The 72,089-nt window shown below is 36.1% G+C and overlaps 4 protein-coding genes, 1 long non-coding RNA gene, 1 other non-coding gene and 3 pseudogenes across 6 annotated transcripts; 6 read left to right on the top strand and 3 right to left on the bottom strand.

Annotated features, from left to right (window-relative positions):
* The first annotated feature begins 19,722 nt into the window (after positions 1 to 19,722).
* LOC107620468 (cytochrome P450 77A3-like) lies at positions 19,723 to 20,481 on the top strand (annotated as a pseudogene).
* Positions 20,482 to 21,693: 1,212 nt separating this feature from the next.
* Positions 21,694 to 22,677, bottom strand: LOC148579595 (uncharacterized). The gene has a single exon (XM_088490722.1). The coding sequence runs from the start codon at positions 22,675 to 22,677 to the stop codon at positions 21,694 to 21,696; it is 984 nt and encodes a 327-aa protein (XP_088346848.1).
* A 2,764-nt stretch (positions 22,678 to 25,441) lies between these two features.
* LOC148579594 (uncharacterized) lies at positions 25,442 to 29,827 on the bottom strand. The gene is made up of 2 exons (XR_015907082.1): positions 29,304 to 29,827; positions 25,442 to 26,314 (listed from the first exon to the last, which is right to left on the bottom strand). It is a non-coding gene; the product is annotated as an uncharacterized LOC148579594 (long non-coding RNA).
* LOC107624096 (4-hydroxyphenylpyruvate dioxygenase-like) lies at positions 28,386 to 30,197 on the top strand (annotated as a pseudogene).
* A 177-nt stretch (positions 30,198 to 30,374) lies between these two features.
* TRNAE-UUC (transfer RNA glutamic acid (anticodon UUC)) lies at positions 30,375 to 30,446 on the bottom strand. Its single transcript has one exon. It is a non-coding gene; the product is annotated as a tRNA-Glu (tRNA).
* A 4,272-nt stretch (positions 30,447 to 34,718) lies between these two features.
* On the top strand, positions 34,719 to 35,553 carry LOC107621934 (uncharacterized). Its single transcript, XM_016323900.3, has 2 exons — positions 34,719 to 35,238; positions 35,492 to 35,553. The coding sequence occupies exons 1-2, from the start codon at positions 34,719 to 34,721 to the stop codon at positions 35,551 to 35,553; spliced, it is 582 nt and encodes a 193-aa protein (XP_016179386.1).
* Positions 35,554 to 49,384: 13,831 nt separating this feature from the next.
* LOC148579592 (uncharacterized) lies at positions 49,385 to 49,952 on the top strand. The gene is made up of 3 exons (XM_088501418.1): positions 49,385 to 49,539; positions 49,630 to 49,720; positions 49,863 to 49,952. Exons 1-3 carry the CDS (start codon positions 49,385 to 49,387, stop codon positions 49,950 to 49,952), a joined length of 336 nt encoding a protein of 111 aa, XP_088357544.1.
* An 8,250-nt stretch (positions 49,953 to 58,202) lies between these two features.
* On the top strand, positions 58,203 to 59,941 carry LOC148579591 (uncharacterized; annotated as a pseudogene).
* Positions 59,942 to 60,019: 78 nt separating this feature from the next.
* On the top strand, positions 60,020 to 60,643 carry LOC148579590 (uncharacterized). Its single transcript, XM_088490713.1, has one exon. The coding sequence runs from the start codon at positions 60,020 to 60,022 to the stop codon at positions 60,641 to 60,643; it is 624 nt and encodes a 207-aa protein (XP_088346839.1).
* Positions 60,644 to 72,089: the final 11,446 nt, after the last annotated feature.

Here is a 72,089-nt window from a genome sequence, read left to right as displayed (position 1 = left end):
TGTGAAATGTAAGGTTTTGAAGTTGATTCTTTAAAGCTTTGAAATCGAGTTTAATCCGCTGAGGATTGATTTGAGTTAATTTTCTTGGGAATGTGAAAAATAGAATGTACTCTTGAATTCAGCCTGGTTTACTTTAATTGACTTGGTTTTGGACAAATGATTTATTGCTGAACCGATTCTTTAAAGCTTTGGAAATGAGTTAAATCGGTTGATATTGGGTTGAATTTTGAAATGGTTTCCTTGAGATACGCCACTGAGGCAATTGTTGGATTTAGCTTGCTTTGAATTGATTTCTGGTTTTGAGCTGTTGAAAAGGAATGAGGAACGGTTTAGTTGGGACCCGAACCGGGTGGCAAAGTCCAAGTTTTAGGGGAGGTGCTGCCGAAATTTCTATAAAATCCGAGTCTTTATTGAAATGTTGTCGGGCAAATGATGAGTTAAAGACTTCTACAATTTTATTTGAATTATCAAGAAAATGATGATTCATACTCTTGAAATGAATTATTAAAGAGGAAATTGTGATTTAGTCTTGCTTCTTAAGGAAGGCATTGTATCTCTTTCAGGAGAAAGTTATTTAGATGAAACTTGTGTTTTAAAGCTATTTGAATGTGAAAAGGGTTTATGCCTTTGAATTTGACTTGGGGGTTTCAATTAAAGAGTTTTAATGATTTTGAAAAGACCTGATTGTTTATTGACAAGTTTCATTTTAAAATGTTTTGAGAAAGGTTTTAAGTACTCCTTGAATTCTGAATTCTTGCAAGACTAAAACAAACCTTGAACAGTTGAAACGTTCTAGAAATTATCCTGGGGGTTGAAGTTGGTTTTGCTTAAGTAAAGGAAACGGCTTTGAAAGAAGTAAATGATTACGTGACTCGGTTTGGCTTAGATCCTATTTGCTTACTCAAATCAGAAAGCCAATGTTTTAATGATTTTAAATGAATTTGGCGAAATGAGTTATGTTATTCTCCCCTAAAGACTTGGGACTCTGCCGAGAAACTTTGTTATAAAATCCCATTGTGGAATGGGTGATTTTGATTGTTCCCAAATTGAATCTTTAACTTTCCATGGTTTTGGAAGTCTTGGAAAGAGGATGCCGAGAGCGGCTTTGTTTTAAAAAGGGAACTTACTTTGAGTAAAAGTGGCTTATGAGCCTGAGATGATTTGAGAAATGAGATCTTTAAAGCCAAGGCTGAAAAGAGTTGAAACTTGATTTCAAAGTGAATGAATTGAGAAAAGTGATTTATGGCTTAAATGCCGATGTATGAATTTGATGATGTTGAATGGTGGAAGTGCTATTTTGTTATGAGCCGGAATGGCTGTGTATGCTATTGAACTATGCCTGATTGCCGAATGAGTTGTGGGCCGTATGGCTGATTATGAATTATGAATTTAAGCTGAAGGGCTATATTTATTGATAAATTGGCTAGTTCTGGATTGAACCGTGAGCCGGATGGCTAAGATGGATGGCGATCCATGGTTGAGTACAAAAGCATGTAATGCAATTGAATGAATTGTGAATTTAAGCCGGATGGCTGAGATGAATGTTGTATGCGAGTATGCTTGTGTTTTCTCTCTGGTTGTAAGGGTGACAGGGCACCGATACCCTCTAATGGCGACAGGACGCAGATACCCTCTAATGGCGACAGGGCGCAGATACCCTCTAATGATAATAAAGCACAACAGAGAGACTGTGTCCGGGTTAGCTACCGGACATGTCGGGTTGGCTTGGTAACCGATAGATGATATCATCAGCCACTAGGGACAGGCATGCATCATATGCATTTGTGTGACATTGGTTGGGTGTGCATTTTATACTTGGTTTGCCTATGTGATTAATTGCTAACTGTTCTACTTGTAATAACTGTTTGTTTGTGCTTGAACTTCCTATCTGTGTTTGCATCTGGGAATCTGTTGGATTGTGGTGATTGGTTGTTGGTTGGATTGTTTGGGCCTAGGGCCGTGGTTGGGAAGAGATGAACTGATGGTTGATTTCGGTTTTGTGTTTCTGGTTTGGAATAAAATATGAAAGACTATTTTGGTTCAGCACAGATAAACCGTTTTGAAAGGTTCTTGAGTTTTTGAGAATTGAACTGTTCCTCTTTCAGAAAAGGATTTCAGATTTCCTTTTTACTTATAAGCCGTTGTTTTTGAAAAGAGGCATAAGACGATTATTAATCGTTGGTACGGTTTATCTTCATGTATCCTATTACAGTAATTCCCAAAAACCCTCTACTGAGAACCCTTTCGAGGATGATGTTCTCACCCCCCTACATTTTTCCCCTTTCAGGATATGGGCGCAGAAGTTATGAAGAGTTTATTCATTTGTTGTTGAGATGTTCCGTATTGCTTTAGGTTATTATTTGTACCCTCGCCTTTATCTTGAGATATTCTGTAAGAGGGATAGGAATTGTATTGATTATTGTTTGTAATATTATTTATATATATATTTATGTATATATATGGACGTACTCTTTATGAGTTGTTGTAAGTTGAATGGTATTTATGGATGTACGTCATCGGACGAAAGTATCTTTGGGAGCGGTATTGCGGTTTAAAATTTTAAACAGGCTCATATTTAGTATTAAATAGTATAAGTGTCGTTGTAATGTCTGAACTATCAGAGTCGCGCAGCCGGAAGTGTGAGCTTTGGTAGTTAGGGTGTTACAACTCACACTAGGTGCGCCCCTTCATAGCTTCATCCCAATACTTAGGTGATTTTCCGAGGTTTCGAGCTTCTGTGCTCATTCCTGGATATCGTGCCCTCACTTAGGGTCTTTTTCACTTTGACAATTCCATTTAGGTCACGGGGGCACGGGTTCATCTCTTTCCAAGGTGTCCTAAACAGAAAAATTTTTACTTTATTTGAAGAATCCTATCATGGATTCAAAGAAAAGTCTTTTAAGATTGACAGGGTTGAGGGCACTACTCCTTTCTTCACCGAAAATCAGACTTTCCAATGCGAATGCTGACGAGATCCTCGGTATCAATTTGTTAATGATGCTGTGGAATGAGAATCCATTAATTTTGAGAGACATTTTTATAAACAAGTAGGCTGTTCGGAATGCCATCAGAAAGCTTTCAACTCTTTGCGTCTTCATTTATTTCTGTCTTCTTTATCTCAGAAGTTATCTTTTGTTTATGTCTTATAGTTGACATGGTTGGAGTTCTTGCCGCCATTGCCGAGATGAAGAGGAGGTTGGCATTCCAACCTCCTATCTCAGTTGGTGGTGACGGGATTTCGTCGTCTGCAACCATAAGTCGTCAACCTCGGCCTCGGGTGGTGGAAGGGAGTAGGGAGGGGCAAGGCCCGAGATACTCGTTGTGGAGGAGAATTCCCCTGCCAACTCTCCTTTCTCGAAATCGGCCCCGAGATGACAACCAGGATGATGCTATTGTCTCCATCCCTCCGGCATCTAAGCATGTCCTAGACTAAGGATTTTAGGCTCCCGAGTTTGTGCACAAACACTTTATGGATGAGGACATTTGGGTAGCTTTTGCTAAGATGCCACTAGAGGTCACCCTCCCTTGGGTCCAAAGGATGCTCCTACTTTCCGCGACTTATGTCCGAGACGCTGATGTGGAGATAATGAGTCTTTGCTCAGAATTTCTTGCCAAAGATAAGTTGATTGCTGAGGCCACCAATCAAGCTAAGGATCTCAATAACTCGGTTACTACCCTTCAGGCCAAGCAGATTTTCCTGGAAGATGAGGTAAAAACTTTGAAGTCAGCTCAAGCTGCTTCGGATTTGAGGGAGGTGACCTGGAAGAAGCAGGTTTCCAAACTAATGAAGAAGATTGAGGATCTTAAACTTTTTGTCCGGAGAGCAAAGCAAGCAGCTATTAAAGGTGTCTTTGATGCCAAGACTAATTTAAGGAGCAGATTAAGATGAAGGCCCCCGACTTGGATGTCTTCGAAGTCGATGCCTTCAAAAAGGTTGTGGATGGAAAAATTGTTTCCATTTTGTAATTTATATACAATTTTTCTTTACTTATTTTCTAAGTATTTTAAGGTTGGTACCTCGGTATTTATGATACTTTTTGCAGCATCATTCCCGTTTCTTTTCGGGATTTAATAGTTATTTATTCCTGTTATGTCGAGGTAATTGAATGCTTAGCATTTTATTCTATACTAATCATCGTAATCCTTTCCCTTCGTTAAACCGTTTGCTTTAAACTTTACTTTTTTTAGCTCGATGTCGATTTTAAACGAGTAAGGTGGCGTTTTCCACGCGCAACATCGAATTCACAGTGAGACTTAGAGATCATTCGAGCAATTCAAACACTAAATAGAAAATTGAGAAAATAGGGAGTTTTGAATAGTACAAAATGGGGTTTCATTAAAAACCTAGTTTCCTAGGAAAAGAGTGCCCTTTATTTCATAAAGAGAAAGAAAATTATTAGTGTTACGATCACCTAAGAGAACTACTTCTTCAAATGGGTTGCATTCCAGCTTCTTGGTACCCCGGTGCTATCTAAGGTTTCTAGCTTGTATTCTCCTTTTTCCAATACCTCTTTTATCCTGAAAGGTCCTTTCTAGGTCGAAGCTAGCTTATTCCGAGTTCCCAGTACCCTAGAATCGGCTTGCCTCAAAATCAAGTCCCCTTCTTGGAAGTTTCTGGGTCGGACTTTTGCGTTGTATCTTTTAGCAACTCTTTGCTTTAGGGCTTGTTTTGCTAAGTTGGCCATACTTCTGACTTCCTCAATTAAGTCCAAGCTTTTATGGGTTGCCGATGTCCCAAGAAGCATTCTCGGGCTAGGGTCTCTAAGTTCCACTGGGATTACGGCTTCTTTGCCGTAGGTAAGTTTGAACGGAGTTTCGTTGGTGGTAGAGTGTATCGTAATTTGGTATGACCACAGCACCAACCATACCTCATCAGCCCAAGAACCAAGATGTTCATCTAGTCTCTTCTTCAATCCATTCAAGATTATCTTGTTTACGGCCTCGGCCTACCTGTTCACCTGGGAATGTTCCATCGAGGCAAAAATTTGCCGGATTCCCAAGCCAGACAGGAGTTTTTGAAATCTCATGTTTATGAACTGGGTTCTATTATCCGTAACAATGGATTCGGAAATTCCGAACCTCGCTATGACATCTTTTCAGATGAACTTCTGACATTGGACAAGCTGATGCTAGACAATGGTGCAACTTTGATCTATTTGGTGAAATAGTCTATAGCAACTATAAGGTATTTTACCTACCCAGGACCTTATGGGAAAGGTCCCAACAAGTCCAACCCCCATTTAGTGAATGGCCGCATCGGTATAACGGAAATGAGTTCATGGGGTGGTGCTTGATAGAGGTTGCTGTGTTGTTGACACTTATCACATTTCTTTACATATTTCATGGCATCTTTGATGAGCGTCAGCCAGTAGTATTCGGCTCTGATGACTTTTTGTGCCAACAGTTTCTCCCTAAGTGGTGTCTACAGCATCTTTCATGATTTTTTTGTAGCACATACATTGTTTGTTTGACATTTAAGCATTTCAATAATGGCTAGGATATGCCCCTTTTATACAATTGACCATTTACCATAGTGTACTTGGCTGCTTTAAGCGGTAGTTTCCTTGATTTCTTAGGATCATTAGGCAATGTCCCGTGTTTGAAATATTCACAAATTGGGTTCATCCAAATGTTGACAATAGATGAACAAAAATCAAAATATCGGGTTTTGTCACAGTGGGCTCTGTAAGCACCTCCTGTATTAGACTACGATTTCCCAAACCAGGTTTAGTGCTTGCAAGCTTGGACAATACATCAGCACGAGTATTTTGTTCTCTAGGTATATGTTTGATTGAAAAAGAATTGAAGGTTTTTACCTTTTGTTGTGCAATTTTGAAGTAGTGTGTTAGACTTGTAGTAATGGGCCTCTTGCTTGGCACTCCCCATTAACTTGAGAGAGGTTACCAACTATGAATCACTGAACTCGGTTATGTCTATCGCTCCAATATCCCGGGCTAGTGCCACTCCTGCAAGCAAAGCCTCATACTCAGCTTGATTATTTGAAATAGGAAAGTCAAATTTAATGGAGGCTTTAATCACCACGTCTTCCCTTTTGGTCAAGATGAGGCCTACTCCCCCATATCGGACATTGGAGGCTCCATCATGTGAAGCTCCCATGTCGGTATATCGGCATCAGGGTGCATCGTCTCAGCTAGGAAATCGACCATTGCTTAAGCCTTAATGGTTGAGTGTGGTTTGTAATGCACATCAAATTGAGACAACTCAACAGACCAGTTCATCATCCGACCCGCGAGGTCGGGCTTTTCCAAAACCTTTTTGATCGACTGATTGGTTCGTACAATTATCAGATAACTTTGGAAATACTGGCACAACCGACGTGCCATTGTTAGTAATGCAAAAGTGGGTTTCTATATTTTTGAGTATCATAGCTCAAGTCCTTGAAGGACTTTGATAACGAATATAGTGGCCGTTAGTGTTTGTCCTGATCTTCTAAGACCAAGGCTGAAGCCAGGGTCTCTTCAGTCATGGATAAAAACAAATATAGAGGTTGGCCATGCTTGGATTTTGCCAAAATGGGAAGAGATGAGAGTAAGTTTTTAAAATGGTAGAAAGCAGCCTCACATTCCTCCGTCCAAGCAAAGTCAGCATCTTTCCTCATTAAGTTAAAGAATGGTTTAGCTTTAGTGGCAGAGGCTCCCAAGAACCTTGACACCGCAGCCAACCGACCTGTCAGCCTTTGGACCTCTTTGAGGTTCCGAGGACTTTACATATCCAAGATTGCCTAGCACTTCTCAGGATTGGCCTCTATGCCTCTTTGGGTAACCATCAACCCTAAAAGTTTACATCCCTAAACTCCAAAAGTGCACTTTGTTGGGTTCAACTTTATCTTGTGAAGTCAGAGGCAATCCAACACTTCCTTGAGGTCCTTGATCAGGTCAGAATCCTCATTGGTTTTGATCAGCATATCATCAATGTATACTTCCATGTTCCTTCCAATCTATTGTTTAAAACCTTCGCCATTAGCCTTTGGTATGTTGCCCCTGTATTTTTAAACCAAAAGGCATTACGGTATAACAATAAATTCCCTCCGGGGTAATGAAAGCTGTTTTTTCCTCGTCAGCTTTGTGCATCGGGATTTGGTTGTAACCACTATAAGCATTCAAGAAGCTTAGAACCCGATATCCCGAGGAGGAGTCAATTATATTATCTATGTTGGGTAAAGAGAAATAGTCTTTTGGATAGACTTTGTTTAAATCAGTGTAATCTACACACATTCACCACTTTCCATTAGACATTTTTACCATCACCACATTTGACAACCAAGTAGAATAAGTTAACTCTCGGATGAACCCAGCATTTAGTGGACTTGACTTTTGACCTCGGCTGCTCGGTCGGGTGACATCTTATGACGTCGCTACACAATCGGCTTGAAAGCGGGGTCAATGACCAATTGATGGGACATGAATGCTGGGTCTATTCTGGGCATATCAGCAGGTTCCCAAGCAAATAAGTCTACATTACCTCTCAATAAGCTATGGAGTTCCGACTTCAGAGGGTGAGGTAGCTCTTTATTAATCATAGTATACCTTTCTGGCTTGTCCCCAATTTGAATTTTTTGAGCTCTCCATTAGGCTCTGGCCTCGGGTTCTTTTGAATACAGGTATCCAAGTCAACAAGGAAGACTCCAGTAGACTCTTTGATCGCATCCCAGAGTGTGAGACTGGATTTGTTGCACTTGACTGCGGACACCCGATTTCCTCGAATCGTTGTGACCCAATTTTCCACTATCAGGAACTTCATGACCAAGAACTTGGTTCAGATGAATACACACAAATCGTTGAGGGTCTTCCTCCCCAAATGACATTGTATGCTATAGAATCCTGGAGGACAACGAACTTGGCTTGTACAACCCTTATGTTCGTGCCTCCCACTAAAGTAAAAAGGAGATCTACAGCTCCATCCGGCTTGATGTAATGATTTCTCAGGCCAACAACTCCTGGGAGATGGGGTTTTAGGTGTTGATCTTTTAACCCCAAAACATCAAATGCAATCCTGAAAAGGAGGTTTGAGTCTGCGCCAGTATCAACGAAGATCCTCTTCACTATGCCATTACCCAATCTGGCCGTGATAACCAGGGGCTTGTCCTCATCCGATGTGGCGATGTGAAAGTCTTCCGATGTGAACTAGATTGCTGGGATGCTTGTTACCTTGAGGACTTCCGAGGTGGTGACTTTAACATCTCTTTTTAAAGTGTTGTTAGAATTTGGCAACCTGCTCCTTCTAACCACCACATTGACCATGACCTGAGTTGTATCTTCCATGCTCTCTGGGGTTTGGATCTTCTTGGGTTTCTAGTTTCCCGATCTTCATCCTTATTATGTCGTATTGGTAGCTGTACGTGTTGGACGAATTTGGGAAGCTTCCGATCTTGGATTGCTTGCTCCAGGGCATCTTTTAGATCAATACAATCTTCAGCCTTGTGACCATGGGACTTGTGGTAATCACAATAGTAGGATTTGTTTAATGAAGCTCTTGGTCAGATCTCCCTTACTTTCGGTAAGATGCCCTTATGAGAGACTTGTTGATAAACTTCAGCAAGTGAGGCCACTAAGGGAGTGTAAGAAGTGAATTTTCCAACTCTAAGAACTGAAGGTTTTGAGTTTGAGGTCTGTCCCGGGTTTTCGCCTTTTTGAGGAGACAATGTCGGGTTCTTTCTTTTAGTGGAAACTACCTTTGACACATCCTCATCTTGCATGTACTCCAATGTGATCTGATGGATTTCCTCCATAGATTTTACATCCTTTAAATTAGTTTGCTTATCAAAATACTTTGGCAATCGAACTTGAAGGACATGGGAAGCAAATGGGATCTGACCCATAATGACGTGTTATCGGAATTTCCTATGCCTTTTAGGAGTTGGACTCCTTTGCGGAGTCCTCTTCCTTTCAAACCGAGCGTATCATGATTCCTCCCTTGCCCGTGAATCGCCGTGTCGTTGGGGTGACACCCTCTCGTCTCTACGACGTGGGGGAGAAGGAAAAAATTTTCGATGCTCCCTTCTGCGTTCATAATTTCCAGCACGAGGTTGCTCTCGTTCCTTAGCTGGGCGACTTTGAGAATGGGACTGCCTGGACAACGAGCGTTCAGCCAATTACCATTGAAGTTCCAACTGGTATCATTTCAACTCTTGTACCATATGTCGCATTTCTTGCATGGCATGGTGATAGTCATCACTGAGGCTACCAAAATGACGAGCCTCTTGATTGATGAGTTCACGATTTTCATAGTCTAAAAGGACTTCTTCAAAGACTTGGTGTGAGGTCTGTCTCGTGTCCATCTTCTGGATGTTTGCTCTTCAATGGAGTTTCTAAATTGACGGTCTATTGAATTCGTCGTTCGGCCATGATCTTTGATAAAGAGGGATCCCACAAACAGCGCCATTATTCAGAAGTGTTTTTGCTCTTCCGAGTTTATTGTTCAAAAGTATTTTTTCTCTTTCGAGTTTAGGAGTTACCTGAACAAAATTGTAGAGAGTTGGTTGGAGACACGATGTTGCCGACATCTTCCTATTCTGAGTAGCTAATTCTCCAAGTTCATCATTTCCAAGGGTGGGGGTGTTCCTGCAAGGACTCCGACGCTCGAGTTAGCATGGGTAGCAAGAAGAACTAAGTTAGAGATCATACCTTAGTATACGTATTTGGAATACTGTATATATTGTGAAGTTATGATGTTATGTGCTTCTCTTATCTTTTTATGAGCTACTCTCATTATAAGATGCTTGATGTCTTATTATGGTCCATGCTAACTCGAGCGTCGGAGTCCTTGTAGGAACACCCCCACCATTGGGAATGACGAACTCGGAGAATTAGCAACTCGGAATAGGAAGATGCCGGTAACATCGTGTCTACAACCTACTCTCTACAATTTTGTACAGGTAACTCCTAAATTTAAAAGAGCAAAAACACTTCTGAACAATAGCGTCGTCTATAGGGACACGTTGCTTGCCACATTCTCTTCATTCTAAGTTTTACCCCGAGATGAGTTTAGCACAATACATGTTTATAAGATGAGCAATGTAGGAAAAAGAACAGAAAATGCATGCTCACAAAAGACAAGTATTAAAGTACATAATACAAAAATTCCACCAAAGAGAAAAATATTTACAAATTTAAATTTGTGACTATATCACTATATGCGTCAAATGCTTATAATTGCTAAACCAATTAAATGATCAATAATTTGGAGGCTTAATAACAACGTAAAGGTTGTAAAGTAAGAAATCGAAAAAAAAGTTTTTACAAATTTACTACAAAAAATACAACTTGACACCGTGAGATCGAAATTTATAAAGCCAAAAGACAAAACTCGCTCTCATGTTGAAAATCCTACTTAAGCTCCTTGAAGTCAAACCACATTCATACTTAGACACATAAATGTATGATTTATTTTATTTAAATTTTTATAAAATATTTTAGAGAATATTATCATTTAAAAAATAATAATAAAAATTTATAGTAGAAATAAAAAAATAAACTCTAAATAACTATTTATTGAAAAAATTCATGAGTCAACTAATCTAAATTAGAAAAATCCATCATTCAATTGTGAAAACAATTGCTTTAGATAGAAAAAATTTCATTTAGATAGATTTCACTTAAATGAAAAAATTCATCAAGCAATTGGTTTAAGAAAAACAATTTCTTTATTTTAAACTCAACATTTTTATGATTGAATTACTATTTCATGTATAGTAAATTTAATAATTATTGATTTTGACAACTTGAATTTATTTTGATATGTCTTCATCAGAATCTCGAAAACTCGGAGCTCGTGCCTACAAGCTACGAGTTAGGGGTACCTACTATAGGAAGTCCATGAAACCAAATAAAAAAATTCAAGAAAATTATTTTGACATTCAAAGAATAGAAGCATCGACTATTGATCGAAGAATCATAATATTTAACTTTGAAAAAAAAACTCTAACTCCCAAACTCATAAATTGAGGTGATAACCTATGATTGATAGAAGTTATGGTCAGAGTTCAGACTTTATAAAAAAAAAGTAAAATAAAAAGCTCTATCTTAAAGGATAAGATGCTTGGGTTGAGATCTGAAATTTAAAAAATCTTTCTTGAAAGAAATACATACCGATTTTGGGGTTTGTTCTAGAATATTTCTATAAGCCCAATACTAAGAACCGGGTTCAATAGTATAGGTTCTAAGGAACTGATTTGATAATTAAGTATTCTCTCAAATTACAAAGCATATCTTACAAAGAGGACATTAATTCCTCATAACTCATTCTAATGTCTAATAACTCAATTTTATGAGGTTAATTGTTATGTTGTAACTATCATTCTACTATTAAAAGAGAATGTTATAATATTGAATATAAAAAGGCCTAAGAGCATCATACAAAGAGGGACCACAATAAAGTATCAAATAATTCATGAGAATAGCAACTCATTCTCATAGATCAACTTAACCTAAAAGGCAATTCATAGTCTCTAAAGGACATAAAGAGAGGAGTTCATGACATCACAACCTCACAATATATGCACTATTCCAAATACTTGCACTAAGGTATGATCTCTAACTTGGTTCTTCTTGCAACCCATGCTAACTTGAGCGTTGGAGTCTTTACAGGAACAACCCCACCATTGGGAATGACGAACTCGAAGAATTATCAACACAAAATAGGAAGATGTCGGTAACATCGTGTCTCCAACCTACTCTCTACATTTTTATTCAGATAACTCCTAAACTCGGAAGAGCAAAAACACTTTTGAACACTTTATATGATGCTGTTAGACCTTTACATGTCTAACTATGAACGTGGTTTGGTTTCAAGGAGCTTAATTAGAATTTTTAACGTGAGAACAAGTTTTTGTCTTCTACTTTTATAAACTTCGATCTCTGGGTGTCAAGGTGTATCTTTTGTGGTAAATTTGCAAAAAAAAAAAAATTCGATTTCTTACTTCACAATTTTTACATTGTTACAGTCTTCAAATCATTGACTATTTAATTGGTTTAGCAATTATAAGCATTTAAAACATATAATGATATGGTCACAAATTTAAATTTGTAAACATCTCCATCTCTTTGGTGGAATTTTTATATTATGTGGTTTAATGCTTGTCTTTTGTGACCATGCATTTTTTTCTCTTTTTCCTACATTGTTCATCTTGTGAACATGTGTTGTGCTGAATTCATCTCAGAGTAGAATTTAGAATAGACAAGCGACGTATCCTCACAGACGGCGCCAAATGTTCGTGCTTGGAGCGTAGTCACGATCTAAAGAGGTGGAGGTAGAGGATCCCAACTTTGTCAAGTGCAGAATCAGACCAGGTGGGCAACCTGCAAGATACTCTGATGCTAAAGTCAGTAAAGTGTGAGGTTGTAAGTGAGTTTTCGTGTGTTTACCTGGTGGTTGCCTCTCCCTTTTAGTCTTTGCCCTTTAGGGCTGCCATTTTTCCGGTATTAAGTGCTCATTACGACGCATTATTTTTCGGGATTTGGCGATTATGGATTATGGTGGCATATCCGTTGTGGTATCCGACCGTTATCCCGTAAGGTCGGTTACGGCTTTAATCTCTTGGTCGGTTATGTTCACTTTTGTCCGGAACACATTGATAAGCCACTTTCTATTTTCTAATCATATTTTGATGCTAGGCAGTCAAAAATTAATTACAATATAGAAATGTCACGTAAAAATTCTCATTCTATTGATAAGCAAGTGACATACACCTCCTTGTCACTCACCCTCCTTATTACTTACCCTTTTTTTGCGTGTTTAGAGTCATTAATGTTCTTTCTAAAATTAATTTCAGTTTTTTCCAAATTAAATTCCTAACATCTCTCAATCACATTATTACCCATTAAAATGTAATTTTTCTACAGAAATTATGAAGGTTAAATTAAAAAATTTTAACAACTTCTACTATACAACTCATATTTTATATATAGACTATTAAAAAATAAAATATAAACAAAAATTAAAAAATAAATTTTTAAAAATAATTATTAACTCGTCATATTAAAATCAATAAATAAGCATACATATAAATATTAAATAAAAATATTAAAATAATTAAAATCATGACCTATTAGTGCACATATGAGATAATTTGAAGAATACAATAAGACACATAATTTAAATTTGGTAATATTAATTATAAAAATTTATTAATTATAGACATCATATGTATGAAATTATGAATATTATGAGTATAAAATTATGGATATTATTAATATGAAATTATAGATGTTATGTGTATGAATTTATCAATTGAATAAATTAATTTAAGAATTTGACATTTTTTCAAATTCAATTATAATAAAATTTAAAAACTTATGTGTTAACTTGATAGTTAGTTATGCAATAACTAAAAAATGATATGTGTATGGATGTAATATCTAATAAACATGAATTTAACTTTTAGATATTAGTTGTTGGTAATTATGGATGTTATGTATATGAACTTATGAATGTTCTGTCTATAAACTTATTTAGTACAGTATAATTATAAATGCATATAAAAAATCAGTTTATTACCATACCTTATCAAAGCTAGCATAGTTTTTCATATTCTTAAAAATTGGTTGACTGACAACAATCTCATTGGGTGAGTCCATCTGTTGTTCAACTTATTCTTCAACTCCTTCCGACATAGGTACTGTGTTAAGGTCGAATTCAAATATCATATTATTTGCAATGATAAAGGCGACTTCTTGTAAATTTCCGTAATCTATCCCAATTGTACTTGTAATTGAACTAAAATTGTGATTTTTGACCTCTGAGAGAGTATACAGCCTTCATGATTCTTCTAATAATGATAAACCTATTAAACAAGGCCTTTACGTTTGCTAACTCCTAGAATGATAATAAATGAAATAAAGGAATTAAAACTCAATTACAATTAAAGTCATTTAATGAATATTATTATTACAGTTTTTTACTTTTATTATTGTTTATTGTATTCTTAAATATAAATTTCAAATTATAAAAGGGAATATTAAGTAGTGATTATAAGAAGAGTACTGCTACATGTAAAACCCAAATAATTAATGAATAATTAACTCATAAATTAATATTTATTTGAAAAAATTAGAAAATTAAATTTTTATAGTTTAATGTGATAGAACTAATTAAAAAGGAAATTTTGACACTAATTTTAAAGAATTTGGCCTATTATTAGGCCGAAAGGGCCAAACCGAGCTCGTATTGGGCCCAAGGCCCAACCCAACTCAGCCCAAACACACTTAAAGGCAGCCTTCTTTCCTCCCTCCTTCGGCAAAACACGCTGAATCATTTGCCCAAGGGGGAAGAACACTTCCATGAAACCTAACCCTTGGTTTGATTTCAATCCAACATAACTTCTCTCTCCGACCTCCGATCGCCGCACCGTTTGTGGCCACGCGACCGCAACGGCGAGCTCTACAAAATCTAGTCATTGATTAGGTAAGAAAACTACCTCTGTGTTCTAGTTTTTTCCTCCCTAAGTTTCAAATTTAATGAACAATTATGTTGAAAATTATTTAATTTCGGGGTTTAAGTTCGAATTAGCTTGTGAGTTTTGTTGGGTGTGGCTCACTTGAGCTGTGGGCAAGGTAAGAACCTTAACCCTTTTATGAAATTGTTGAGATTTTGAGTTTAGGGATTAATTATAGTGATATATGTGATTTAGATTGAATGTTGTTAGTAAGAAAATCAAATTGGAGGTCAAACCAATGAGATTGGAACTTATTTAAGGAAATTGAAGCTTGGGATCAATTTTGAAAGCTAAGGTTGATAGCTTGTAGTGCGAGGAACGCTTCAGGTGTTCCGGGTTTATCGAAGAATCGGCCAAGGTATGGTTTCGGTTTCTCGTATCTAAAATATAATGTATTGTGAAAACTTAGGCTAGTGACCCTAGGATAGGAACCGAATTATTAATGTTGTTGATTGGTTGAGATGGATTGTATTGATTATGTGGTTAATGGTTTTAGAGGTGGTGGTTGATGCTCTTGTTGATGAGTATGTAATTTGTATCTGATATTGATTGGTATGCATAATGGTTGATTAAGTTGAGTAGTGTTGGAACTTGAAATATTGAATATTATTGAATTTTGAGATTGATGAAAGTGGGAAATTGGTAGGTTGTGGATTGAATGAGGAAGTTAGAAATATGTGTTGGGAAATGTTTAATACTGAATTGGTAAAGTTTGGGTTGGTTTTAAAAGTTTTGGAATTGATGTTTTAAAAAGTGGAGGTTTGTAAAGTTTTATGAAAATCGTGATTTTGATCAACTTTGGCAGAGCATAACTTGATCTCTGGACCTTTGATTTGTATCAAACTTATTTAAAAAGAAAAACTAGTTCGATATGTTTACACCGTTTGAAGAACGGAGGAAAAATACTTTAAAACGAAAAAGTTATGCACGATCAAAGTTTAGTGTGCAAAACTGAAAATTCTGGACTTAGCAGCTTTTTGAACTTCTGCTATGCATGCGTACGCAAGAAACACACGCGACGTGGCCGTTGGACACTGTCCAAAGGGCTCGCGTACGTGAGATGTGTGTCGTGTATGTGGACATGGTCTTTTTCTTGGTTGCGTACGCGACCACATGGCACGCGGTGCGAGCAATGCCTTCGGGTTGAGGAGCTCACGTACGCAAACCAGTGACGCGTACGCGAGAGGTCCAGTTTTGCAATGGTGCGTACGCGAGTCCCCTGTTTTTCCAAACTTTAATTTTTTTATTTCTAAGGCATTCCTCCAGCTTTCAAAATCCTATTTTCTCTTGTTTAAAGCCTGGTAGGTGGATTTTGGGTAATGAAACATAGTGAGGGCTATGAAGAAGGTAACTTGTTGATGAAGAAAGAGGTAAATTGATGATAAATCATAGCTGATAATGATTATATGTGTTTAATGATGATGATGGCGGAAGTGCCATTTATATTATGAGCCGGAAGGCTATATTGATAAAGAAATTATGGCTGATTATGATTATATGATGATTGATTGAGTATGTGATTGTTGCACTTCCAAATATCTGAGATATGAGTTTTTCTGGGTGAAAGCAATGGCTAGCCACCACGTGCTCCAGGTTGAGACTCGATACTCTGCTGACCCTATGTCGTAAGTGTGGCCAGATACTGTAAAATTTTTAGATGAGCACGCCCCCGTGGATAAACACCGGCGTGTGTTATATGATTATGATTGAGAATTACTTGAGTTTTAGGGATGCACAATAGAGGAACAGTCCAATGGTTAGCTATTAAGACTTGTCGGGTTGGCTATATAACCGATAGATAAGACTCATCAACCATAGAACAGGCATGCATCATATGTATCTATGTGTTTGTTTAGTATGCTTTGTTTGAATTGCCTAACTGATTGCATAAACTACTTGCTACCTGTTTATCTGCTGTATCTGAATCTTAGTTGTGTTGAATTGCCTAACTGATTGCATAAACTACTTGCTACCTGTTTATCTGTTGTATCTGAATCTTAGTTGTATTTTTCCTTGTATGTAATAATTATGTTTGAATAAATTATTCCAATGGAGGTTGGGAGGTTCGGTGGAGTTCGAAAGGAGAGTTTTAGATAGAATGAAGACCCTTAGCTAGTTTCCTAATCTATTTTGGTTTAGTTATGTTTTATAAGTTTAAATCAACGTCGAAAGTTCTAAGATTGCCTTTGGCTTTTCCGGGACATTATATGTTAGATATGTGGGCACTGTTACTATGTTGAGAACTTCTGGTTCTCACCCCATATATATTTTGTGGTTTTCAGATGCAAGACGTGAGGCACCTTACTGAGGCATGTTGGAAGCTTCTGATAGCGAAGATCTCTGGTATTTTTTGGGCTTTATTTTGGTTACATGTATATGTAGATACTTATTATCTCCACTACTTATGTATATGATGTATTAACTTCCTCTTAGAGGTTATTTTTGAGAAACAGGTTCTGTAAAGTTTGTATTTTGGGTTCTTTTGGGTTCTCTTATATATATGTATATATATACTTATATGCTCTGGCCGGTTTATCTTCGCGAGCTGAGTCATGAGCCTTGTTAATTGTATTTTGGAACTCTTTAGTATATATCCATGTTAGCTTACTCTTATCTTGGTTCGTATACGTTGTCATTTCGTGTGTGTTGCACTTTTCGTTTTACCGCTTTTGTTTTGACTTTTTATCAAAGGCTCCTAGTTATTAAACTTATATATATATATATATATATATATATATATATATATATATATATATATATATATATATATATATATATATATATATAATTTTACTTAAGCATAAGATTTTAGAGCTCGTAATACCTCACCACCTCTGTCTTATGACTTAAGCATAAGATTCTATATGGTAGGGTGTTACACTACATATAGGGGTGAAAAAGGGCAGGCAGCCTGCCAGGGGCCTGTAGCCTGGCCTGTGTTTGCCCTGGCCTGACCTGGCCTGTTATAAAATAGGCACAGGCTCAGACTCTTATAAAAACCTTATTATGTTAATAAGCTAGGTCCAGGCTCACTAATTACCCTTATTGGCCTGTCAGGCCTGCTTGGGCCTTTTAATATATAATTACATATATAAATAAATTTTTTATTATTAACAAAATTATGAGATATTTTAAATTTATTATATTTAATTATAAATAGTTTTGTATATTTTAAATACTTTAAAGTTTAAAAATTCTTATAAATATTAAATATGACATTTTACATATAAATATGTTTATTAAAAAAAATTTTTAAATAATATTTTTATTTTTGTAAAAAAAATTAGCAGACATTTTAACAGGTTTCAGGCCAGGCCAGGCTGAATAACAGGCCAGGATTAGTACTTTGAAAAAAGCCTATAGCAGGCTGCAAACCAGACTCAAGCCAATTAACTACATGACAGGCCAGGCCTGTTAAGAGCAAAGCCTGGCCTGGCGCTGTTAAGAGCAAAGCCTGGCCTGGCCTGGCCTATTTCCACTCCTAACTACACATACAAGCCTTTTTGGTGTACAAGTCACTTACATAACGCGTGTGTGAAATCACGTTGTTCCTCTTTATATCCTGCGTTCCTCCTCCTCCTCCTCCTCCTCCTTCTTCTCCTCCTTCTTTGCGTTTCTCCTCTTTTTTCTTCGCGTATTGCATCTTCATCGTCGTTTTTTTTATTATTGTTGTTGTTGCTGCACTTTTTTTCCTCCTCCTCTTTCTATTGATTTTATAACATCATGTATTTTTTCTTCTTTGTTTGATTTTTTCCTCTTAAGAAGAATTATGAGAATATGAAATAAGAAGATGAAGAAGAAGAAGAAGCAACAGAAGATGAGGAAGAGGAAAAATTTTGAATTATACAGAACTTATCAGCACACATACACCGAAAATTCTTAAACAATACACTCAAATATCTTCGTGTTACACCTAAATATCTTCGTGTTACGCCCAAATTAAATTTACTGCAAATACAGAAAAATATTTTCTTTAATTCAGAACTTTTACATTATATTTAATTCAAACCATCAACAATGAAATATTATTCACCTACAGAATCATAAACTACTAACGAAAAAATTAACTAGAATCGAACCACACTTCAGCCACTTGATTGGATTCAAAATAATAATCAATTTCATTCTGGTTCAATTGACAATCTGAACTTGAATTATTCATTATCTTCAACAACGAGATAATTAAAGAAGAAGAAGGTGCAACAAGAAGAAGAAGAAGAAAGTGCAGTAATGACAAGAAGAAAAACGTGCACGCATAAATATAAATGAATAACTTGTATAAACTTGTATCAACAAATGACTTGTATATGAAGAATAATTGTTATAAAAATGTCTAATAATTAGAGATATGATATTATAATTAATATCATTAATAAATAGAACTGATAAAATTATGATAAATAGATCAATAAGAAAATGAGATAAAAAAATCAAAATATTATTAAATTATATACATAAAATAAATTTTAAAAAATTTTGATTAATTATGATTTAAAAAAAAATTTTTACCAAATTTTTTTCTTTTTTCAACGTGGTTCTCTTTTCTTTCCCCTCAGCCGTTACCATCTGTCTCCAAAGTATATTACTTTAGAACCAAGTATTGGACGGTTTTCCGTATTAATAGATAGTAAAAGTTTGTATTATTGGAGAGAAAAAATAAAATTTATATTGTCAATAAATAACTTGACTAGGAACTTTGTAGATTTAGTGTTTTTTTCTGTTAATAATTTTGTCTATTATTTTTAAAATGGATAATTATTAAAAATTTTGAATTTAAATTATTTTTATTAAATAACCTTTAATTGATAAAGGATTACGGACTGATCATTAAGTAAAATGTCATTTTATGTTAAAATTAATAATGTTACTCGAATCTAGGCATAAGTATAGGTAGTCTAGGTTTGACAAATTTAGCCATAATAGGTTGGGGGTTGAGTTGAGTGGACCGAAAAAAGTAGTTCACGCCTAATTAGCCAACCCAATAAAACCACATTTGAATATTTAACAAAAAGAGTAAACTACCATTTGTACCCACGAAAGTTGAAAACGCTGACATATCTACCCATAGAAAAAAGAAATTACCATTTGTACCCATAAAAAATTATTTTTATAGGCAAAATTATCCAAACACTAAAAAATTACCTAAAATTCCTAAATTACCCTCATCTTCACCACCACACCACCTCCTTCACCCAATCACCTTTCTAACCCTAACCCTCTTCACCCAGCCACCACCCCTCTTTCTCTTTCTAATCTCCAATCCCACATTGATGAGATATCCTACCAGGACTATCTTCAGCTCTAACAAGTTCACCATTAATGCCGCCGTTTATGGACCGGTTTGGAAGTCTCTGCGGCGGAACATGGTTCAGAACATGCTGAGCTCCACCAGGCTGAGGGAGTTCCGTACCGTGAGGGACAATGCCATGGAGAATCTCATCAACCGGCTCAGAACTGAAGCAGAGAACAATAATGGCGTTGTCTTCGTCCGCAAAGATGCGAGGTTCGCGACGTTCTGTATCCTCGTTGCAATGTGTTTTGGCCTCGACATGGAAGAACACAAGGTGGAGAAAATAGATCAAGTGATGAAGAACGTTCTCATAACTCTGAATCCAAGACTCGATGATTAACTTCCGATCCTGAGTCCTTTCTTCTCGAAACAGAGGAAAATAGTGTTACAAGTTCGAAAGGAACAGGTGGATTTCATTGTACCGTTGATTGAACAGAGAAGAAAAGCTATAGAGAATCCAGGCTCCGACGAAATCGCAACAACGTTCTCATACCTTGACACACTATTCGATTTGAAGGTTGAAGGGAGGAAATCTGGTCCTCTAAATGATGAATTGGTTTCCCTCTGCTCAAAGTTCCTGAACGGGGGAATGGACACGACGGCGATGGCAGTGGAATGGGAGATAGCGCAGCTGATTGCGAATCCGAAAGTCCAAGAAAAGCTTTACAGAGAGATAAAGGAATGTATTGGGTGGTGGGATTTGAGATTAGAAAGAAAAAGAAGGGTGGTGACTGGGTGAAGAGGGTTAGGGTTAGAAAAGAGGGGTGGTGGCTGGGTGAAGAGGGTCAGGGTTAGAAAGGTGATTGGGTGAAGGAGGTGGTGTGGTGGTGAAGATGAGGGTAATTTAGTGATTTTAGGTAATTTTTTAGTGTTTGAATAATTTTGCCTGTAAAAATAATTTTTTATGGGTACAAATGGTAATTTCTTTTTTCTATGGGTAGATATGTCAGCGTTTTCAACTTTCGTGGGTACAAATGGTAGTTTACTCACATGATTATGATGATCTCTAGAGTTTCAAACTCAACTCAATGTCGTTGTCCTTCCATACTCTCTTCCTCGTCCTCATCGTCTCAAATCTCTATCCTATCATCCTATGGCTACTGCAGGGGCGGAGCTAGGCTAACTATTTAGGGGGGGCGGTGTTATATTTTATATTACTATTTCTATTGATAAAATTAAAAAAAATAAATATATAATCTCAATCAAAGTAAGACAATAATATATAAAAATTACCACTTACAGTTTTGTATCATGAAAAGGCTATTCGACGTTTTTTTCTATTTTCAAAATCATCTATAATTGAATTTGTGTCGAAAATAGCTGCTAATTCTTTTTCTATATAGATGACCAAATTATCTGCAAGAAATTCATCAGCCATCTTACTTCGGAGTCTTGTCTTAACAATTTTCATTGCTGAAAAAGCTCTTTCTGTTGTTGCTGTAGACACTGGTAGAGTCAAAACAAGACGTATTAATCTATCAACCATGTGATAAGTTCTTGATTTTCCTATTTTTTGCAACTTGTTGCACAATTCAGAAAGTGTACCAATGCCTTTCAAATGATTCTGTATATCATGTTGATAATGTTGCAACTGAGATTTCAAAATATTTAGCTCATTAGAAGGAAAGTCAAGGGGATAAAACTTCTCTGCTAACTTGCTGATTTCTTCAATATTAAATGATTTGAAATTGTCCTTAGGATCCAAAGCACAACTCAAAGTCAAAAGCTCTATTGTTTGCTCATTAAATCTACTATTCAACTATTGTATTTGAGAGTCAATTGTTGCCAAGAATACATCTATTCGATAATGATGCTCAACTGTCACACTTGGTTGACGAGATCGACCTCTTCCAAAAACATATTGTGCACTCGTATTAGGGACTTCAATTTCATGTTTTTCACAAAAATCTTTAACATTTGCAAGAAAATTGCACCATCCACCATCTCTTAATTATTGAAGAAGTAACTTTGATGTAGAAACAATATGCATTGCATTAAGAATATCTTGAGATTGTTGTTGCAGTGCTTGGCAAAGAACATTAGTGATTCCCATAATCTCTTTCATCAAGTGCAAAGTGAAAACAAATTCAAATGACAATAATATTTTACTAACACCATAAGCCTCACCTCTTTGTGCATAAGTTTTCCCGTCTTCAATGATATTATTCAGAACAATATTGGTAGCAGTAAACATTTTTACTAAACTGCAAATAGAATTAAAGTGAGAGCTCCATCGAGTATCCCCAGCTCTTTGTAAAGTGCTTATTTGATTCGCACATTTGCCTGTTTCTAATTCATTTTGAGCAACCAAGTTTGCATTTTCAATTGCTTGAACTTCTTGTAATTGATCATGTCTTTTTGAAGAAGCACTAACAATAGTGACAATAGAGTTTAATTGAGTAAAAAATTCATGAATTTGAAGTACCTCTCTTGAAGCTGTCACCAATGCTAATTGTAACCTATGAGCAAAATAATGCACATAGTATGCTTGTGGAGAATCTTTAAGAAACAAAGCTTGCAAACCATTCCACTCACCCCGCATGTTGCTAGCACCATCATACCCTTGACCCCTAATATTTTCAACTTGGAGATTATAATGAGAAAGGACAGAAATCAATTCTTTCTTTAAAGTTGTTGCATAAGTATCAGTGACATGCACAAGATCAAAAAATCTCTCTTTAACAAAACCATCTAGAGTAACAAATCTTAAAACAATGGCCATTTTCTCCTTTTTAGATTCATCTCTAGATTCATCAACAATAATACAAAATTTGGCATCTCCAATCTCTTCTCTAATTGAATTTCTCACCTTAGTAGCAAGAATATGTAGAATTTCTTTTTGGACATCATTTGAAGTATACTTAGCATTTTTTGGAGCATTTTCCAAAACATTCTTTTTCACTCTTTCATTGTAAGATCCCAAAAATTTCAACATTTCCAAAAGGTTACCTCTGTTGCTTGAACTTTGGTTTTCATCATGTCCTCTGTATGTACAACCTTGAAATGTCAACCATCTAATGCAATCTATAGATGCTCCTAGTTGAATTCAATTCTTTTCAATCTCTTCTTATGTTTGCTTATGAAGAAGTCTATCAATATGTTGTGATTGTTTCATCAAATCATCACATGATTTCAGAGCCTTATGATGGAATGAGTTAGGACCTTTGCGAATGTGATTCAAAAGAGCACATTCTTTTCCACTATTTACTTTCTTCCAATTCCTGAAACCATTCTCAATAAAAGTATTTGAACCCGTATTGATTGAAGGTTTCTTAGCAAAAAGAAAGTACGAAAAACAATATATAGCATCATCTTTTATAGAATATTCTAATCAAGATGGAAACAATTTAAACCATGAAGCTTGAAAGCGACGATGACTTTTATCACCAGAAAATGGATAATTATCAAGAATTGGTTGATTTGGCCCAACTTTAATATAAGCCCGATAGATTTCATCTCTTTTATTTGGAGAAAACTTCCAAATCATTGGTCGCATTCCAGGATCTCTTTCCAAACGAAAAACATCCAGTTGATTTGGAAGAAATCGTGGACGCTTTGAGCTATTCAATGAAGAACTTGAAGTAATGAAATTTGATGACCCCTCAAGTATTGGAGTAGTAATAGTAGAAGCATCTTCATTCTCTTGATCTTTTCTTTTAAAAAATGTATCAATAGTTTTGAACTTACTCATAATTCAAATGGCCAAATAAGTTCCTATAATTAAAAATATATTTAGCAAAAAATATAAATTACAGTCTAAATCTTTATAAAATATAAAAATTATATTTCAATATAAAATAAAATATTAAAATTCAGAACAATAATACTAGCATCCTAGTATAAATAATATAAAATTGTAATTAAATAGTTAACTAATAAAAAAAACTAAATATACAAACTAACATATAAAAACATAAACTTAATTAACAAATAATAATAAATTAACTAATTAAGTAAATAACTAAATATATAAAAAAGAATAAAAATAGAACATTTTTTTAGAAAGAAGAGTGAAAAATCACTTGTTAAACTATTATCTTTTTTTTTTAATCTGCAAAAAACAAAAAAAATAAAAGTCAAAGAGGTAAAACTGTAAAAGATAAGAAGATTAAAGAGATAAAGAAAAAGAAAAAAAGAAAAAGTTGTTACCTGAAATTTTGGAAAGCCAGGGCGGGAAGGGAAGAGGGAGAGATTGGTTGTATGCTGAAAAATAAAAAAAAGGGGATGGAAATTGGGGAATGATTGTACGTTGAGAATTAAAAAAAGGGATAGGGGTTGGGAAATAAAAAAAGGATAGAAAATGGACTATTGGGCTGGATTTTTTTAGAAATTAAAGGGGGAGATTTGGAAAAGATAGAACAAAAAGAGAGGAGGGACTGGGAAATAAAAAAAGGAGAGGACTAAACTATTTTTTCTAAAATAAAAACTAAAATTTTGGGGGGCGATTGCCCCTTTACTTCTATGTACCTGCGGCTCTGGGCTGGATTTTTTTAGAAATTAAAAGGGGGGGGATTTAGAAAAGATAGAACAAAAAGAGAGGGGAGGGCTGGAAAATAAAAAAAGGGAAAAACTACCATTTGTACCCATGAACTTTACGAACGCTGACAAAAGTATCCATGGAAGAAGAAAAGTGACTTAGTACCCATGAAAGGCTGGATCCGTCTGTCGATAGTACCCGAACGTCATTAAAACGTTAGCTCCGTTAAGTTAAAAGCCAACATGGCACGTTAACTGCTTACCTGGCTTTGAATCAGCAGTCTAACGTGTCCAAGAATAAATATACTGTTATAACATCACTCATTTCCCTAATTTATCCTCAACTGTTTCTCCAATTTCAATTTCAAAACCCTAGAATGTCTAGGAGAAGCAGAGGTAACCAATGTTCTTCGAATGGAAGCATCAGCGAAGAAGGGACTTCATCTTCCAAGAAGGATGAAGAGAAGACTTTGTTTGGGAGATGCTTTTGTGGACAGGGTGTGGTGTTGCTACAATCTGGAACCTTAACAAATCCTGGGAGATGGTTCGTAAGGTGTCCTCTATGGAAGGTAAGTCTTTTTGTTTTTGTGCTTCTGATCATATTAACTTATTGTGAATGATTCCTTATTCCTCCCTTTCACACTACAGATGATGGATTGCAAGTATTTTGTATGGGTGGATGAGATTGACAGAGGATGGGAGGGACTGGCAAGAGCCCTTGTTAGAAAAAATCAAGATAGCTCCTATGGTAACCATGAGGTCAATCTCACTGGGCAAAGAAGAGGGATTCAAGAGAATAGTGTGAAGATCTTGTTAAAGATAGGGAAGCTCCAGGGTGAAATTAGAATTATTAGGTCATGGATTATAACTATTTTTTTGAGTTTACTGATTTGTGTAGGGCTGAATCTACTCCAATTAATCAATAGGTAACTGTGCTTATGGTGTATGTTGTCCTGGAGTCTTTTTGTGCAGCTTTTTGGTTTCAATGATGATGAACTTAGAAGCTGGTTGGTCTCGATGATGATGAACTTCGAAACTCTGTTACTATCTTCACTTGTTGTGGAAAAAGTCAAGTTGTGTTATGACATTAATGTCCATGATTGTTAATGTATTTGATATCTGTTAGATTGGAGTTAACTCAATTTTGACAAAAAAAGAAATATAAATGTCGTGATTTATCTTAATATAGCCAGAAACATGGTATTGTAAAATAAATAGCAAAGTTGTAACCTGGAAATGGAACTAAATATTCATTCCATAAGCTATAATAAACCTTGAAGTAATTTACTCATATGCAGTTATCAACAAAAGCCTCAAAACGAGGGTATGAGTTTGATGTAGCAGTAGCAAATCAAATGTACCTAATAGAACCAATACAAACCATGAACATGAAAGCATCAAGTTGTGCTGTTTAATTACTAGGCATAAGTTACAAAAAAACCATAATATAAGAGTTCATAGAGCTCTCATTACAGTAAGTACTTCATCAAAAAATAAATTCACACTAGAAAATCCTATTTGTTGGGTGTGGAGTTGCTGCTGCCACTAAAAATCCCGTTGTTGTTGCCACTTGAAGATGCTCCTGTTGGTGGACAGAACCCAGGTACTGACCATCTGCCTGGTGTTTGAATTGTGGATGGTGGAGTTGGCATGAATCGCATAAATCGTGTAGTGGTCTCTCGACTTGCACCATGCATTGTTTGTCTGGTAACTCTTGGAGGCGGTTGGTTAGTTGGTGATGTAGGTCTAACAACAGAAGGTTGTGGTATGGCTAATTGGGTGCTCTGTGTATAATTCAATCTTATGCCCATTCTCCACAGCAGCTTCATACATCTTAACGACATCCATGTCAAGTCGCAAAAGCCTCAAACCACCCTCAATTTCCATTCCAGGCTGTCCCCAGTAGAAATCAGAGATGATTGGATACCCAATATCTTTCAGTAGGTCACTAATGAAGAAGCCATTCAGAGTATCCATGTTAACTCTCTCCACCTCAGTAATTTCACCTTCTGCATAACACAACTTGCCATTCGATCCCCTTTCAAGTCTATCTCTATGGTGTATTATTAATGTGATATGCGTCGTGGTAGCCATTTCTGTCAATAAAAAAAGAATGAACAGTCCATATCAATACACCTACTATTTCAACAAGGACATTCAACTAACGCATAACCAAAGTTTAATCACAATCATCATCAAAAAGTTCAGAAAACAGTTGCACTTTATTTGAGACAAGTAATAAGAGAAGCTAAACTGCAATAGATAAAAATATTTAAGATAAAATAGATAAAAATATTTTAGTTATACAATAGATAAAAATTTAAAATAAAAAATATTTAAGATAAAGAAAGGAAATGAAGATAAACTTTTGATAAACAACGACTTACGGCTCAAACATTAACGTGATAATTAGTTTCTTAAAGTATTATTATTCATGTAAATCTTATTAATTATGTAGGTATGTCTATTACCACTAAATGAACAAATCATGGTTCATGGGAAAGTTAATTGTCTATTTTCACTAAAATTGATTCACGAAAAAGTTTGGACAATGTTTATGACTTTTCTAATTATTAAATTATAAAATATGATTCACTCAATAATTAAATGACTATTGTTTCTATAAATCTATTACACAATAAAAAAGATATGATTTAAATTTATTAGAATAATTGAGAATTAGTAAAATTTTAGTTATACATTATTTGAAATTTTAGCTAAACTGCATTCATAAGCCCAATACATCCCTTAATCCTTTCCATTATTTATTACATGGAAAATGGGGTTTCAACTTTCATTTATTGATTTATAGAATAATGATTTGAGATATACATGTTATGATGTTTGGTGAGGAATATGTAATAGGCTATGTTTGCTGCCAACCCGTGTAAAATAGTGAATGTTTCAGAAAAATGTCTCCTGAAAACTATAATTATCTTATGGTGGTGGTGGTATTGTTTTCAACTGTGTAAAATATGAAGAATTTACTAAATTACATTTTGTTAGGTAGGTATCTCTTCATTGAGTGACAACAACATATAGATAACTTAGTGTTCAACAAGGACATTCAACTAGCGCATAACTAAAGTTTAATCACAATCATCATCACGAAGTTCAGAAAACTGCATATTTGTGAATTAAAATGCCTAATGAAAACAAAACTTAAGTCCTATGCTGATCAGATATAAGGTTTAAATAAAAAACTTCATTCAGGCGATATATCGAGCATGTGGTGTGCAACAAATTCAGACAGCGTGTTTAGTTCTATGTTGGCATCAAACAACCCAGAAAATTCAGCCACAGCAAACACATTCACTCCAAAACACAGAAATCATGTAACTTAACCTACCCAGATCACTAAAACAGAATGAAAAAGTAATAAAAATAAAGAGAAAAAAGACAGGGAAGCAGGGAAAGGGAATTGAACCTACGCTGATGAGAGGGAAGGACGAAGAAATTGGGCGAGGCGGAGGAGCGGCGGTCGCATCGGCACAAAAATTCGCCGCCCTTGGTTCCTCGTCGGACTGGAAGATGCGAAGCAGGGGCTGTTCGCGCAGAGACAGAGTGACTACGCGAAAAGGAGAGAAGAAATAGGAAAATGGAGAAGAAAATGGAAGAAGGATTGGGCGATGCTGGTCGCCAGTGGTGTTTTGGGCGGACGGAGGCGGTTGGGCGGATTGGTTGGTGGCGTCGGGTTCAGTAAGTGGTTCACGTCTCTCTCTCTCTGCTAGGGCATGCATAAGGGTGGTGGGGAAGAAGATGGAATGGCGCGAAGTGCCTCTAACGTTTCTCTCTCTCTCTTCTATAAGGTTCTTAAAAAAATTCAAATTAAAAATCAAAAGTCAGGTAAGCAGTTAACGTGCCATGTTGACTTTTAACTTAACAGAGCTAACGTTTTAATGACGTTTTTTCATGAGTACAAAGTCACTTTTCTTCTTCCATGGATATTTTTGTCAGTGTTTGTAAAGTTTATGAGTACAAATGGTAGTTTTTCCTAAAAAAAAGGAAGGACTAGACTAATTTTTTTTTATTTTAAAATAAAAACTAAATTTGGGGGGGGGGGATTCCCCCCTGGGCTACTGCAGTAACATATTGCAACTCGCAACATAACCAGCCCATAATTCCCACCCTCTCAACCAACCAACACCCTCCACGTGTCACCCTCCCTCCTCATTCCCGCACTTTATCAACACCATTACCACCTTCAACTTGAAGCACTTTCCATCACATTCCCTCCACACAGTCATGGTTACCCAAACGCAACAAAACGCTTCCTCATCTTCCCCCGAACCGGGTTTTAAGCTGGTCGGATTCAAAAACTTTGTCCGAACCAACCCAAAATCGGACCGCTTCAAGGTAATCCGGTTCCACCATGTGGAGTTCTGGTGCACTGACGCAACAACGCCGCCAGCCGCTTCTCTTGGGGTCTCAGAATGCCAATCGTAGCGAAATCCGACCTATCCACCGAAAACGCTGTTCATGCTTCCTACCTCCTCCGCTCCGGCAACCTCAATTTCCTCTTCTCCGCCCCTTACTCCGCCTCAATCTCCGGCGGCGATGCCTCCGCTGCCATTCCCTCCTTCTCTGCCTCCGATTGTCACTCCTTCGCAGCTAAACACGGCCTCGCCGTCCGCGCCGTCACCATCGAGGTGGAAGACGTCTCCGCCGCCTTCTCCGCCAGCGTCGCCAATGGCGCGAACCTGTATCTCCGGCGGTTCTCCTCGACAACAGCGTCGGATTCGCCGAGGTTCAACTCTACGGCGACGTCGTTCTCCGCTACATCAGCTACTCCGACCCGACCCGAGAATCTGACCGAAATCCTGGCTTACGGTTCCTCCCTGGATTCGAAGCCGTGGAGGCTGATTCGTCGTTCCCGGAGCTAGATTGCGGGATCTGGCGCCGGCAGTGAATTACTAGAAGAAATTCACCGGATTCCACGAGTTCGCTGAGTTTACGGCGGAGGACGTTGGAACGAGTGAGTCAGGGCTGAACTCGGTGGTTCTTGCGAGCAACTATGAGATGGTTCTTCTTCCGTTGAACGAACTGGTGTACGGAACAAAGAGGAAGAGCCAGATTGAGACGTACCTGGAGCACAACGAAGGTGCAGGGTTGCAGCACTTGGCTTGGTCTCCTAAGACATATTCAGAACTCTGAGGGAGATGAGGAAGAGAAGCTTCATCGGTGGTTTTCAGTTCATGCCGTCTCCGCCGCCAACGTATTAGCGGAACTTGCAAAAGCGTGCCGGTGATGTGCTGAGTGATGAGCAGATTAAGGAGAGTGAGGAGCTTGGGATTCTTGTTGATAGAGATGATCAGGGGACTCTGCTTCAGATTTTCACCAAACCTGTTGGTGATAGGTCAGTGAATTTTATTGAATCACAATTGCAATTTGCGGCGCATTTTAGTTGCGGTCTTTGCCTGAAGTTGATAGTCTATAATTTAGTCAAGTCAAATGATCTCAAAATTTTCGACTACCAATTTCAAATGAAAATAATTATGTTTGAAATCTAGGACTGTATATAGTAGTTGACCAACTATAATCATTTTGAGATATTGTTCTTATTTATGCTATGAATGATGATTGGTTCTTGTTTGTCTTAAATTTGCAGGCCAACCATTTTTATAGAGATAATTCAGAGAATTGGATGCATGCTCAAGGATGAAGAAGGCAAGGTGTACCAAAAAGGTGGATGTGGGGGTTTTGGAAAAGGCAACTTCTATGAGCTTTTTAAATCCATTGAAGAATATGAGATGACTTTGGAAAGTAGAAGAATTGCATAATGGGATTCTGTCCCTTGCAATTTGCCTGAAAAATGAGAACTACCAGTGACTAAATAAGCTATGTTATTGAGATCCAATAATAAAAAAGCTCATAGATAAAGCAACACAATTACACAGTCACTTAGGCTATGCTCCTTTCTTCTTGTATTATTTACCATATAGTTGTGCATGAATGATACAAACAATCTTTGGTACTTAACTGGTCAAAGTATATTCTCTTCAGGACTATTGCCCTTAAAAGTGATGTTAAAATCTTAACTTGCTTGAATTTTAATATCTTTTAGCTTTCAATTGTTGAAGAGTGAGACGATAAAATTGGAATTTGATAATGACATAGGGTAGCATTGGCGATGCATATACATGCAGAAAAAATAAATTCCGTTGCCGGGAATCGAACCCGGGTCTCCTGGGTGAAAGCCAGATATCCTAACCGCTGGACGACAACGGAATTATTGAATTAAATTTGCAAATGTTTTGGTGAAGAATTTTGAAAAACAATTGCTCAAAGATAATTCCTATCGTGTTCACAGGTGTAAATTGGGAAGACTAGATATTACACCCAGTCGCCCACACATACAATAATTTACAATTTATCACCCTATATTTATATACGTTGTGTATTTTATATTTCAGATTTTTGCAATACCTTATTCATATTCAAATCTATTATAAATTTATAATTATTATTAAAACCTCTTATTAAAGCTTTTAACACTTATTTAACGTAGAATTGTAAGGCTTCAACTATATTGGACTTTGATTAAGTAATGAACACTTTATTGAGTTGCCGGGTTTATATATCAGACACATTTCGAACACGACACTCATCAATACTCGTTTGATACGCATGTCTGCTGTGTCTAACCGTATTTTAGTAAAACTAAAAAAATGTTTACTAAACACATTTGGACACACCTAAATACCATCATATGTTAGTATATCCAATCTTATTCTTAACTTATATTCTGAAATAAATTTAGAAATCGTATATATTATTATTTATTAACAAAAAAAATATTTTAAATATTTTATATAATTAAAATAAGATATTATATTTTAATATCAATAAAATATCTAAATATTATCACGATTTATTTAAAACATACTTTATATTTTATATATATATGTGTGTTCCATATCTTATAAAATTTTAAAATTAGTGTGTTGACATATCCCATGTCGTATGTATTCAATGTTTATGTCCGTGCATCATAGCTAATAGGTAATATTTTTTTGATGGAACTAACAATATAAATGAAACTAATTACATAACTTGATTGCACTTTTCTGAGAAGTAAGGTTGAGAAAGTTAAATAAAGAGTAAACAGTCAATCAAAAATAAATACATAACTAAATTTTTTGTTAACTAAAAACAGGTTTAGTTTTTAAATTAACCATAACAATGTAAAGCCGTAGTTTAAATTGCTTCTGAACTTGAAAATGAATGTAACTATATCCTTGAGTCTAATTTTCTCATCACTTGTGGTTGGATCATTCACCAAGGCATATTACTGTTCTAGAGCCAAGATTAACTTTCCTATGTTATTCACTAGTTATTATTATCTACATAAAATCCAAATATTCTTTTCTAGAATCTAAATTGTAATTTAATTTCACGTGTACCTTTTACTTTAGTGATAGAGTTGATCAATTTGTTTCTTGAATATACGATTTGGCTTTCTCTTCTTTTTAAAATGTTGGTAACAGTCATGTCCTTAATAACTTCATCAACATGTCGAAAAATGATGCTCAATAATTGATCATGCATAATTTGTACTATATACTTATCAAAAAATTCAGTTACTTGTTAAGTTAATCAATGAAAAAAGAATAAAAAGCTTAGAAATTTAGAATAAACACAATTTACTTTATATTAGAGCGTAAGGCATTGTCTTTTAGACAATTATATTTTGGCTGTCAAAGACTTTTTAAAAATAATAATATACACATAACGACAAAAAAAGAGATATTGGTTAAAACTTAAAAGTGTAAAACATATAAATACTAATATAATAATATGATAATCAACACATAAAATACTCATAACAACTAAGTAGTTAATGCTTATGATATAGTTAATAAAGGAAAAATAAAGAAGCAAGATACGGTTATGATAGTATATTGGCATAACATTTAACCATATAGATTAGTCAAATTGAAAATGCTTAACATAATCTATATTTTATAGCGTCCTAAAAACACATCAAAATACAGTGTCGGTCAGTCACCGAATTAAAATGCAGTATTCTAAATATTAAAAAAATAGAGGTAAACATTAAATCAGTATTCTAAAAATTTTGGCACTGACAAAATAGTACCTGACTTTTGTTATTGACAAAATGGTCGCTAAAAGATTTTAATATTTGACAAGCGTATCCCCGAACTCGTCGGAGCAAATCTCTGACAAGCACAATACTGATATGGCCACCATATTTTGGTGACCTGATAAACTACTTCCAATTCTAATCCCTCCCTCCCCAACGCAGACTCCCCCTCCATCTCCCTCCCCATGCAACCATCCCCCTACCCAATGCAACCTCCTCCCCTTCCCTCCCCATCGCAACCCCCATTTTCTCTCCCTCCCCAACACACTTCCCCCTTCCCTTTCCCTCCCCTAAAACAACGGTTAACCAGAGGAATAGAAATCCATAATGGCCGCAAATATCTCAGGCTTCAACAACTCTCAAGAAAAATCATCAGATTTCATCACAGTAACAAAATCAGACCCGAAAAAAACCCTAGTAATCCCTGCAATCCAATCGCAAACGCGCATTCACCAAAATGTCAGCTACAAAATCAAATTGAACTAGAGGACAAACATGAATACCATCAATTCCAAAGATTGATTTAGCGAGAGGCGAATTCATAGCCGCGCGTTTGGGAAGTCGGCGCTTCCAACTTCCATGACAGGCTTCCCAGCATAGAACATCAGAGACGAAAGATACGGTATAGGTTGCATTTGGATGAACATGTTCCGTCTTTGTCCTGTTATGATGCACAGTTTGAGTTCAAACAAACAGAGAAGGGGGAAGAAGAAGAAGAAGAAGAAGAAGAAGAAGAAGAAGACCTCTGAATCTCAAGAAGGGGGAAGATTTGAGTGACGGTAGTAGAGAGGCGGGGGAATAAAAGGCATTGTGGTAGTGGCAGTGAAACGATGCTGTTGTGTGAACGGGGTGGATGATGGAAACGACACTGTTCTCCGCTTGCGATGGAGAAGGAAAGGAAGGGAGAGTGTACGTTGGGGAGCTGCGGTGGGGAAGGAGAGGAAAAGGAGGTTGCGATGGGGAGAGAGGGGGAAGGGGTTGCGTTGGGTAGGGAGAGGGCTACGATGGGGAGGGAGATGGAGGGGGAGTCTGAGTTGGGAGGGAGGGATTAGGTTTGGGGGGTGGTTTGCCAGGTCACCAAAATACGGTGGTCATGTTAGCGTTGTGCTTGCCAGAAATTTGAGTAACAGCAAACTCGGGGGATTAGTGTGATTTTCGCTGGTGGTCCCTTTTCCATATAGATTAAGATATTTGTAGTAGGATTTGGATCGGTTTTGAGTAAAAAATTTATTCGATTTGAACATTAATTTTACTTGCGGTGTGATTTGGATTGGATGATTTTTTATAAAAAAAATTCGATCCAATCTTATTCAATTTCAAGCGGTATGGATTGGATTGGATTTGCGATTTTTTAAATTATATATATATATATAACAAGTCTTAACATTAAATTTTAAATAATAAACAATAATTTTAACAATATCTTAAAAAACCAACGATAACATAACAATAGAAATAAAATTATAAGTTAGTTAAAATATATAAATTATATTTTGAATATAAAATATTTATTAAATAATAACAATACACGAATAATATAAAGATGTATAACAAATTGAATATGTTATAAGTAAAATTATAAATATGATAATAAAAAAATAACATTATAGCATTGCGGTTTGAATTGGATTGGATTGGATATGAGAAATAGATCCAAAATCTTATCCGATCAAGCGGTTTGCATAAAATAGAATCCAAACGGTTTAATTTAAATCGGTTTGAATTTGAACCTCGCAAGATTAAGAAACCTCGTAAACCGGCCAATGAGAAACCAAAGAGACACAACATTGCAAACTTTTGGTTTCTTTCTATGTGAAGAAGCAGTAAGGGCCAGTTTGGCTAAACTTCTTAAATAAGTTCTTTTGAAAAAGGAGCTTAAAATATAAGGACTTTTATTAATAATAATTTTTAAATAAGTTATTTTGTGTTTGGAAAGTTATTATAGAAATCATTGTTTTAAAGTTGTGCATTAAATAGGAGTGATAAAATAGCTTTTGAAAATAGGAGAAGTCACATTGTTTAACTTCTTCAAAAGCTCTTAAATAACTTTTTGAAAAATTAAAAATTTATCTAAAAAATTATACCAAACACTATTAATGTAACTTTTTATAAGTCAAAAACTACAAAAAAGATAGCTTTTTGGAGTTTCCAAACGGACCTAAGTTTAATTCAGTTCTATAGCGGTCAATCATGTGTGCTTGTCTGCTGGCTTTTCCTCTTCCTTCTGCACTTTATCATATTGATGGACAATTATGATGCGGCTATGTTGTCGTTTCAATCCAGGGAGACCATGTTGTTCAACTTTTTCTGTGATGTAAGCAACATTGGAATTGTATTACGGGAAGAACTAATTAGCGAATTTTTGCGCTTGAAGCAATTGAGACTCTATAGCAAGAATGCTTGTCAAGCCTTTTAGTGATTGGCTCATTTTCTCTCATAAACCTAGGGAACCAAACATTTCTGAGCTCTCTCTTATCAAGGACAAGTATCTTTTGCGCTATAATGATTATCAGCTTGCGAAAGATCATTTTCACACTCTTGCGAAGGATAACGAATTCAAGAATCTCTGCTTCTCTCTCTACGATTGGTACAAAAGTGGTAAACAAAGCTCGTACAAGTTTTTAATAAGATGTATGACAGATCTAAAACCTTTGTGGCTTCATCAGAGCGTTGCTAAGACTGAATGTGGTGTTTTGAAGGGCCACGCTAATGCTATTGAAGAAGGATTGGTGGTGGTTGACGGTGATGGAGTGATCCTATGCCTGATGTCTCTAGCTATATCCTCTCTCAGGTCATCCTCTTCTTGGAGAGGAAACGCCATTTCCAGGAGGCCGTCGACACAGGTGCCACCACTGCGAGGGCTGGTCCGCCGCCTTTTTCAACCGGAACAGCCACATTCTATTCAATTTGCAACAGGTCAGATTTTGCATTCTGTTAAATGTCGTTAATTAATGGTAGAAATAATTAGTAAGGGTTACAGTTTTAGCTGTAATTAGTTAGTTGGTTAGAATTTCGTTTTCAATTAGACTTATTGTAGGAACCTGTGGAAGCATGTAGTGTAGGCTATAGCTATAAGCTTATTCCTTCAATGAGAAATCATTTCCCCTATTAACTCTTAAATCTTGATACATTTGATTTCCCTTTTTCATTATTATTTTGGATCCTCTAGGATACGCAAGATCTTCAGATCCCAAACTTGCTGGAATCAATAAGAGAGGTGCAAAAGCGTAAGGATGGTGGCCACCTCAATGACAATTTGTCGAGTGAAATATTTCACTATTTCTGTGGTATGGCTAGCAAAAACAAACGTGGCAGAGCCATTCTGGAGGAATTGAATAACATCAAGTTATTTAAAGGCTTGGATAAGGTTTCTTGTTAAAACTTTGGAATATGATTCATTCAGATTGGGGATTTGGATAGGGACCATCATAATAAATTCAAGACTCTCATGAAGTCCCCTGACTTCAGTCAAGTCTACCTTTCTCTATATTGGGGCGACGAACGTCTACAGTTTGCTTATGTCTCCCTAAGAAGCCGAGACGAAAAGGTCTTGAAGATAGATAAGAGTGTTGTCGTTGATGAATATGTGTTTTTAAGACGTTGTGTTAGGTGTAGTGGTTAGTGGACTGAGATCCCTGTGAACATTGATAGCTCTATACTCTCATTGATCATTTACTTCTGTTATAAGGTATGGGATTTCCATAAGATATATGGTTCCCGCTGGATCAAGGAGGGACTTGTAGTTGTGGATCATTTCAGAGGTTGGATCACAGAATTCCTCAAGAATAACATAGACATGCTCTCCGAATTGTACGAGGTTGGTTTCTTTGTTCTTGTCATGTTCCGTCTATTTCTTGTTCTTCATATTATATGCAACATAGCACGAATTTTATTTGGTATGCTTTTGGATGACCCATGATTCTAGTGATTGTTTTATGATATGTCACTTAATTAGTTAATCTGAATCCACCTAGGTTTTGAACTCGATTTATGGAAAGTTCTGAATTTTATCCATTGTAGCGTGTGTATCGTGATGTATGTGGTTCTCATTGTTAGATTGACCATCTGCTTCATTCTTGTCTTCGAGAGGAGCAAATTTCCTTTGCTAGTTAGTGTACATGCTCCAAAAGTTTTCTACTCTTTTGATATCCTCCATGTTAATTTGCAAATCAACTCAATGCTGTGACTGTGGTTGTTTAGGCTGCTGACTTTCTTGAAACCCCAAGCCTGTTGCTACTTATATTACAACTGAGGAGGTGACAGATCTGGTGATGAGGTTCCTTGACAAGGCATCGGTGTTGATTGGGAAACTATCATTTTTACGAATGCTTTCATCCCTTTTCATTAAATTCATAAAGTAAGGTTGGCCATTAAATAGGAAATTCGTTTGCTGTTGTTAATCAAAGGACTACTTGATTTGCTCGTTCACCATTTTTATGTTTACTTTCTTGGTGAACTTCAGTTTGTTTTCTATTTAAAGGTTTGTAGCAGCAATTGATGATGAATTCATTCATTGGGATATTGCTCTATCGATCCCATCTAGTGGAATTTAGATCCTCTAAATTTTGGATTTTCACTTGAGAGAGTAAAGTGTGATCTCTCACCATTGAATGGTTTCTTTCTCATATTTCTTTTGGTTCTACCTATGAAATAAATAGCGAGAGATCACATTTTACCGTCTAAAGTAAAATCCAAAATTTAGAAGATCCAAATCCCACCTAATGGGATAAGATTTTATTGTTGTTGTATGGAGCTATTGGTTATTTCTTTTCTGATTATAATGTTCTCTTTCAAAAATGAAATGCTGTTGCTCACCTGGTTTGAACTTGATAGGTGTCCACTCCCTCTAAAGATGTAAATGGTAGGTGCTTTCCTTTCCATAATCATTCAAAGTGTCATCAATGTTTGTGAGATGTATGGTGATCGTATTTAGCAAAGGTGAATGCTAAAACATAGGAGATCAATACGTTTAGTATTAAAAAGAAAGGGAATTAGCTAGTATTTGTTAAAGAATAAATTACCATATGTACCCATAAAAGATACAGACGCTGACAAATGCACTTATGTAGAAAAGAAACGACACTTGTAACCACGGAAGATGCCTTATGTATAACAAAAGTATCCAAACTCTAAAAAATTATTCAAAAATCACAAATTGTCCTTCTCTCCACCACTGCTACCATCATCCCCAAATTATTCATGGTGTGCTGTTGTACCTTACCCTCCCCCACCACCACTGCCACCGTTACCACCACCACCACCACCATGGCCAAATATGAAGAAAGTTATCATGTTTCCTAAGGTCTTGCTTGGAACAGGAGGATCCATCCTCTTGTGGAGATTCACCGCAACTGTGCTTAACAACGAGGAGTTAGGACATAACCCTAGTGCAAAAGCCGTACACTTGCAAATTAGTGCTGCCACTGCTTCAAATCTTGTCTGATGAATTGGTGCAATCGTGGCTTTGAGGGCTTCGATTTTGGAAGCTTCGAACACGAACCTCTTGTAGACCAATTTCGGGAGACCAAAGTAGGGTTTCTCTTGGTAAACCGATCGGTCTCCTTGAGAAAAAAACGAACATTCTAGTGTCCAGTAAGGACGGAGAGGGTAATGGGTGGTTCTGATCTTGGTGGTGGTTGGTGATGGCATCCCAGTCATTGACGAAGTTGATGAGAGTGAAAATGTCGCCAAGCTTGTGAGAGGCGCAGAGTGTAATTTCAATTCCTTCGCAATGGAAGCAGTTGATTTGAATGGCCATGATGGGAGCATGCTCTGAATTGTTCATATTGGTTCTGGCCAAATTGTGTGAAAATAGAGGAAACAGATTAACTTGGATTAGGTTGTTAAGAAAGTGCTTGTTGCTGCCCACCATTGCTACTGTTGTTTTGTCTCTCTCGTTCTTCATCATCTTCTTCTCCTTCTTTCGCTGCACTACACTCCTCTACTACTGTTAGGAATTCAAGGTTTCTATTGTTGTCTTTTCAAAGGAGTACCCCACCTCCACTTAGTGTTTGGAGGAAATGACGGCTAGTGTTGATGCAAAATTGAGAACTATGAGAGTTGTGAATATAATTTCATACACGCTTGTTTGAATATGAACTTTGAGAATTTTTGAACCAGCATTTGATTTTCTTCCAAGTTTTATGATTACTTTTGGTTAAGTTGTGCACCTAACTATCTTTCTAAAATACTTGAGGAAGTATTTTAGCTCTTAGCCAAATCTGTGTTCATTTTGTTTTCAAACTCTACATAATCTACTTCAACATAAAATTGTATTAAAGTAAAGCCACGTTTATGCTTTTGTTACTCTCTCGAAGGATGTTGTTGCTTAACTTTTCTTTTAGACCGTGAAGTGATTTTTTCGCAAGTTTTCGATTCTTTTATGAACAATGTATTCGGAAGTATTTTTAATCATGCTCTTGAGTTCTGTGAGCTTTGTCTTGGGTTTGAGATATTCCTTTTTGTAACAAGCGAAGCGTTAGTCTTTTTAGAATGCAGTTCGTGAACGTAAAAAGGTGGAGCGGTAAGTGTACAACGTTATGAGGAGTTGTGGGGGTTTTATTCCTTGTGAAAGAGTTTGCGGGGGTTAGACTTGTGACCAGGTATGGAGTTGTAAAGTGACTGATGAAGTTGGGAAGTTGAAGCTCTGAAGTGGGTACGCGATCTGTGAGCGAACGTTATGTCCGCTGTTTAAATACCAGCATGCTTTGTAGCCTTTTACCACATTAACTACCGCTTTGCTTTGTGAATGCCTATCTTGATTTGCACCCTATTTTGTTCCTTCAAATTTTTGTAGAGACTTGAAACTATATAACCTTTTTGCATCGAGCCTATCTTGTATCTTCTGCCTTACACCATACTTTACAAATATATTTAATTCTTATGGTAGTTCCGTATTTGAATACTTATATATATATTGCCAAGGTTCATTACTCTTCTAAAAAGTATTTAAGAGTAAAGTACTAAGACTATGTATTATCTTATGTATTACTTTAATTTTTGAGGATGAAAATTTTTATAAGTGGAGTAGGATGTCAGACCCCGAATTTTCAGAAACTAAATATTGTTATTTAATGATTTATTTTATTTACTCGAGAATATAATTTCCAGGAATTTATATATTAATTGAGTATTTTCTTATTATTGATTTAAAACTTTAGTGATTGAAAAATAATGAGAGTTTTATCTGCTTTAGTTTGAATAATTAGATTTTGAATTTTATTTTATGATTTAAAGGAAATTAATTTAATTATCTCCAGTTATTGAGTTAGAGTATCTATTTGAAAATAAATTTGTAAATTAATGATTAAATAGTATTTTTATAGATATTATTGTTGGATTAAAAATTTGGTTTTCAATTACCCTATTACCCTAATTTTACTAAAATTACTATATTACCCCTAACCCTTATTTTGCTATACCCATCCCCCTTCCAATCTAACATTCCTCCACGCTGCGCAGCCCCAACCCCCCATCTTCACTATCTTCGCTACGCAGCCCTAGCCTCTTCTTCACCCTCTTCCCTGTGCAGCACACACCCACGGATTGTGGAAGGAAAGCTTGGCACCGTCGAACAGAGAAGGAAGGGAGAGGGAAGAGTTGCTCGCACCGTCACCACGCTGCTGCTGCGACCTAACCGCGTTGCCGCTGACCCGTGAAGCTACCGCCAGAACCGCGCGAGGAGCGTCATCGTCCTGTGGAGCCGTGTCGTCGCCATTCAGCCCACTGTCGGAGCAGAGACGTGCGAGGGAGGAAGACACCGCCAGGAGCTTCGCGCTGCTGCCACTGTCTGTGCCGTCTTCGTCATCGCCGACCCCTTTCGCCGCCGTCGTCATTGACGAGCCCAGCCGCTGCCATCACATCTCCATTGCCCTTGAGGATGGTCAGCCGCCAATCTGGTCTGAGGGAGAGGGAATGCCTCTGCTGCCAGCTTTGGGGTGTCATTCAAGCCGCTGCCCAGCCACCGTCAAGCATAGTCTGCCGTCAGAAAAGGGTTCAAGCCTCTGCTAATGGAGCTAGCCGGGACTATTCCAAGGTTTTGCCGCTCATTCCGATCCTGCTCTATTTTGGTTAATGCCGTTGTCATTATTCTGGCTACTTCTGCCGTCGCCGGAAAAACACTGCCGTCGAAAACAGCCGCGGAGTCCTCTGTGTTAGTAAGCTCTAACCTTGCTTCAGCTTCTTTATCTGTTAAGTTTTCCATTACCATGAGAGTTGTTGCTAAGGCTGGTTGTGCTAGGAGTTTATCGCGTGTTGTCGTCGTTCTGGTCACCGGCTGTGGCGTTGGTGTTGTCGGAACCGCCACTGGTGCTGCCGTTACTTGGTTCCCTCGAGTATGGTAAGCATTTTTGTTTTGAAGAGTCCTTTAATCGCTGCTCTGTTATCATACGCTGAAGTTTTACGGCGTTAATTGCTATAAGATTGAGTTTTGGTTGTTGTATGTCGCGATTAGAGTTGCTATGGTTACTGCGAAAGTGGCTTGGAGCTGAGGTTGCGGTTGTCGGTGATTTCGGGTTGAGATAGAAGGTTCCTGTGACGCGTTTGGGTTATGGTTTTGCGTATTGAGGTAGGGGCTTTTCTAAAGAGCTATTTTATATTTGGAATTGTTATAAATGGATACTGGTGTGAGAATTATATACTTTTAGTGATTGTACCAGGCTTATGTATTGTTTGGGTACTTGATGAGCGGATAATTTATACGCTTTTTGGCATTGTTTTTAGTATGTTTTTAGTAGAATCTAGTTACTTTTAGGGATGCTTTCATTAGTTTTTATGTTAAATTCACATTTCTAGACTTTACTATGAGTTTGTGTGTTTTTCTGTGATTTCAGGTATTTTCTGGCTGAAATTAAGGGACTTGAGCAAAAATCAGATTCAGAGGTTGAAGAAGGACTGCTGATGCTGTTGGATTCTGACCTCCTTGCACTCAAAGTGGATTTTCTGGAGCTACAGAACTCAAAATGGCGCGCTTCCAATTGCGTTGGAAAGTGGACATCCAGGGCTTTCCAGCAATATATAATAGTCTATACTTTGGCCGAGTTTAGATGACGTAAAATGGCGTTGAACGCCAGTTCTACGCTGCTGTCTGGAGTTAAACGCCAGAAATACGTCACAAACCAGAGTTGAACGCCAGAAATACGTTACAACCTGGCGTTCAACTCCAGAAAGAGCCTCTGCACGTGTAACATTCAAGCTCATCCCAAGCACACACCAAGTGGGCTCCGGAAGTGGATTTATGCATCAATTACTTACTTCTGTAAACCCTAGTAGCTAGTTTAGTATAAATAGGACCTTTTACTATTGTATTAGACATCTTATGATCTTTTGAACCATCTTTTGATCATAGTGATCACGTTTTGGGGGCTAGCCATTCGACCATGCCTGGACCTTTCACTTATGTATTTTTAACGGTAGAGTTTCTACACTCCATAGATTAAGGTGTGGAGCTCTGCTGTTCCTCAAAGATTAATGCAAAGTACTACTGTTTTTCTATTCAACTCAACTTATTCCGCTTCTAAGATATTCATTCGCACTTCAACATGAATGTGATGAACGTGACAATCATCATCATTCCCTATGAACGCATGCCTGACAACCACTTCCATTTTACCTTCGATTGAATGATTATCTCTTGGATCTCTTAATCAGAATCTTCGTGGTATAAGCTAGATTGATAGCGGCCTTCATGAGAATCCGGAAAGTCTAAACCTTATCTGTGGTATTTCGAGTAGGATTCTGGGATTGAATGACTGTGACGAACTTCAAACTCGCGAGTGCTGGGCGTAGTGACAGACGCAAAAGGAGGGTGAATCCTATTCCAGTATGATCGAGAACCTCAGATGATTAGCCGTGCTGTGACAGAGCATTTGGACCATTTTCACAAGAGGATGGGATGCAGCCATTGACAACGGTGATGCCTCCAGACGATTAGCCATGTAGTGACAGCGCATCGGACCATTTTCCAGAGAGGATCAAAAGTAGCCATTGCCAATGGTGATGTCCTTGCATAAAGCCAGCCATAGAAAGGAGTAAGACTGATTGGATGAAGACAGCAGAAAAGCAGAGGTTCAGAGGAACGAAGGCATCTCTATACGTTTATCTGAAATTCTCACCAATGATATACATAAGTATTTCTATCCCTATTTTATTATGTATTTTCGAAAACTCCATAACTATTTTATATCCGCCTGACTGAGATTTACAAGGTGACCATAGCTTGCTTCAAACCGACAATCTCCATGGGATCGACCCTTACTCACGTAAGGTTTATTACTTGGACGACCCAGTGCACTTGCTGGTTAATTGTATCGAAGTTGTGAATGAAAAACAATTTATTAAGACGTGCGTACAGAGTTTTTGGCGCCGTTGCCTGAGATCACAATTTCGTGCACCAGTACTTTGGATGAATATGATTATATGTTTTGATTAGATTATTGTTTGGTTTTGATAAATCAATTGTTGCTGAACTGTTTCTTTAAAGTTTTGGAATTGAGTTTAATCGGTTGATAATGATTTGATTTTTGAAACGGTTTTCTTGAGATATGAAAATGACATAACTGTTGGATTTAGCTTGCTTTTGAACTGGTTTTGGATTTTGGACCGTTGAAAAGGATTGTGGATTTGTTTGGTTGGGACCCGAAAAGGGTGGCAGAGTCCAAGATTTAAGGGAGGTGCTGCCGAAATTTCTAAAGAATCTGAGTCTTTGTTTGAAATGTTATTTGAAGAATTATGGATTTAAGGCCTTTACTATCTTACTTGGGGAATTGTTAATTTGAGACTTTTATTATCTTTACCTGAAGTAATTGCGGAAGTGCTGAAATTATGTTTCGAAAAGAATTATTGAAAAGAGAATTATGACTTAGCCTTGTTTCCTACAGAAAAATATTATGTTTTTGGGTGCAAGTCATTAGAAAGAGGTTTATGCTGAGGGCTGTTTTAAAGATAAAAAGAGTTTATGTTCTTCTTTAATTTGATTAAAAGGTTTTACTCGAAGGAGTTTCAATGACTTTGAAACAACTTGAAAGTTTATTGATAAGTCTAATTTTTACAATGTTTTAGGAAAAAGTTTAAAGCACTCTTTGAATTCTTAGTTTTCAAGACTAAACAATCTTTGAGCAGTTTGAAACACTTTAGATTTAATCATGGAAATGGAATTGGTTTTGGTTAAGTAAAAGAAATGGTCTTAAAAATGTGTTCAGAGTAATTGACTACATGACTCGGTTTGACTTAGATTCTACTTCTATTATTCAAATAAGGAATCCAAAGTTTTAAAGATTTTAAACGAATTTGATGAAATGAATTATGTTATTCTCCCCTAAAGACTTGAGACTCTGTCGAGGAACTTTTGTTATAAAATCCCATTGTTGGATGGATGATTTTGAATATTTTGAAAGAGATCTTTAATTTGTCATGGTTTTGGAAGTTTTGGAAAGAGGATGCCGAGGGTGGCTTTGTTTTAAAAAGGGAACCTACTTTGAGTAAAGGTGGCTTATGAGTCTGAGATGATTTGAGGAATGTGAACTTTAAAGTCAAGGCTGAAAAGAATTGATTTTTGATTTCAAAGTGAAGTGAATTGAGAAAAAGTGATTTATGGCTTGAATAATGATTTTATGGATTTGATGATGTTGGATGGTGGAAGTGCTATTTTGTTATGAGCTGGAATGGCTGTGTATGATAATGAATTATGGCTGATTGTGGAATATGTTATGAGCCGGATGGCTGACTATGAATCATGAATTTAAGTCGGATGGCTGAGATGAATGTTGATTTATGGCTGAGAATAAATGCATACATGCTGAGTTACTGATATTGTGATTGTTGCACTTCCAATTATCTGAGATACGAGTTTCCCTGGGTAGAAGCAGTGGCTAGCCACCACGTGATCCAGGTTGAGACTCGATACTCTGCTGACCCTATGTCGTAAGTGTGGCCAGACACTGTGAAAGTTCTAGATGAGCTCGCCCCCGTGAATATACACCAGTGAGGGTGTTGGATGTGAATTATGATTATGATTGTGAGCAACTCGAGTTGGGGATGCACGACAGAGGGACAGTCCAATGGTTAGCTACCAGGACTTGTCGGGTTGGCTTTATAACCGACAGATGATATCATCAGCCACTAGGACAGGCATTCATCATATGCATCTATGTGATATTGTGTGGGTGTGCATATTGTACTTGGTTTGCCTTTGTGATTACTTGTGATTAACTGCTAATTGTTCTACTTGCAGTAACTGTTTGTTTGTGCTTGAACTTTCCTATTTGTGTTTGCGACTGAGACTCTGTTGGACTATGGTGATTGGTTGTTGTTTGGGTTGTTTGGGCCTAGAGGCGTGGTTGATCATGAGGTGGGCCAAAAGCCATGTCTGGTTGATGTTTCTGGTTTGGAAAAGTATGAAGAACTATTCTGGTTCAGCATAGATAAACCTTTTGAAAGGCTTTTGAATTTTTAAGAAATGAACCGTTTCCTCTTTCAGAAAAGATTTCAGATACTTTTTATAGTAGACCTTTGTTTTTTGAAAAAATACATAAAGCGGTTATTAATCACTGTAACGATTTTATCTTGCGTATCCTATTATAGTAATTCTGCAACCTATAGTGAGAACCCTTTCGTGGATGATGTTCTCACTCCCCTACAGGTCTTTTCTTTTTCAGGTTACAGACGATGAAGTTCGAAAGAGCTTAATTCTTTTCTGTTAGACGATATTTCTGTATTGTTTTAGTATTTATATTTCCCTCACCTTTAGCTTTGCAAGTTTTGTAAGAGGGATAGGATTTTGATATGAGATATTTGTAAATTAATATGTATGTATACGTATATGTATATATATATATATATATATATATATATATATATATATATATATATATATATATATATATATATATATATATATATATATATGAAATTTTTGTGAGTATTGTAATTTATATTGTAAGTATGAATGTATGTTTATTAAAGATTCTGTTAAAGTTTTAAACAGGCTCATATTTTAGTATTTAAATATTACAAGAATCGTCGTAATACCCGAGCTATTAGAGTGTCGTGGCCGGAAGCGTGACATTTTGATAGTTAGAGTGTTACATCATGGTATCAGAGCGGTCTTTTCTATAGAGCCTGATGAATGGACCGACTATGCTTCAATTGCATACTCTGAGCGTTTGTCATGTAATAGGTCTTGTTCAGATAACAAGAATTAGAGATTTATGCACAAGACGGTCTATTGATTAATGCCATTAGCTTTGCATTGCATAATTCCTGATATTAAGTTTGGCCGGCTTAATACTAGTGAATTATGTATGTGAAAGTACTAATGGATTATCATAGATGATATACGAGTTTTTGGGTAAAGTGAATCGCGGGTTTTGGGAACTTTAGAAACTATTTCTCGAGGTTATTCAGTTATGTGTCTTGAATTCTGTTCAAGTCACTTGTTCTTTCATAGCCTAACTTGAAGTTCTTATTTGCTAATCCTTTTGAAAAGTAGTTTGATTTTTTCAACCCTATTCCTCTATTCATATGCATCCTTGTTTGATCCTAATTGCATATGCCTGTTTGAAATCCTTAATGTATCTGTCTTTCTCTGTTTAAACCCTTCTTCTGGATTCATGTATTTTTCTATATGATTTTGATCTTATTTTGATGCCGCATGCTTTTTTTAAGTTCTTATTCCGGGTCTCTTTTTGAAGAAATTATGATTCATAATTTTCTCTTATTCGGCTATATTTATAATCAATTTTTGAATTTTTATAAAGTCACTTTTGGTTCAATATACACTCATCTACATAAAACTTTGAAAATTTCTTATGCAATTTAAAAAACTATTTATTTCTAGTACCTCACCTGATCTTCTACTCGTTTAAAGAATTATACTTACTCTAAATACAATTTGATTTTTCAAATAACCTTACTACAGTTCCTATGCATATCTTTATTTGATTATGTGCTTAGGTATTTTTCAAAATTTTAGAAAGAAAGGATTTTCGTCTTTATTCCGGTTGATCTTCGTTTGACAATTTTCGCCTAATTCATTTTTAATCGAATTTAATTTAGCATGATACATTTGCTTATGCAATTGTTGTTCTTTTGAAAATATTGGGCTCATATCTTTCCTTTCTAGCATGGACTAATTCCTTAAGTCTTTGTTTCTATGGATGTCATACTTGACTTTGTTTTTAACTAATTTTTTACATCTTGTGAACATTACCATTGATCTTGGTATCCCCTCTCTTGTGAATATCCTTCTTATGTGAGTCAGCTTGATTCATTTTAAATTAGTGCATCGTTTATCCTCTCATTGTCTCTATCAGAGTTCTTAGTCAAAGATTTATTCTTGAGAAATTACTAGCGATTGAGTTGTCTTTTCCTATGACTTTTGGTATTCTTTTGGAACAGTTGAAAGTTTGTTTGATGTCTCATGCCTAGTGGACCTTGTTTGAACTCCCTTGATTTAAGATCCTTTCTTGTATGGCTTGACTCCTTTTTAACTACATCCTAAACTTCTTGAATGTCCTTCTGAGATGGTGATTTCAAGTATACTTTTGGAGTCTTGTTTTGAACTTTTTAAAGAAGTTTTGAATTCTCTTTGAAGAAAATTCCAAACTAAATTTTTCTGTTGCTTGATTGTAATTGAAACCATCCTTCAATTTTTGACAAAGTTGTTTTGAAGTTGGCATGCACCATTTTAAATGAAGTTTTAGAAAGTTTCCATATTTATCGGAAGTCTGTCTGTTTGCAACGCACCACTTATGTCCTTTACTAACTTATAAACAAATTTTTACCTCGAATTTTCTTTTCTAAATAGAGTTTAATTTCTTCTTCCGTCTTTTCAATAATTTCATACACGCTTGTTTGAATATGAACTTTGAGAATTTTTGAACTAGCATTTGATTTTCTTCCCAGTTTTATGATTACTTTTGGTTAAGTTGTGCACCTAACTATCTTTCTAAAATACTTGAGGAAGTATTTTAGCTCTTGGCCAAACCTGTGTTCATTTGTTTTAAAACTCTACGTAATCTACTTCAACATAAAATTGTATTAAAGTAAAGCCACGTTTATGCTTTTGTTACTCTCTCGAAGGATGTTGTTGCTTAACTTTTCTTTTAGACCGTGAAGTGATTTTTCCGCAAGTTTTCAATTCTTTTATGAACAATGTATTCGGAAGTATTTTTAATTGTGCTCTTGAGTTCTGTGAGCTTTGTCTTGGGTTTGAGATATTCCTTTTTGTAAACCCTATACTTCTTGGCTCAACTTGATTTTTGTTCAAACTACTACACTACCTTCTCTTTTATCGTTCTTATCATACTTCTTTGATTCGGGGTTATTTTGAGATTTTTAAAGTGTATTTTCTTCCCAGCACTCTTCATTTCTTGTACACCCTTGATTGCTTGTGATCCAACAATCCTTTCAAGTTCTTGCGAGTTTAGTCCTTATCGCTTGTCCTTCTCTAAGGTTTAGTACTCTTCTGAATACACTCGAGGATTGCCTTAGAGTCACGCATGACCGTTAGGCGTAACAAGTGAAGCGGTAGTCTCTTTAGAATGCAGTTCGTGAACTTGAAAAGGTGGAGTGGTAAGTATACAACGTTATGAGGAGTTGTGGGGGTTTTATTCCTTGTGAAAGAGTTTGCGGTGTTACACTTGTGACCAGGTATGGAGTTGTAAAGTGACTGATGAAATTGGGAAGTTGAAGCTCTGAAGCGGGTACGAGATCTGTGAGCGAACGTTATGTCCGCTGTTTAAATACCAGCATGCTTTGTAGCCTTTTACCACATTAACTACCACTTTGCTTTGTGAATGCCTATCTTGATTTGCACCCTATTTTGTCCCTTCAAATTTTTGTAGAGACTTGAAACTATATAACCTTTTTGCATCGAGCCTATCTTGTATCTTCTGACTTACACCATACTTTACAAATATCTTTAATTCTTATGGTAGTTCGGTATTTGAATACTTATATATATATATATATATATATATATATATATATATATATATATATATATATATATATATACACCAAGGTTCATTACTCTTCTAAAAAGTATTTAAGAGTAAAGTACTAAGACTATGTATTATCTTATGTATTACTTTAATTTTAAGGACGAAAATTTTTATAAGTGTGGTAGGATGTAAGACCCCGAATTTTCAAAAACTAAATATTGTTATTTAATGATTTATTTTATTTACTCGAGAATATAATTTTCAGAAATTTATATATTAATTGAGTATTTCTTATTATTGATTTAAAACTTTAGTGATTGAAAAATAATGAGAGTTTTATCCGCTTTAGTTTGAATAATTAGATTTTAAATTTTATTTTATGATTTAAAGGAAATTAATTTAATTATCTCCAGTTATTGAGTTAGAGTATCTATTTGAAAATAAATTTGTAAATTAATGATTAAATGGTATTTTTATAGATATAATTTGTTGGATTAAAAATTTGGTTTTCCATATTACCCTAATTTTGCCATACCCATCCCCCTTTGAATCTTCCAACACGCTGCGCAGCCCCAACCCCCCCCCCTCTTCACTATCTTCACTGCGCAGCCCTAGCCTCTTCTTCACCCTCTTTCCTGCGCAGCACACACCCACGGATATTGGAAGGAAAGCTTGGCACCGTCGAACAGAGACGGAAGGGAGAGGGAAGAGTTGCTCGCGCCGTCACCACGCTGCTGCTGCGACCTAACCGCATCGCCGCTGACCCGTGAAGTTGCTGCCAAAACCATGCGAGGAGCGTTGGCATCCTGTGGAGTCATGTCGTCGCCGTTTAGCCCACTTCCGGAGCAGAGACGCGCAAGGGAGGAAGATGCCGCCAGGAGCTTCACGCCGCTGCCGCTGTCTGTGCCGTCTTTGTCGTCGCCAACCCCTTTTGTAGCCGCCGTCGTTAACGAGCCCAGCCGCTGCCGTCACATCTCCATTGCCGTTGAGGATGATCAGCCGCCGATCTGGTCTGAGGGAGAGGGAACGTCTCTACTGCCAGCTTTGGGGTGTCGTTCAAGCCGCTGCATAGCCACTGTTAAGCTAAGTCCGCCGTCAGAAAAGGGTTCAAGCCGCCGCTAATGGAGCTAGCCGGGACTGTTCCAGGGTTTTGCCACTCATTCCGATCATGCTCTGTTTTGGTTAATGCCGTTGTCGTTGTTCTTGCTACTTCTGCTGTCGCCGGAAAAACACTGCCGCCGCCTCTGTCGCCGAAAACAGCCGCTGAGTCCTCTATGTTAGTAAGCTCTAACCCTGCTTCAGCTTCTTTATCTGTTAAGTTTTCCATTGCCATGAGAGTTGTTGCTAAGGCTGGTTGTGCTAGGAGTTTATCGCGTGTTGCCGTCGTTCTGGTTACCGGCTGTGGCGTTGGTGTTGCCGGAACCGCCACTGGTGCTGCCGCTTCTTGGTTTCCTCGAGTACGGTAACCGTTTTTGGTTTGAAGAGACCTTTAATCGCTGCTCTGTTATCATATGCTGAAGTTTTGTGGCGTTAATTACTATAAGAAATAGTTTTAGTTGTTGTATGTCACAATTAGAGTTGCTGTGGTTACTGCAAAAGTGGCTTGGAGCTGAGGTTGCGGTTGTCGGTGATTTCGGGTTGAGAGAGAAGGTTCCTATGACGCGTTTGGGTTATGGTTTTGCGTATTAAGGTAGGGGCATTTCTAAGGAGCTATTTTATATCTAGAATTGTTATAAATCTGGTGTGAGAATCATATACTTTTAGTGATTGTACCAGTCTTATGTATTGTTTGGCTACTTTGGATGAATACGATTATATGTTTTGACTAGATTATTGTTTGGTTTTGATTAATAAATTGTTGCTGAACTGTTTCTTTTAAGTTTTGGAAATAAGTTTAATCGGTTGATAATGATTTAATTTTTGAAACGGTTTTCTTGAGATATGAAAATGAGATAACTATTGGATTTAGCTTGCTTTTAAACTGGTTTTGGATTTTGGACCGTTGAAAAAGATTGTGGATTGATTTGGTTGGGACCCGAAAAGGGTGGCAGAGTCCAAGTTTTAGGGGAGATGCTGCCGAAATTTCTAGAGAATCCGAGTCTTTGTTTGAAATGTTATTTGAAGAATTATGGATTTAAGGCCTTTACTATATTACTTGGGGAATTGTTAATTTGAGACTTTTATTATCTTTACCTGAAGTAATTGCGGAAGTGCTGAAATTATGTTTTAAAAAGAATTATTGAAAAGAGAATTATGACTTAGCCTTGTTTCCTACAAAAAAATATTATGGTTTTGGGTGGAAGTCATTAGGAAGAGGTTTATACTTGAGGGTTGTTTTAAAGATAAAAAGGGTTTATGTTCTTCTTTAATTTGATTAAAAGGTTTTACTCGAAGGAGTTTCAATGACTTTGAAACAACTTGAAAGTTTATTGATAAGTCTAATTTTTCCAATGTTTTAGGGAAAAGTTTAAAGCACTGTTTAAATTTTGAGTTTTCAAGACTAAACAATCTTTGAGAAATTTGAAACACTTTAGATTTAATCATGGAATTGGAATTGGTTTTGGTTAAGTAAAAGAAATGGTCTTAAAAATGTGTTCAGAGTAATTGACTACATGATTCGGTTTGACTTAGATCCTATTTATATTACTCAAATCAGGAATCCAAAGTTTTAAAGATTTTAAACGAATTTGATGAAATGAATTATGTTATTCTCCCCTAAAGACTTGAGACTTTGCTGAGGAACTTTTGTTATAAAATTCCGTTGTTGGATGGATGATTTTGAATATTTCGAAAGAGATCTTTAATTTGTCATGATTTTGGAAGTTTTGGAAAGAGGATGCCGAGGGTGGCTTTGTTTTAAAAAGGGAACCTACTTTGAGTAAAGGTGGCTTATGAGTCTGAGATGATTTGAGGAATGTGAACTTTAAAGTCAAGGCTGAAAAGAATTGATTTTTGATTTCAAAGTGAAGTGAATTGAGAAAAAGTGATTTATGGCTTGAATGATGATTTTATGGATTTGATGATGTTGGATGGTGGAAGTGCTATTTTGTTATGAGCTGGAATGGCTGTGTATGATAATGAATTATGGCTGATTGTGGAATATGTTATGAGCTGGATGGCTGACTATGAATCATGAATTTAAGTCGGATGGCTGAGATGAATGTTGATTTATGGCTAAGAATAAATGCATACATGCTGAGTTACTGATATTGTGATTGTTGCACTTCCAATTATCTGAGATACGAGTTTTCCTGGGTAGAAGCAGTGGCTAGCCACCACGTGCTCCAGGTTGAGACTCGATACTCTGCTGACCCTATGTCGTAAGTGTGGCCAGACACTGTGAAAGTTCTGGATGAGCTCGCCCCCGTGAATATACACCAGTGAGGGTGTTGGATGTGAATTATGATTATGATTGTGGACAACTCGAGTTGGGGATGCACGACAGAGGGACAGTCCAATGGTTAGCTACCAGGACTTGTCGGGTTGGCTTTATAACCGACAGATGATATCATCAGCCACTAGGACAGGCATTCATCATATGCATCTATATGATATTGTGTGGGTGTGCATATTGTACTTGGTTTGCCTTTGTGATCACTTGTGATTAACTGCTAATTGTTCTACTTGCAGTAACTGTTTGTTTGTGCTTGAACTTTCCTATTTGTGTTTGCGACTGGGACTCTGTTGGACTATGGTGATTGGTTGTTGTTTGGGTTGTTTGGGCCTAGAGCCGTAGTTGATCATGAGGTGGGCCAAAAGCCATGTCTGGTTGATGTTTCTGGTTTGGAAAAGTATGAAGAACTATTCTGGTTCAGCATAGATAAACCTTTTGAAAGGCTTTTGAATTTTTAAGAAATGAACCGTTTCCTCTTTCAGAAAAGATTTCAAATACTTTTTATAGTAGACCTTTGTTTTTTGAAAAGATACATAAGGCGGTTATTAATCACTGTAACGATTTTATCTCGCGTATCCTATTATAGTAATTCTGCAACCCTATAGTGAGAACCCTTTCGAGAATGATGTTCTCACTCCCCTACAGGTCTTTTCTTTTTCAGGTTATAGACGATGAAGTTCAAAAGAGCTTAATTCTTTTCTGTTAGACGATATTTCTGTATTGTTTTAGTATTTATGTTTCTCTCGCCTTTAGCTTTGCAAGTTTTGTAAGAGGGATAGGATTTTGATATGAGATGTTTGTAAATTAATATGTATGTGTGTGTGTGTGTGTGTATATATATATATATATATATATGAAATTTCTGTGAGTATTGTAATTTATATTGTAAGTATGAATGTATGTTTATTAAAGATTTGGTTAAAGTTTTAAACATGCTCATATTTTAGTATTTAAATATTACAAGAGTCATCGTAATACCCGAGCTATCAAAGTGGCGCAGCCGGAAGCGTGACATTTTGATACTTAGGGTGTTACAGTGGAGGAAAGGGCAATTTGGGATTTTTAATAGTTTTTTAGAGTTTAAGTACTTCTATCATATAGAAGACATCTTTTATGGTTACAATTGTCGTTTTTTTATATAATTACATTTGTCAGCGTTTATATTTTTCATGGGTACATATAGTTATTTATTCATTTGTTAAAGTACTAAATATTTTTTACATCATTTAATGGCCATATATAATTCTTTCCAATACCAAAAAGATTTTCTACAAAGTTTATTCTTGCATTAGTAGAAAATCTTTTGATGTTAGTTTTATATATGGAAAAAATTTATAAAGTGAAGACAAATGATAAAGTAATAAAGTAAAGAATTAATTATTATTAAATTTTTTATTTTGATAATGCATAAATCTATTACTTTGATTTAAAGGTAACTATTTTTTTTTTCATGTTACTAACTTTTTTACTTTACAAGAATTTAATCTCTTTTATATACTTTTATAGATTTCTTACATAGTTGGTCAAACCATACAATAATACGCAAGAGATATATTGGGAGCAGGGACGCAGGTACATAGAAGTAAAGGGGGGCAATGCCCCACCCCAAATTTAGTTTTTATTTTAAAAGAAAAAAAAATTAGTCTAGTCCTTCCCTTTTTTTAGGAAAAATTACCATTTGTACCCATGAACTTTACGAACGCTGACAAAAATATCCATGGAAGAAGAAAAGTGACTTTGTACCCATGAAAGACTGGATCCGTCTGTCGATAGTACCTGAACGTCATTAAAACGTTAGCTCCGTTAAGTTAAAAGCCAACATGGCACGTTAACTGCTTACCTGACTTTTGATTTTTAATTTGAATTTTTTTAAGAACCTTATAGAAGAGAGAGAGAGAGAGAGAGAGAGAGAGAGAGAGAGAGAGAGAGAGAGAGAGAGAGAGAGAGAGAGAGAGAGAGAGAGAGAGAGAAACGTTAGAGGCACTTCGCGCCATTCCATCTTCTTCCCCACCACCCTTATGCATGCCCTAGCAGAGAGAGAGAGACGTGAACCACTTACTGAACCCGACGCCACCAACCAATCCGCCCAACCGCCTCCGTCTGCCCAAAACACCACCGGCGACCAGCATCGCCCAATCCTTCTTCCATTTTCTTCTCCATTTTCCTATTTCTTCTCTCCTTTTCGCGTAGTCACTCTGTCTCTGCGCGAACAGCCCCTGCTTCGCATCTTCCAGTCCGGCGAGGAACCAAGGGCGGTGAACTTTTGTGCCGATGCGACCGCCGCTCCTCCGCCTCGCCCAATTTCTTCGTCCTTCCCTCTCATCAGCGCAGGTTCAATTCCCTTTCCCTGCTTCCTTGTCTTTTTTCTCTTTATTTTTATTACTTTTTCATTCTATTTTAGTGATCTGGGTAGGTTAAGTTACATGATTTCTGTGTTTTGGAGTGAATATGTTTGCTGTGGCTGAATTTTCTGGGTTGTTTGATGCCAACATAGAACTAAATACGCTGTCTGAATTTATTGCACACCACATGCTCGATATATCGCCTGAATGAAGTTTTTTATTTAAACCTTATATCTGATCAGCATAGGACTTAAGTTTTGTTTTCATTAGGCATTTTAATTCACAAATATGCAGTTTTCTAAACTTCGTGATGATGATTGTGATTAAACTTTAGTTATGCGCTAGTTGAATGTCCTTGTTGAACACCAAGTTATCAATATGTTGTTGTCACTCAATGAAGAGATACCTACCTAACAAAATATAATTTAGTAAATTCTTCATATTTTACACAGTTGAAAATAATACCACCACCACCATAAGATAATTATAGTTTTCAGGAGACATTTTTCTGAAAACATTCACTATTTTACACGGGTTAGCAGCAAACATAGCCTATTACATATTCCTCACCAAACATCATAACATGTATATCTCAAATCATTATTCTATAAATCAATAATTGAAAGTTGAAACCCCATTTTCCATGTAATAAATAATGGAAAGGATTAAGGGATGTATTGGGCTTATGAATGCAGTTTAGCTAAAATTTCAAATAATGTATAACTAAAATTTTACTAATTCTCAATTATTCTAATAAATTTAAATCATATCTTTTTTATTGTGTAATAGATTTATAGAAACAATAGTCATTTAATTATTGAGTGAATCATATTTTATAATTTAATAATTAGAAAAGTCATAAACATTGTCCAAACTTTTTCTTGAATCAATTTTAGTGAAAATAGACAATTAACTTTCCCATGAACCATGATTTGTTCATTTAGTGGTAATAGACATACCTACATAATTAATAAGATTTACATGAATAATAATACTTTAAGAAACTAATTATCACGTTAATGTTTGAGCCGTAAGTCGTTGTTTATCAAAAGTTCATCTTCATTTCCTTTCTTTATCTTAAATATTTTTTATTTTAAATTTTTATCTATTGTATAACTAAAATATTTTTATCTATTTTATCTTAAATATTTTTATCTATTGCAGTTTAGCTTCTCTTATTGCTTGTCTCAAATAAAGTGCAACTGTTTTCTGAACTTTTTGATGATGATTGTGATTAAACTTTGGTTATGCGTTAGTTGAATGTCCTTGTTGAAATAGTAGGTGTATTGATATGGACTGTTCATTCTTTTTTTATTGACAGAAATAGCTACCACGACGCATATCACATTAATAATACACCATAGAGATAGACTTGAAAGGGGATCGAATGGCAAGTTGTGTTATGCAGAAGGTGAAATTACTGAGGTGGAGATAGTTAACATGGATACTCTAAATGGCTTCTTCATTAGTGACCTACTGAAAGACATTGGGTATCCAATCATCTTTGATTTCTACTGGCGACAGCCTGGAATGGAAATTGATGGTGGTTTGAGGCTTTTGCGACTTGACATGGATGTCGTTAAGATGTATGAAGCTGCTGTGGAGAATGGGCATAAGATTGAATTATACACAGAGCACCCAATTAGCCATACCACAACCTTCTGTTGTTAGACCTACATCACCAACTAACCAACCGCCTCCAAGAGTTACCAGACAAACAATGCATGGTGCAAGTCGAGAGACCACTACACGATTTATGCGATTCATGCCAACTCCACCATCCACAATTCAAACACCAGGCAGATGGTCAGTACCTGGGTTCCGTCCACCAACAGGAGCATCTTCAAGTGGCAACAACAACGGGGTTTTTAGTGGCAGCAGCAACTCCACACCCAACAAATAGGATTTTCTAGTGTGAATTTGTTTTTTGATGAAGTACTTACTGTAATGAGAGCTCTATGAACTCTTATATTATGGTTTTTTTGTAACTTATGCCTAGTAATTAAACAGCACAACTTGATGCTTTCATGTTCATGGTTTGTATTGGTTCTATTAGGAACATTTGATTTGCTACTGCTACATCAAACTCATACCCTTGTTTTGAGGCTTTTGTTGATAACTGCATATGAGTAAATTACTTCAAGGTTTATTATAGCTTATGGAATGAATATTTAGTTCCATTTCCAGGTTACAACTTTGCTATTTATTTTACAATACCATGTTTCTGGCTATATTAAGATAAATCACGACATTTATATTTCTTTTTTTGTCAAAATTGAGTTAACTCCAATCTAACAGATATCAAATACATTAACAATCATGGACATTAATGTCATAACACAACTTGACTTTTTCCATTACAAGTGAAGATAGTAACAGAGTTTCGAAGTTCATCATCATCGAGACCAACCAGCTTCTAAGTTCATCATCATTGAAACCAAAAAGCTGCACAAAAAGACTCCAGGACAACATACACCATAAGCACAGTTACATATTGATTAATTGGAGTAGATTCAGCCCTACACAAATCAGTAAACTCAAAAAAATAGTTATAATCCATGACCTAATAATTCTAATTTCACCCTGGAGCTTCCCTATCTTTAACAAGATCTTCACACTATTCTCTTGAATCCCTCTTCTTTGCCCAGTGAGATTGACCTCATGGTTACCACAGGAGCTATCTTGATTTTTTCTAACAAGGGCTCTTGCCAGTCCCTCCCATCCTCTGTCAATCTCATCCACCCATACAAAATACTTGCAATCCATCATCTGTAGTGTGAAAGAGAGGAATAAGGAATCATTCACAATAAGTTAATATGATCAGAAGCACAAAAACAAAAAGACTTACCTTCCATAGAGGACACCTTACGAACCATCTCCCAGGATTTGTTAAGGTTCCAGATTGTAGCAACACCACACCCTGTCCACAAAAGCATCTCCCAAACAAAGTCTTCTCTTCATCCCTCTTGGAAGATGAAGTCTCTTCTTCGCTGATGCTTCCATTCGAAGAACATTGGTTACCTCTGCTTCTCCTAGACATTCTAGGGTTTTGAAATTGAAATTGGGGAAACAGTTGAGGATAAATTAGGAAAATGAGTGATGTTATAACAGTATATTTATGCTTGGACACGTTAGACTGCTGATTCAAAGCCAGGTAAGCAGTTAACGTGCCATGTTGGCTTTTAACTTAACGGAGCTAACGTTTTAATGACGTTCGGGTACTATCGACAGACGGATCCAGCCTTTCATGGGTACAAAGTCACTTTTCTTCTTCCATGGATACTTTTGTCAGCGTTCGTAAAGTTCATGGGTACAAATGGTAGTTTTTCTCTTTTTTTATTTTCCAGCCCTCCCCTCTCTTTTTGTTCTATCTTTTCTAAATCCCCCCTCTTTAATTTCTAAAAAAATCCAGCCCAGAGCCGCAGGTACATAGAAGTAAAGGGGCAATCGCCCCCCAAAATTTTAGTTTTTATTTAAAAAAAAATAGTTTAGTCCTCTCTTTTTTTTTATTTCCCAGACCCTCCTCTCTTTTTGTTCTATCTTTTCCAAATCTCCCCCTTTAATTTCTAAAAAAATCCAGCCCAATAGTCCATTTTCTATCCTTTTTTTATTTCCCAACCCCTATCCCTTTTATTAATTCTCAACGTACAATCATTCCTCAATTTCCATCCCCTTTTTTTTATTTTCCAGCATACAACCAATCTCTCCCTCTTCCCCTTCCTGCCTTGGCTTTCCAAAATTTCAGGTAACAACTTTTTCTATTCTTCTTTTTCTTTATCTCTTTAATCTTCTTATCTTTTACAGTTTTACCTCTTTGACTTTTATTTTTTTTATTTTTTGCAGATTAAAAAAAAAAGATAATAGTTTAACAAGTGATTTTTCACTCTTCTTTCTAAAAAAAGGTTCTATTTTTATTCTTTTTTATATATTTAGTTATTTACTTAATTAGTTAATTTATTATTATTTGTTAATTAAGTTTATGTTATTATATGTTAGTTTGTATATTTAGTTTTTTTTATTAGTTAACTATTTAATTACAATTTTATATTATTTATACCAGGATGTTAGTATTATTGTTCTGAATTTTAATATTTTATTTTATATTGAAATATAATTTTTATATTTTATAAAGATTTAGACTGTAATTTATATTTTTTGCTAAATATATTTTTAATTATAGGAACTTATTTGGCCATTTGAATTATGAGTAAGTTCAAAACTATTGATACATTTTTTAAAAGAAAAGATCAAGAGAATGAAGATGCTTCTACTATTACTACTCCAATACTTGAGGGGTCATCAAATTTCATTACTTCAATTCTTCATTGAATAGCTCAAAACGTCCACGATTTCTTCCAAATCAACTGGATGTTTTTCGTTTGGAAAGAGATCCTGAAATGCGACCAATGATTTGGAAGTTTCCTCCAAATAAAAGAGATGAAATCTATCGGGCTTATATTAAAGTTGGGCCAAATCAACCAATTCTTGATAATTATCCATTTTCTGGTGATAAAAGTCATCGTCGCTTTCAAGCTTCATGGTTTAAATTGTTTCCATCTTGATTAGAATATTCTATAGAAGATGATGTTATATATTATTTTTCGTACTTTCTTTTTGCTAAGAAACCTTCAATCAATACGGGTTCAAATGCTTTTATTGAGAATGGTTTCAGGAATTGGAAGAAAGTAAATAGTGGAAAAGAATGTGCTCTTTTGAATCACATTGGCAAAGGTCCTAACTCATTCCATCATAAGGCGCTAAAATCATGTGATGATTTGATGAAACAATCACAACATATTGATAGACTTCTTCATAAGCAAACATCAGAAGAGATTGAAAAGAATCGAATTCGACTAGGAGCATCTATAGATTGCATTAGATGGTTGACATTTCAAGGTTGTGCATACAGAGGACATGATGAAAGCCAAAGTTCAAGCAACAGAGGTAACCTTTTGGAAATGTTGAAATTTTTGGGATCTTACAATGAAAGAGTGAAAAAGAATGTTTTGGAAAATGATCCAAAAAATGCTAAGTATACTTCAAATGATGTCCAAAAAGAAATTCTACATATTCTTGCTACTAAGGTGAGAAATTCAATTAGAGAAGAGATTGGAGATGCCAAATTTTGTATTATTGTTGATGAATCTAGAGATGAATCTAAAAAGGAGCAAATGGCCATTGTTTTAAGATTTGTTACTCTAGATGGTTTTGTTAAAGAGAGATTTTTTGATCTTGTGCATGTCACTGATACTTGTGCAACAACTTTAAAGAAAGAATTGATTTCTGTCCTTTCTCATTATAATCTCCAAGTTGAAAATATTAGGGGTCAAGGGTATGATGGTGCTAGCAACATGCGGGGTGAGTGGAATGGTTTGCAAGCTTTGTTTCTTAAAGATTCTCCACAAGCATACTATGTGCATTATTTTGCTCATAGGTTACAATTAGCATTGGTGACAGCTTCAAGAGAGGTACTTCAAATTCATGAATTTTTTACTCAATTAAACTCTATTGTCACTATTGTTAGTGCTTCTTCAAAAAGACATGATCAATTACAAGAAGTTCAAACAATTGAAAATGCAAACTTGGTTGCTCAAAATGAATTAGAAACAGGCAAAGGTGTAAATCAAATAAGCACTTTACAAAGAGTTGGGGATACTCGATGGAGCTCTCACTTTAATTCTATTTGCAGTTTGGTAAAAATGTTTACTGCTACCAATATTGTTCTCAATAATATCATTGAAGACGGGACAACTTATGCACAAAGAGGTGAGGCTTATGGTGTTAGTAAAATATTATTGTCATTTGAATTTGTTTTCACTTTGCACTTGATGAAAGAGATTATAGGAATCACTAATGTTCTTTGCCAAGCACTGCAACAACAATCTCAAGATATTCTTAATGCAATGCATATTGTTTCTACATCAAAGTTGCTTCTTCAATAATTAAGAGATGGTGGATGGTGCAATTTTCTTGCAAATGTTAAAGATTTTTGTGAAAAACATGAAATTGAAGTCCCTAATATGAGTGCACAATATGTTTTTGGAAGAGTTCAATCTCGTCAACCAAGTGTGACTGTTGAGCATCATTATCGAATAGATGTATTCTTGGCAACAATTGACTCTCAAATACAAGAGTTGAATAGTAAATTTAATGAGCAAACAATAGAGCTTTTGACTTTGAGTTGTGCTTTGGATCCTAAAGACAATTTCAAATCATTTAATATTGAAGAAATCAGCAAGTTAGCAGAGAAGTTTTATCCCCTTGACTTTCCTTCTAATGAGCTAAATATTTTGAAATCTCAGTTGCAACATTATCAACATGATATACAGAATCATTTGAAAGGCATTGGTACACTTTTTGAATTGTGCAACAAGTTGCAAGAAACAGGAAAATCAAGAACTTATTACATGGTTGATAGATTAATACGTCTTGTTTTGACTCTACCAGTATCTACAGCAACAACAGAAAGAGCTTTTTCAGCAATGAAAATTGTTAAGACAAGACTCCGAAGTAAGATGGCTGATGAATTTCTTGCAGACAATTCGGTCATCTATATAGAAAAAGAATTAGCAACTATTTTCGACACAAATTTAATTATAGATGATTTTGAAAATAGAAAAAAACGTCAAATAGCCTTTTCATGATACAAAACTGTAAGTGGTAATTTTTATATATTATTGTCTTACTTTGATTGAGATTATATATTTATTTTTTTAATTTTATCAATAGAAATAGTAATATAAAATATAACACCGCCCCCCTAAATAGTTAGCCTAGCTCCGCCCCTGATTGGGAGCTATTTGTTATAATTAATAATTAATGATTGGCAAAGGTGATATATTTTCATACATGAGCCTGTTTCTTAGATTCCGTAGTACCCAGAGCATGATAAAGAACATTATAAGCCACTTTCTCTTTTTAATATTTTGGTATTTCTTGGTAGGGCCCACAAATGCAACATAGGCACCATTTTTATACAAATTGTAGAACCAGAGAGCTGTGTCTAAAGTTTGTTAGAGTGAACGGCAAATTGAATAAAAGGAAGAATGACGTGAATTGAGATGTACAGAAGAATTTAGTGAAGTTTTATTAGGGGTTTCTTCTTTAACTTGAAGAAAAAGATTTTGTAGAACTTTTATTTCATATTTTTGTTATAAAAATGTTATTTATACACTAAAATTAATTAATATAATTAGTTGCCATCTATTTGTATATAAATATATACGTAGTTTAATTTATGATAAAAATTTGTATGTAGTTATTTTTATGTGAAGTTGATAATTAAAAATTTTTTGTTGATAATTTAGTCAAATATGTCAAATTATCTACTTATTCTTAACTATCAACTTCACACGAAAATAATTTTTATATGAGTCTTTTAATATATATTTTATATTTCAACATGTATTCTATCCTGATAGTCTATTTTAGTTTACACCTAGCATGATTGTTTTCATTAATATACATACGTCCTCCTTCATACTCTTTCTCATTCTTATTATCTCTCGTTACGTTTTTTTCTCATTGTTGCGACCTGAATTCTACTTCCTAGGCTAATAGTTTCAGTAAAACTTTCTTATAGAGAGGCCATCCTGACTGAATTGGACAACAACTGTGATGACTCAACTAGAAGCTCAGACATGGTAGTTACACTATAACATTTTTGGCCAAAGATAATTTTTATTCAAAGCAATATTTAATAAAAATTGCCTTAAATAGGCAAAGACAACATTTTTCACAAATTGCCTTTAAGTAAGGCAAAGATGGTTCACCAAAAAGTTGGAAAATTGGTTAAGCCCCTTTATGAGGATTTTGAGAGTCTCATGGAATTCCATGATTTCCATCCCTTCTAAGAACGATGAGGTTCATGTAAATTTTTTCACGAGTGTTTAATTTTCTAAGGAATTAAGTTGATTGATGTTGCTCATTACCTCTAAAGATGAATGGGGCTACTCATTCATGGTAGAAGCTTTGCCTCTCATGTATTACACTACAGTAAGATAATCAAAGTGATTTTAATTTTATTAAATCGTCTCTCCCCATTATTGCAGACTACTATATATTTTGTTTACTAGCTTCTTTTTATTTTTAGTGAAAAACTTCTTTTTACTTTTACTATAATTGGTTTTATATAATACGACTCAAATGATATGGATAAATTATAAAAGTATAAAGTCGAATTAATTGTCAATAAAAATAACATAAATAGAAAATTAAGAAATTTAGTACTTACATACATATACTTAAAACTTCCTAGAATACCTCTTAGAACCCTTCTTAGGCATTGTCATCAAGACTCCAAGGGATACTGCACACATTCTCATACCACAAACTAGTTGTCTACTAGACTTGGCTTACTCATTCACATGTCAAACACCACACACTTATTAGATGCATTGCCTGCTAGTCTGCTACTTGAAAATAATATTTTACTTTGTTCCAATGTACCAATTGCTTGTCTTCTTCTTTGCCATATGTTAGCCATGAATTTCAAACATTTCCACCATTGGAACTTATCACCTTTTTCTCTCTATATCACAGCTGGTTTTATATACAAGAGACATGTCAAGTAACAAACGTGCTCTATTGCATTTGTAATTGAGGATGGACAAGTTTTCCTTATTAGTCACGTGTTTAAATTGCTTCTGAACTTGAAAATGAATGTAATTATCCTTGAGTCTAAATGTTCTCATTACTTGTGGTTGGACCATTCACCAATCATCAAAGCATATTACTGTTCTAGAGCCAAGATTAACTTTCCTACGATATTCACTAGTTATTATTGTAAGAACCAGAAATTTTAGAAAAATCTTATTAAGAGTTAATGTTAATTTATTTATTTATTAAGTAACTTAATCTCAAGAATTATTTTATTAAAGATAAATTAAAGCAAATTTTTATTAATTGAGTTTAAAGTAATTTAAGGTTTTATTTAATTTTATAATTATTGAATTATTTTCTATATTTGAATAATAAAGTTTAGCAAATATAAAATAATAAGAATTTTATATGGTTTGATTTAAATAATTGAGATTTTAGAATTTAATATTAATATTTTTATAAATAAAAAAAATTAATTATATTACCTTATAATTTTAATTAGAGTATTTGATTTCAAATTAATTAGTATTTTGATACAATAAATTATATTTTAAAATAATTTTAGAGATTTAATTAAATTTTAGATGAATCTAAAAATCCCCAATTTTATCATAAAATCCTAATTCCCAAACCAAAATCCTAAATTCCTAAAACATAACCCTAACCCCAGTTTTCCTAACCTAGCCGCTATACCCTTTTCCCCAAAATAACCCAACACCCACAACCAAAACCTAATAGCCAGAAGAAAGAAAGAAAGGGAGAAGAGAGAACGGGGAGAGCAGAGGGGAGGAAGGAAGAAGAAGGAGGCGTCGCGGTGGGTATCACCGCCACCGTCGCTGTCGTTGTTGGCAGAGGGGAGAGGAGACCCGAGAGAGATCGCGCAGTTGCCGCCGCCATTCAGCTCGCCGCCGTCCCGCGCCGTCGTGCCACTGACCGAGGAGGCCAAGGGTCACTACCTTCAAAGCTTCTGTCGTGACTGTGCAAGCTGCCGCCATCGTCCTTATCGCGGGCTGCTGCTGCTGCACGTGATCGCTGCCGCCTCTGGGTCCGTTACTGTCGAGCAGAGTCGCCGCTTCTAGGTCCATCACCGCCACTGTTTTCTCCGCCATCGCCGTCCGTGGAGCTCGTCGCCGCCGGAGTCACGAGCTGAGGTGGGGGAGGAGGCCATCTTCCTTGTGTTGATGCAATCACCTTGCTGCTACTGCTACGCTTTGTTTCCTTGTTTTCCTTAGTTACTGTAAGTTATTTTTATTTATGAACCTCCACTGCTACTGTCCTGCTATCCGTTGACTGAGAACCTTAAGCGTTGATGTTTTAGGATTAAGCCGCTGCAGCTGTGGGCTGTGATGGTTGATGTTCCTTAAGAATTGTTGCTGCTGGGTGACTGGAATTGCTACCGCCAGTTCTAACGTTGCTACCGTTGCTGCTGATTTGCCCCAATCCAGGTTCAGTGTCACTGCCCTAGGTCTAGCCTTTCTCCTGACTCTGTTTCACTTTTATACTCTAAACTACCATGGTCTCGTTTATCTATTTGTTATGATTTTAAATCCATTTTATTTTCGGTGTTGCCTTGAATTTTTAGAGTTGTTTCTGCGTTTGATTCCATCAAATTCGATGTTGCTGCGAGTGTAATCGGAGTTGGTGATGCTGCCATCGTCCCGGTTGTGTTGGAATCACCACTGCTATTGTGAGTTTAGACTAAGCGGGACTGTTTTGTTAAAACTATGCGATTGCGACACCGAGGTAGGGGTTTTTCTTAAATCTATTTTACATTACAGGGTTGTTATAAATCGATATTGATGCGTAAAATACATTTTTGTGATTTCGTGAGTCTTATGAATTGAATTGAGTTGTTTTAGTTGAATGAGATTATTAGTTTGATTGATAAACTGATCGATTGAGAAAGTTGGATATTTGGATTAGTTGATTGATGTTGTTAAAGTGTTTTTTCTTGAATTATTAGAGAAGATTTATTATTCCCTTTTAGGTTAATTTTGGAAACGGTTTGATTTTAGAAAAGATTTAATATTGAAATTTGATTCGATATTAAACCCGATTTGATATCGGAATTTGATTTTAAAATAAATTTGGAAAAGACTTGAGATTTGAAAACGGGTTATTTATTGAGAATGATTTGCTATTTTGGAAATGATTCGAAAAGTGTTTGAGGGATGGTTTGGTTTGAAACTGTTTGAGAAGACCGAGAATTCTTAACTATTGATTGATGCTATTGGTTGAAGTCGGTTTAAATTGTGGTTTATAGGGTTGGTTGATTGAATTCTGGATTTTGTAATTTCCTTGGGTTGAGTGCTGTTGTTGTGATAATGGTTATTGGAAGTGATTTGAATGATTAACAGGTGTTTGGTTTGGCTAGGTTGGGACCCGAAAAGGGTGGCAGAATCCGAGTTTTAGAGGAGATGCTGCCGAAATTTTATAAAATTGGAAGTTTTGTTGGAAGTAATTGTTTAAAAAGATGTAGTTCTTAAACGTTATTTGTTTAAGATTGATTTATTTAGAAAAGAAAGAATTATGTTTTGGATTGAGATTGTTGATTAACGAAAAGAAGGATGATAAGGATTCATTTGAAATATGATTTTTGAATGAATTTGGAAATGGGATATGGATTGACGAATGATGATGATATTGAGAATGGCTTAGATATTGATGAATGATGAATGAATTATTTATATGGCTTATGAATTTGAAATATTTGAGATACGAGATTTCCTGGATTAAGTGCCGTGGCTTGCCACCATGTGTACCAGGTTGAAAACTCGATACTCTGTTGACCCTAAGACGTAAGTGTGACCGGGCACTATAAATTCCCGGGAATGTTACCCCCATTGAGCAATATTGATTACTTGAGAAAAAGCTATGCATAGACTCTTGGGGATGCACGTCGGGGGACAGTCTAAGGACAATTCAGACTTGTCGGGTTAGCTGGATAACCAACAGATGAGCCTCATCAGCCATAGGACAGGCATGCATCATATGCATTTGTATGCTTTGTTTGGGTTTGAACTTATCTTGGTTTGCCTAATTGCTAAACTGTTCTTAACTGCTACTTGAACTATTTGCTGTAACTGCTACCTACTTGTGCTTTCCTTGTCTGTCTTGCTTGTGTTTGTCCTGGCGTGCTACATTTGAGAATGAACTTTGGTACTGAGTTAATGACTGTGTTGTTTGATTGCGTGGTTGGTTTCTGATTGAGATTTTCTTATAAGAAAGGAAAGGTTTCGGACTTCTGAAAGATTAAACATTGTTTCTTTGAAAAAGTTTTGAACGATTTCCTATTGGTTTTAAAAGATTCATAAGGCAATGATAATCAATGAGCTTGAAAACAGTTTTCTTATTAAATATCTTCTTATGACAACTTTGAAACTCTGTGGTGAGACCGTGTGGTTAGGTTCTCACCCCCCTACAGCTTTACCTTTTCAGGAACCGGATGAAGAAGCATTAAGAAGAGTTATACTGCGTTTGGTTTATATGTTATTGTATTAATTAGATTATTTTCTTCCCTCGCCTTTGTTATTACAAGTTTGTAAGAGGGATAAGAGTTGTATATTTTATATGTATATTATATTATGAGATATTATGTAAGGAGTATTGTATATGAATCTATGCCTGCTTGTATTTTCTTAAGATAAAGTATTTATTCCCGGTTTTTAAAGAAATCAGCGATACGGTGTCGAGTCACAGGCTCCTATTTTAATATTTAGTATATAAAGTAGTTGTAATACTTCTTGCTATCAGAGTGGCGTAGCCGAAAGCGTGACCTTCTGGTAGTGAGGGTGTTACAATTATTATCTACGTAAAATCCAAATATTCTTCCCTAGAATCTAAATTGTAGTTTAATTTCATGTGTACCTTTTGCTTTAGTGATGGAGTTGATCAATTTGTTTCTTGAATACACGATTTGGCTTTCTCTTCTTTTCAAAATGTTGGTAATGGTCATGTCCTTAATAACTCATCTGCATGTCGAAAAATGATGCTCAATCATTGATCATGCATAATTTGTATGATATACTTAGCGAATAATTCAGTTACTTGTTAATTTAATGATTTAATCAATGAAAAAAGACTAGGAAGCATAGAAATTTAGAATAATTAAACACAATTCACTTGATATTAGATCGTAAGACGATATTGTCATTTGGACAATTATTCTGGCTGTCAAAGACATTTTAAAAATAAAAAAAAATATACAAATAACGACCAAAGGAAAGATATATAATTGGTTGGTTAAAATTCAATATTTTATATATATATATATTTTTTTTATATAATTTGATATGATATAGAGTGAATAATGTTGTAAGTGGATCCAATGTACCATAAATGTACATCTTTGTGATTAAACATCGACACTCCCCACCTTTAATTTTGAGCTGGAGGCAGAGCTTCAAACCTATCCATGAACAAATTCTCTCCAAAGTCCAAAAGTAAGGGTGTTTATGGTTCAGTTTTTTCATAAACTGAACTGAAACTGCATTAAACTATTTTAAATGGTTTAGAAATTGAACCAAATTACTTTGTCAAATAAGAAATTGGTTTTAAACTAGTTTATAATACAGTGCACGAGTTTAAACCAGTTCATAAAAATAAAACAAATTTTAATAGAAAAAACCAGTTTAAATTTGTTTAAAGGCTAAAACTAGTTTTAACTTTTAACATATATAAAATTAGTTTCTAAATTTTCTCTCTCTCCCTCTCCCTCTCTCCCCCCCCTCTCTCTCTCTCTTTCTTTCTGCCTCCCTCTCTCTCTCTCTCCCTTCTCTCCCTTTCTCTCTCATTCCCTTCTCCCTTTCTCTCTCTCTTCTTCTCTCCCTCTCTCCCATCCTTTCTCTCTCTCCCACTCTCTCTCCTTCTCTCATTCTCTCTCCCCCTCCTCTCTCTATCTCCCTTCTCTCCCTCTCTCTCCCTCCTTCCCCTCTTCCTCTCTCTCTTCTTCTCTCCTTCTCTCTCCCTCTTCTCTTTCTTTTCTTTTTCTCTCTCTCTCTCTCCCCCTTCCCTTCTTTCTCCCCTCCCCTCTCTTTGTCTTTCTCTCTCTCTCCCTCTCTCTCTCTCCCTTTTCTCCCTCTCTATCCATTTCTCTCATTCTCTCTCTCCCCTATCCCTCTTCCTCTCTCTCTCATTCTCTCTCTCTCTCTCTCTCTCTCTCTCTCTCTCTCTCTCTCCCTCATCTCCGTTCATCTCCCCCTCCTCTCTCTCTTTCTCTTCCTCTCTCTCTTTCTTAACATATATAAAATTAGATTTTACATTCTCTTTCTTACCCTCTCTCTCTCCCTCCCTCTCTCTCTCCTTCTCCCCTTCTCTCTCCTTCCTCTCTCTCTCTTTCTCTCTCTCCCTTCTCTCCCTTTTTCTCTTTTCTTTCCCTCTTCCTCTCTTTCTCCTCTTCACTCCCTCCTTTCTCTCTCTCACTCTCTCCTTCCCTTCTCACTCTTCCTCTTCTCTTTCTCTCCCCCTCTTTCTCCCCTTCCCCTCTCATTCTCTTCCTCTTTCTTCCACTCCTCTCTCTCCCCTGCCCCTCTTTCTCCCCCACCCCTTTCTTTCTCTCTCCCTTTTCTCCCTCTATCCCTTTCTCTCACTCTCTCCTATCCCTCTTCCTCTCTATCTCTCTCTCTCCCTCTCTCTCCTTCCCTTTTCCCCTCCGCTCTTTCTCTCTCTCCCTCTCTCTTTCTCTCTGTCTCTCTCACTTTCTCTCCTTCTCTCTCTTCCTCTCTCTCTCTCTCTTGCGCTCTTTCTCTCCCTCCCTTCTCTCTCTTTCTCTCTCTCCTCCTCCTCCTCTCTCTTTCTCCTCTTTCTTCCCTCTTTTTTTCTCTTTTCTCTCTCCCTTCTTCTCTCTCTTGTTTTGGAAAAAAGAGGGGAGAGAGAGAGAGAAAAGAAGGGAAGAAAGAGGATAAAGAGAGAGAGGAGGGAGAAGAAAGAAAGAGAAGAGGAGAGAGAAAGAAGGGAAAGGGGAGGAGAGAGAAAGAGAAAAGAGAGAGAGAGAGAGAGAGAAAGAGGAAGAGAGAAGGGAGGGAGAGGAGAGAGTGAAACAAAAGGGGAGAGAGGGAAAAGAGGGAGGGAGAGAGAGAGAGAGAGAGAGAGAGAGAAGGGGGAAGGAAGGGAGAGAGAGAGAGAGAGAGAGAGAGAGAGAGAAGGGGGAAGGGAGGGGGAGCGAGGGAGAGGGGAGAAAAAGGAAAGAGAGGGAGAGAGAGCGAGTGGAAATGGAGAGAGAGAGAGAGAGAGAGAGAGAGAGAGAGAGAGAGAAAGAGAGAGAGGGGGGAGGGGAAGAAAGAGGAGAATGAGAGAGAGAGAGAAAGAAAGAGGGGAGAGAGAAAGATGAGGGAGAGGAGAGAGAGAAAGAAAATGGGAGAGCGAGGAAAAGGAGGGAGAGAGAGAGAGAGAGGAAGGAGGGGGAGAGAGAGGAAGAGGAGGGAAAGGGGAGAGAGAGAGAGAGAGAGAGAGAGAGGGAGAGAGAGAGAGAGAAAGAAAGACGAAGAGAGATGGGAGGGGAAGAGAGATGAGGGAGAGGAGAGAGAGAAAGAAAGTGGAAGAGAGAGCGAAAGGAGGGAGAGAGAGGAGAGGGAGAAAGAGGAGGAGGAGAGAGAGAGAGAGAGAGGAAGAGAGATGAAAAAGGAGAGGGAGAGAGAGAGAGGGAAAGGAGAGAGAGAGAGAGAGAGGAAGAGAGATGAAAAAGGAGAGGGAGAGAGAGAGAGGGAAAGGAGAGAGAGAGAGAGAGAGAGAGAGAGAGAGAGAGAGAAGGAAGAAAGGGGAAAGAGAGAGAGAATGGAGAGAGGAGGGGAGAAAGAGGAGAGAGAGGAAGGGGAGAGAGAGAGAGTGAAGGGGGAGAGAGAGAGAGAGAAAGAGTATGTAAAAACTAATTTTAGAGTTTAAATAAAACAAGTTTTAATTTGGTTTAAAACTATACTAAACCATAAAAATTGGTTTTTAATAAACTGGTTTTCATAAAAACTATGGTTTCAGTTCAACTGGTTTATTTAAAACAGTTTCAGTTCAATTTCAATTCAGTTTAGTGAAACCAGTTTTTTTGCACCCCCCTATCCAAAAGGGTCCACCCATTGCAAAAGAGGAGAAATCTCCCTCTGACTGCATTTATTTGCAGGTATAAGACACTAAGATAGGGACATAGAGATATAAAATTGTGTTTAACAAATGAGATATAGATAGAGACATTGTATTCACAACACTAAATTAGTGTATTTTATGTTTATCTTAACAAGAAAAACACAAAAATACTAACAAGATATGCAACTTATTTTTTATTTTTGAGTAATAGTAAATAATGTTCATTATTTATGCGGATAATAATCGGTTCAAAAGAAATTTATTGTTTAGCCAAATAATAAGCATTACACATTTTTGTTTATTTTCTATTAATTATGCGGTCAATAATAGGCCTAAAGGAAGGTTATTGTTTGACCAATTAATAGAAAATATATGCGGTAATAAATAGTTTACAAAGTATAAGTTTCTTTGTACGCATTCAGTCAGTCCAAAGAAAGACTTAATATGTGACAGAAATTTTGACAATATTTGATTATTGCAATGAGAGTATCACCTACAGTTAAGTTTTCTATCCAAATATTGAAAATTAATATTGTTCTAGATATCTCAATATGGATTTTCTCCCATTATTTAACTAATGTTTAATGCAGATTTTTTTTGTTCTAATAAAAAAACTATGGCTTCAGCTACCAATATTTTTGCACAAATTAGTAGTATTCCTATGCTGAATAGTTTAAACTTTAAGGTTTGGAAAGATACCGTGGAGATTGTCCTCGGTTGTATGGATATGGATATAGCTCTTCGAGAGGAAAAACCCACTTTCACTCCAAAAAATTTCAATGAGATTAAAATAGAGAAGTGGAAAAGATCCAATTGAATGAACATTATGATCATGAAACACTCAATTCCTGAGACGTTTCGGGACTCAATTACTGAGGATAAAGATGCCAAACAGTTCTTGAAAGATATTAAAAAATTCTTTGCTAAGAATGAAAAGGTGGAGGCAAGTAACCTTTTTAGCAAACTTATCTCCATGAGGTATAAAGGTAAAGGGAATATAAGAGAGTACATTATGAAAATGTCTCATCTTGTTTCTAAATTGAAAGTACTAAATTTAGAGTTGTCTAAAGATTTACTCCTACATTTTATTGTGATCTCTCTTCTTTCACACTTTGGACAATTCAAAGTGAGTTATAACACTCTGAAGGACACTTGGTCTCTAAATGAGCTTATATCTCGCTGTGAGTAAGAAGAAAAGAGGTTACAGCAAGATAAGACTGAAAGTGCTCACATGGTTTCGTCTTCTCAGTATAAAAGAAAGCGTGATACTACTGCAGATGCGCTTTCTCAGCAGAAAAAGGCTAAGAAATAGGATCAAGCTTCAACCTATTTTTTTTTGTAAGAAAGTGGGATACATGAAGAAGGATTGTACCAAATATGCCACTTGGCATGTGATGCGTGAGCATCTTGTCTATCTTTTCCTAGTGAATTTGCATCTAAATTGTTGAATTTAATTAAGAATTAATTATATTTTAGCCACTATGGATGCTATTTTGAGTTTTGTACAATACTGTTTATTTTAGGTAGCATTTGGCGAAATTTGATGGAGTTTCTGCAGAGAAAGAGAAGAAGCCAAGGAGATGACCAGCGAATACCGACGCGGACGCATGGCTCACGCGACCGCGCGGAATGGAGGAAATCGCAATGACGCGATCGCGTGCCTGACACGATCGCGTGGACTGGAATCTGCACAAATGACGCGAGCGCATGGACGACGCGAACGCGTCACATGCGCCACGTGCAGAAAATGTAGAAAAACGCTGGAGGCAATTTTTGGGCTGTTTTGACCCAGTTCTTAGCCCAGAAATCACATATTAGAAGCTGCAGAATGGACAAATCAAGTGGTCCCCACCCATCAACTGAAGATCTGTTAATTAATTCAAATTTAAATTCAAATTTTAAATTAGGAAAAGATATTATTTTAAGTTTAATTTTAAATATTAGATTTTAAGTTTATTAGGATTAGTTATAAAAAGGGATCTGATGCCATCAGATGAAAACTCGGTACATTTTTACCTGAATTCTTATTTTCTCTTTTCCATGAGCAACTAAACCTCCATTGTTAAGGTTAGGAGCTCTGTCTATTTCTATGGATTGATTGTATTGCTTTTTCTATTTTAATTTATGTATGGATTTATAATTTAAAAATTGTTTTCGCTCTTTATTTTATGAATTTGGGTGGAACGGAAGTATGACCCTCTTTCTATTTGAGTTCTTGTAAAACTTGGAAAAGCTCTTTACCTGAACAACAGCTTGAAAACTATTTCTCCTAAATTTTAATTATCTGAATTTAATAGGATACGTGACATATAATCATTTTACCTCTTGGATAATTAGAGTTTTTGTGGCTTATAAACTAGAAATTGATTATCACCCTCTAATTGGAATTAATTGACCAAGGAATTGGCAGTTAATGAA

The sequence above is a fragment of the Arachis ipaensis genome, chromosome B10 (assembly GCF_059453495.1).
Source record: "Arachis ipaensis isolate K30076 ecotype BB chromosome B10, ASM5945349v1, whole genome shotgun sequence".
In the NCBI taxonomy this organism is placed as follows: Eukaryota; Viridiplantae; Streptophyta; class Magnoliopsida; order Fabales; family Fabaceae; genus Arachis; species Arachis ipaensis.
The sequence above is the reverse complement of the archived record's forward strand: the minus strand, read 5'-3'. Positions and strand labels throughout refer to the sequence as shown.

Excerpts from the sequence above, each read along its gene's own strand:
- LOC148579595 (XM_088490722.1), bottom strand. The coding sequence starts at position 22,677 with ATGTTGAAATTTTTGGGATCTTACAATGAAAGAGTGAAAAAGAATGTT.
- LOC107621934 (XM_016323900.3), top strand. The coding sequence starts at position 34,719 with ATGCTTGTCAAGCCTTTTAGTGATTGGCTCATTTTCTCTCATAAACCT. Across the intron at positions 35,239-35,491 it reads TTCTATTCAATTTGCAACAG|GATACGCAAGATCTTCAGAT; the intron begins GTCAGATTTTGC and ends TGGATCCTCTAG.
- LOC148579592 (XM_088501418.1), top strand. The coding sequence starts at position 49,385 with ATGGAGCTAGCCGGGACTGTTCCAGGGTTTTGCCACTCATTCCGATCA. Across the intron at positions 49,540-49,629 it reads ACAGCCGCTGAGTCCTCTAT|TTTATCGCGTGTTGCCGTCG; the intron begins GTTAGTAAGCTC and ends TTGTGCTAGGAG. Across the intron at positions 49,721-49,862 it reads CCGCTTCTTGGTTTCCTCGA|TGGCTTGGAGCTGAGGTTGC; the intron begins GTACGGTAACCG and ends TTACTGCAAAAG.
- LOC148579590 (XM_088490713.1), top strand. The coding sequence starts at position 60,020 with ATGAGTGCACAATATGTTTTTGGAAGAGTTCAATCTCGTCAACCAAGT.